At 34.8% G+C, this 62268-nt stretch overlaps 2 protein-coding genes across 2 annotated transcripts; one reads left to right on the top strand and one right to left on the bottom strand.

Annotated features, from left to right (window-relative positions):
• Positions 1-2715: 2715 nt before the first annotated feature.
• Positions 2716-31621, bottom strand: LOC111382251 (nucleobase-ascorbate transporter 1-like). The gene is made up of 18 exons (XM_023006162.1): positions 31548-31621; positions 30715-30717; positions 15199-15288; positions 14653-14831; positions 14282-14387; positions 14117-14191; positions 14059-14075; positions 13874-13932; positions 13712-13792; positions 8991-9219; positions 8495-8583; positions 4063-4121; positions 3871-3962; positions 3688-3765; positions 3470-3609; positions 3313-3383; positions 2968-2971; positions 2716-2874 (listed from the first exon to the last, which is right to left on the bottom strand). The coding sequence occupies exons 1-18, from the start codon at positions 31619-31621 to the stop codon at positions 2716-2718; spliced, it is 1605 nt and encodes a 534-aa protein (XP_022861930.1).
• A 21495-nt stretch (positions 31622-53116) lies between these two features.
• LOC111382250 lies at positions 53117-54087 on the top strand. Its single transcript, XM_023006161.1, has 2 exons — positions 53117-53525; positions 53567-54087. The coding sequence occupies exons 1-2, from the start codon at positions 53117-53119 to the stop codon at positions 54085-54087; spliced, it is 930 nt and encodes a 309-aa protein (XP_022861929.1).
• The last annotated feature ends 8181 nt before the right edge of the window (positions 54088-62268 follow it).

Raw genomic sequence — 62268 nt, 5'->3', positions numbered from 1 at the left:
CAATTTGGGTGATTGATTCTGGAGCTACAAACCACATTTGCTCGAATCAATATGCTTTTAATACAATGAGATCAGTCCAGAATTCATCTATTACTCTTCCTAATAATGTCAAAATTTTGGTCCAATTTATTGGAAACGTAAAATTATCACCTGAAGTTGTCCTTGAAGATGTACTGTTTATGCCTCAGTCCAAGTTCAATCTTATATCAGTCAGCCTTTGACAAGGTCCTCGTTAAACATTAGATTTCTTACTGATACGCGTGTTATTCAGTTTTGCCAACGATGAAGATGATTGGCAAAGGTGAAAGGGCTGAAGATTTTTATATCATTGATACCAGTTGATTTAATTCAGTGCACAATAATGTTGCTAATTCTAATTTTCTACATAATTCTGTTTGATCATTAGACAATGTAACTAGCCATGTTTGGCATCATAGACTTGGACATTTGTCTTTTAAGAAACTAGACAAGATGAAAGATTTGTTAAAGTTTGATGTAAGGAAGAAAGATCTCCCTATTCCATGTCATGTATGCCCCTTGGCTAAACAAAGAAGGTTTTCATTTGTCTCTAATAATCATTTATCTCCTTTGCCTTTGATCTAATTCACTGCGATGTTTGGAGCCTTTACAATGTGGCTACACATTCTGGTTACAAATATTTTTTGACATTGGTGGATGACTGCACAAAGTTCACATGGGTGTATTTGATGAGGCAGAAATCTGATGTTACTTTCATCATCCCTAGATTCTTTTCCCTTATAGAAACTCAGTTCAATAAAGTGATCAAATGCTTAAGATCTGATAATGCTTCACAGACTTCTTCAATACCAAAGGCGTAATTCTCAATGTTGCTTGTGCATTATTCTTTCAGTCTAGAATCCCTATTCAGCTTTTGGGGAAATGCATCTTACAGCTACTTACATCATAAATAGAACTCTAGCTCCAATCTTATAAAACAAAACTCCATTTCTATTTCTATACAACACTCCTACGGATTACAATCATCTTAGAACATTTGGAATTTTTTGTTTTTCTTTTACTTTGCCCTCTCTTAGAACGAAATTTCATCCAAGAGCTAAGGCATGTGTATTTTTTGGGTATCCTCCAGCTATCAAAGGGTACAAATTATATGATGTTGCTTCTAACATTTTTCATTTCCAGAGACGTTGTTTTCCATGAAAACACCATTCATTTTCAATCAATTTTATCATCCACCGGCACTACTGATCCTTTTCCAGATGTTGTGTTGCCAAACATGCCTCAAGACTAACCATTGGATCATTCTTATACAAATTTTCATTCTGCCAATGATTTCCATGATGTTCCTCTTGTCCATAACCCTGATAATGACCATAACTCAGATCAATCCCACTCACCTATTCCTAGAAGAAGCAGGAGGCCACGCAAAGCTCCTTCCTACCTTCATGATTTCCGTTGCAATCTTTTGACCAAAAGTTCTTCTACTCAAAATAATTCTTTATATCCTTTATGAAAGTTTTTATCTTACAAAGCTTTCTCCCCTTCACATAACTCTCTTCTCTTCAATATATCCTCTATCTTTTAACCTCGGTATTATCACCAAGCAATGAAATATGATTGTTGGAAGAATGCTATAGCTGATGAGTTAGCTGCTATGGAAGCCAATCATACTTGGTCAATCACTACCTTGCCTAAGGACAAACATTCTATAGGATGCTGGTGGATTTACAAAGTCAAGCTCAAATCAAAGGTATAAAGCCCGGTTAGTAGCAAAAGGCTACACACAACATAAAGGTTTGAATTTTAATGAAACTTTTTCTCCAGTTGCAAAGTTGGTTATTGTCAAGGCTTTTCTTGCTATTGCTATTGCTAAACAATGGCATCTTGTCCAATTGGATGTCAACCATGCATTTCTTAACGGTGATTTGTTTGAGGAAATATACATGGACTTACCATTAGGCCATCCTAAACAGTCCACAGTTGGTTCTCAAGCGGAGAAATCAGTATGTAGGCTTCATAAATCAATCTATGGCCTAAATCAAGCTTCTAGGCAATTGTTTTTGAAGTTCTCTCAAGCACTTCTGTTGCACGATTTTCAGCAATCTACGTCAGATTATTCCTTGTTCACGAAGGGGTTGGTGCATCATTTGTCGCTTTGTTAGTTTATGTTGATGACATAATAATTACTGGGTCTAATACTAAGATAATTGGTTCTTTAAAAGCCTTCCTATACAGCCAATTTAAATTGAAGGACCTTAATAAGCTGAAATACTTTCTTGATCTTGAAATAGCCAGATCACAGAAAGGAATTTTTCTTTCCTAGACACATTATACTTTGCAACTAATTGAAGATATCGGCATTTTGGCATGTAAACCAGCATTGTTACCAATGGACCCAAAAGCAAAACTGAGTTCTTTTGAAGGAGTGCTACTTGAGGATGCATCATTATATTGTCGATTGGTTGGTCGTCTATTATACCTAACCATTTCTCGCCCGGACATTACTTTTGCTATCCACAAGCTAAGTGATTTTTTCTCGCAGCCTCGCCAACCTCATTTAGATGTGGTACATTACCTCTTAAGATACCTCAAAGCTACTCCAGGTCAAGGATTAATGTTTGATGCATTGTCATCTTCCCAGATTCGAGCATTTGCCAATGCTGATTGGGGTCATGTCTTGATTCAAGAAAATCAGTTATTGGCTTTTGTTTGTTTCTTGGAAGTCTAAGAAGCAAACTAACATATCCAGATCTTCAGCAGAGGCGTAATATTGTGCTTTAGCTTCAACAGCTTGTGAGAATATTTGGGTTCATCAGCTTTTCCTTCATTTACAGGTCTCGATTTCTCTCCCAGCCTTGATTTACTGTGAAAATCAATCTTCCATTCACATCGCCACTAAACCAATTTTTCATGAAAGGACAAAGCACATAGAAATTGACTGCCACTTCATTCGTGATAAAGTTAACAATGGTTTCATCAAGCTTTTACCAATCTGCACTCAACATCAATTGGCTGATATATTCACCAAACCACTACTGTCATCTCACTTGTTTCCACTATTATCCAAGATGGCTATTCTCAATCTACATAGTCCATTTTGAGGGGGAGTATTAGAGGACAGCTCACATCCAGCTCAGAACTCCCGCTTAGCTCTTCATCTTGGCGCCAATTAAACAGAATCTAGTGAGTTAAACTTGTATAAAAAGTCAGTTAGTTAGTTAGATTACAGCTGTGAGATTGAGTTCGAATTGTATTTATAAGGACAAATTGTATTCATTCTCTTCGTGTATTTTTTTGAATAAGAGATATTTTCTTCTCTGATAACTTTTCCACCTCCAATATGTCGTCAATATTAGCCCTACAGTTGGTGGTGAGGAGAATATAGTATTCAAGAATGCATTAAACTGAAAAAGATAACATGAATCAACATCAGAAAATGAAATACTTTCATGATCCTTTACATCAGTGTATCAAGATTAAATTTACTTACCCATCCAGCATTGATGTGGACTCCAATATTTCCGAAAAAATGAGGAATAGAGATCCCAAGGAAAAGAGAAAGACCCGTCATGAAGAGATTCCTCGTAGAATTCATGTTAGTGAATTGAAGAAACAATAAGCCGACTGAACCTGCCGAAAACATAATAAAAAAAATCACATCAAAGTGAATAGATGTGAGAACAAATGATCTAGGCAATAAAATCATACCTACTACGCTAAAGAGAACACAATATAATGCAGCATATATTGGGAAAGGTATAGAGGCAAAAACGGCTCCAAATTTCCCTGTATGAATTATCAGATACAATGAGTTTTCATAAACAAATATAAAATATTACTTTTGGTCCAAATTATAGAAGTTGTATCTCAAAGAAGGCAGCAGGTACATACCTAATATGGAGAAGAATATCATGAAACCTGTAGGGATTTGAATAACTCTACGACTTCCAACTCGAGCTAGTTGAAGGAGTCCTACACTTTCCCTGAAATATATTTCCTGTTATGTGCTCGATTCTGGTAAGGTCGAAGAAGTAGAACGAGTCCAAAAATAATAGATATAGTTCTGCATTCTTGATTCCTTACACAGATATGGTAGAGCCAGTGAGTGTTCCGTAAAGGCCATTGAGCAAAATGCCTATTCTCTGACAGAATGACACTGCAAAACCTGATTAACTCTTTAAGAGGTAGCATGCATTAACACGTATTATAACAATATCAAATCTAATAAGGCAAACACAAGCAGTTTTTTACTTTTATTTATTTATTCTAATGTATAATCGAACTTTTGATAAGAATAAGATATTATGTTGCGTTGACAAAAACCCACATTTTCCATATTCGTCATTCTACAATACACTATCATCGAACATCTCTTAATGTTTTTCACTCTTCATCCATGATAGTCCATATTTGTCAAATCATCTAGGTTGAGTTCTCATTTTCAAAGTTCATATGTCAAACACCATCATCTAAGGTTGAAGGGTTTGGCATTTTCACTGTTAGGCAATTTGTTGTCAAACGATCTCCCCGAGGGATGATGTAACCTTGGTTCTTATTATCAATCGGCTTTGGTCATATGATTGACTAGTACATCGACACAATTATCGAGACAACACAATTCACATTGTTATGGACCGTTCGAAGCAACCTATTTTAAATAGTGTTGCTCACGGTTTGCCCCATTTCCTTGGAAGGCTATATTATTATTTTGGAGCCCACTTTAATTGAGTCAAGCCTTGTTTTTGGTCCACAATGTAACCCTAACCTAACTTACCTATTTTGGACATTTACTTGGCATATAATCCCTCCTTCCTCTCGGCCTCCTAGAGTATGCCTATTTTTCCCTTCTCTTTGTGAGACTCCACTTCTCGGCTTCTTGATATACTTCACTGTGATCTTTATGGTTAATCCTTTTGTGGGGACATCATTGGACTTCACTTCCAACCTATAGCAACTGGAGTGGGGGCGGCGGCAGTGGTGGTTTTTGGAGTTGTCTCAATTGTGGTGTCGATAAATTGGTAAAATGAGACCGGTTTTGTACTTGGAGTTTGGTGGAAATCAACCCTACATTTGGTATCAGAGTGAGGTTGGGGTGGAATTTCCGGCCAAAATCCGACCAGAAAACCTGCAGAAATTAGAAAATAAAAACTGTCCAGAATTTTTTCCAAAAACCGGATCTCCAACTTCAATTTTCGGAGAATCCGTACGTCTTTTGGTGAAACGGAGGCCGGATTCGTGATCTACAGGTGGAGGCGGTGCTGGGTGGCTGGCACGTCTGGGCTGGCTTCTCCGGCGGTGGCACGTGCGGCAGTTTCTGGGGAAGCTTTCTTCAGGCAGTTTATTTCTCATATTATTTCTAACATTTTTCGTGTTGGAAGTTTTCTGTTTCAAGTTACACAGAAAAAGTTGGACGATTTTGCCCCTGAAAATCGAACTGCATTTCTTGGTGGGCTGCACGGTTATATTTGCTGAATCTTTAGGATGAATAGTGGTGGTCCTAAAGCAGCAGATTCACATTTCTCTCGATTATACGGACTCAGACACGTCCGCTCTGGTAAATTGGCTTAACTCGTTAATTTCAACATTAGTGCGTCACCGTGTGGGGTGACAATAGGTTGGGGGTTGTCATTGCTTGGCAGCCATTGCTTGTGCTAGAAATTAGGATTACTTGCTCTTAATTGTTGCGATTGAGTACTTATTTTTGAATAAATTAGCATATTGTGCTTTGTGCTAAAATTGTTGTGAGATTTTCATTTGATTGGATATACCTATTTTGTTGCATCGTAAATTCCGCTGTGTTGTTACTTTTGTTAGAATACCTAGACCTTACCCGTTCAAACGTTCCCTTGATCTAAGACCACGAGTCTTACAAAATCCTGGGAATCTAAGACGGTGTATATTGCGGCCGTAGGATTACTTTGTGTGATCTATTTGCCTAATTGATTGTTTCGTTTTTCAAAAATGTCTTTACATTTCCAAGTTGGTATTTTCAATGGAAAAGGTGATTTTTCAATCTGGCAACAAAAAATGAAGGGCATTTTAGTCCAACAAAAAGGTTTCAAAAGCCATTGAAGGTAATTTTCCAGCTAATTTTTCAATAGAGCAAAAAAAAGAAGCCGATGAGCTTGCTTATACCTCAATGATTTTACACCTATCCGACACTGTTTTGAGAAAAGTAGGAAAACTGAAAACCACAAAAGATTTTTGGAAAAAGTTGGAAGATCTATATTTTCTTAAATCTATTCCCAATAAACTTTATCTTCTTGAGCGTTTCTTCAGTTTTAAAATGGTTCCTTCAAAGGATCTTGATGACAACTTAGATGTTTTCAATAAACTTGTCCAAGATATTGTTAACTGTGAAGAAACCGTATCTGAAACCTACAAGGCTATAATCTTGCTTAACTCTATGCCTGAGTCATATAAGGAAGTTAAAAATGCCATTAAGTATGACAGGGATACATTGACTCCCGAGATTGTCGTAGACTCACTTAGGAGTAAGGAGATGAAAATGAAAGTTGAAAATGAAGATAAGAGGAGTGGTGAGTTACACATGATAAGGAGTTGGATGAAGTTTAAGAACATGAATTTGGGTAAGGTTCAAAATAGCGGTGATTCGAGTAGTGACTCAAGTGATGAAGGTGTTAAGATGAAGGGCAAGGGACACGACAAGTCTGGTGATAGACGATGTTATAGTTGTGGTAAGTCTGGACACTTTATTAGGGATTGTTCCAAGAAGAAGGATAAGTAGAAGGGTTATGTGAGAGGTGAGACGAATGTGGTTGAGGGGTCGAGTTATGACCCTAGTGAGGTTTATTGAGAGAGTAAACCTAGTCACTACATATGTATCTGTGTGTGATCCTTTCAGCATGTGTGTGATTGCCTAATTTGTTGCATGACTATATGTTACATTTCAATTTGTTTGATATGTGTGTTTGCATGAATTTGAGGTAATGTGATTACTTGGTGTGATCGTTTGCATGCAGAGTGGGTTAGGATGTATTAGCAGTGTGTTAGATGTCTTTTGATAAGGTGGAGTATAGATGCCTAGGGGTACATGGTGATTTGTACCGAGGGATGTAGAGTGTGATATTTGGATCACGAGTGAAGATGTGATCAAATGTGTAGAATCATTTATTTGTGAAAGAAACCCTGTACAGGTAGAGTGCGAGAGATGCACTTCTATAACTTCTGTAAGGTGGAGTCCCATTATCGACGTAGGTTAGGAGAAGTGATGTGGTGATAAAGGATTATTCCTGAACTTAGGATCTATTGTGACTTGCCATTTTGACATGAGTTGTGTGATCTATTTAGTGAGCATGGTGGGCGATGAGAGGAGATATGTGTTTTCGAGGTGAGAGTAACACGAAATGGGATAGGATAAGTGTGGTGAGATCTTTCATGAGGTCATTTATGCATTTGTTGCCTATGTGTTTGACCGTGTGCTGATTAACTTGGTGTTAATCTTTAATTCTGTGTGAATGTGAATTTGAAAAGATTTGTGTGATTATCCTATATAATATCTTTATCGCGTGATTAGTTATTCATGGTAAGTACTTGTTTCTACCTGGGTGTTTTTTGGACCTTAGCCCCGGTGAGTACATGGAGCGGTCTGGTGTGTGTTTCAGTTCGAAACACGAGGTAAGGTTTGAGATATCAATTTTATTGGATTACCTTGATTGTGCAAGTTTAAACTTTGTGTTTTGGTTACTTACAGATTATTGGGCATCAAGGTGGAGATTGTTGGGTTTTTGATACCCAATAATCCCGGGCGATGATGTTAAACAGTGTCGAATAGTCGGATTAGATTTCATAGACTTCGGCCAATGATTGAAATATTTATTAACACACTCAATTAATTGGCTTAACTCGAAAAACAACTTGAGGGTCGTTTGAAGCAACTTAATATAGTTAATGTTGCTCACGGCCCATTTACTTCTTGGATGACTCAATTGTGTTCCGCCCCCTTTAAACATTAGTTGGTCCATGAGCCCATTATATTATTACACCCTAAACCTATATATTGCTCTTATTTCTGAAGGAGCCGTGTGTGTGTGCAATTGAAAAGAGGCAGCCTACATTTTTCTCTAGTTTTCTCTCTTGAGCCAAAAACTGAGTCTGTCTTCCTCTATTCTTTGTGATTCATTGCAGCCACCATATTGTGTTCTTTGTGAACACATTGAGTTGAGTAACCGAAGTAAGAATCGTTGTTTGGGTTGGAGCCTTTGTTGGGTGTGTTTAATAAGATAGAGATTGGTTAAACTGAGCCCGAAAAATCCACCATTGGAGGTCGATTATTCAACATTCACTTTTTGAAATAGTGCTTGGTAATTATTTTGAGCATAGGGATGTTTGGCTAAGCTTTTAACCTGCTTCTTGGCTTACTTATGCAGTAAGGCAATAAAAACAAGCAGCTTAAAAGTTAGTCAATCTTCGTTCACTTGACAGCGAACCAACTTTTGAATAGCAAAAAAATATACGAGTAAAAAAAAAATTGGAAATTGAATAATAAATGCACCTGCCAACCAATTCCTCGGCTGAGCACATAGGCTGGAGGTGGAGTGGCAATTGCCATACGTGATGCTGCTTTATAGGCACCAGTGGATTGTAGTTACAACCAAAGTCAAGATGTACACTAACAATTATTTGTACTAGTGAGATCCACTTTTCTATATTTAATAATAGGCTAACCAGCATTCTTCCTGGTTGCACACAGGCACATGAAAGCAGGGCTAAAATAAAATAAAGAAAACCTTCTGATGAGTTCTAACAAGTACATGGCATATTCAAAATTCACAGAGCGCATTAAATTATAGGTGACTTGGATCAATCTACATCTTGAAATATATGAAAACCTATAATTTATTTGTATCATTGACACTGATGTAAAAATCACCAAGAAGAGAATACCACAAATGAAACAGACTTGAATTTAACTTGTGGGTTGAGCTTTAGTTCATCATGTTCATGCTCTTTTTTCAAATAGAACATATAGAAAGTGCACCTCAATACCTCAACCATCGAGACAAGAACCGAAGACATCGTGGCAATGGAATGACCTGCAGAGAAAGTAGAGGATATGGAAACTTGAACCTTAAACACCGAAAAGTATACCTTTAGGTGGTGCAAAAAAACATAAGTTGAAGAATCAAAATCACATTTAACACAATCAAGATCAACTGATCTAAGTTTGATGGGCTTGCCATGGTAAACTCCACTAGCCGTCAATATAAGCAAATATATGTTGGAATCTTATTGTTCAAAATTAGGTGAATGGATGAAATAAATCCGAGAAGAAGAAAAAAGGGAAAATTCTCCTAAGAAATTGGCCTATATGATTGCATAAGACCATGCAGAGAGTTTGATGACCATAAATGTTATAACTATGTGATCGCACAGTTATAGCCTATGCGGTCACATAGTGGAGAAAATATGATCGTTGTGGCCATTTTCGACCCTTTTCAGTTTAAATTTGAAGGCCTCTTGGTGAATGGATGAAATAAATCGGAGAAGAAAAGAAAAAAAAGGAGAATTCTGCCAAGAAATTGGCCTATGCGATTGGCTTACGGGGTCGCATAAGACCATGGAGAGAGTTTGATGACCGCAAATGTTATAACTATGCGATCGCATAGTTATAGCCTATGTGGTTGCATAGTGGAAAAAAATATGACCGTGGTGACTGTTTTTGACCCTTTTTGGTTTAAATTCGGTAGCCTTTCACCCCAGTTTTGGCACCATTTCATGGGAATTGATCAAGGCCTATAAATAGGTAATCAAAGTTCAAGGCAACAACAATGAAAATACATAAGAAAATCATTCATTGTTCATCAAAATTCTGTAGAATTTTTGTCTCTCTACATAATCATACTCTTTCTTTTCACTTGTTCATTTGAAAAATAGTTTTCCGTTTGGCATTTTTTCTTTAAGGCTTGTTTAATCCTATGAACTATTTGCCGAAAAATCCTTAAAAGCATTGTAGAGGGGGTAAATATCATTTGAGGATAACGATACATTCTTCATGTTCAAGTCTTTACTGGATTTCATATTCATCTTCTTCTCCCTCTTTATTCTCCATTGCTGTATTCATCTTCACTAACAATCTCAAAGGATAATCTCATTTACTATGATGGAGACGGAATCTACGCTCGCTACCATCAAAATGATGAATCAAGACTTAGTGCATTTGAATAGATTTGATGGTGCCAACTTTTCAAGATGGCAGGACAAACTAAAATTCTTCCTAATGGTGTTAAAGTTCTTTTATGTGCTTGATACAAAATTGGAGTCAATTTCCGACACAACCGACAAAGACACTTTCGTGCCAAAAGAAAGAAATAGGACGATGACGAATTAATATGTCTCAGTCACATTCTAAATGTGCTATCGGATGGATTATATGATCTCTACACAAACACCACATTAGCAAATGAGATCTGGTACGCACTTGAAAGTAAGTATAAGGTCCAGTAGGAAGGTGCCAAGAACATTTTAATTTCCAAATATTTTGATTTCAAAATGCTTGATAAAATTCCCTTGTTGCCTGGAGTACATGAATTGAAAATAAGTGTAAACAAATTGAAAGCAGTGAAGATTGAACTTCTCGAAACCTTTCAAATGGAAGCAATTATTGCGAAACTCCCAGTATCTTTAAAAGGGTATAGGAAGAAGATTCTTTACAATTTTGAAAACTTTTCCTTATAAGATATTCAAAAATATCTTCGAATAGAGGAAGAGTCAAGGGTAAAAGATAACATTGAAAGCTCTTATGAAGGCACTTCAAAAGCCATCGTGGATAATGTGGACAACTCCAACAAATTCACAAAAAAGGAAAACCTCTTGGTCCTAAAAAGGATCGAGGGAGGTTAAAAAAAAATCCAAGGAACCTTGCTATATTTGTGCAAAATCGAGATACTATGCTAGAAATTGTAGGCATAGGAAACAACAAAAGAAGGAAGGACAAATAAATTCCATTGATGAGATTATTGCTAAGGTGAGCGAAATTAATGCAATGCAAAGAAAAGTTCCGGGTTGGTGGTATGGTACCTGCACTAGAATCCATGTTTGTTATGATAAGTCTATGTTCAAAACTTATCATGACATTTAAGATTGTCAAGAAATTCAAATGAGAAATGAAGTAAGATCAAAAGTGATTGGCAAAGGCAACGCATAAATTAACTTTACTTCGAGGAAGAAGATCACTTTGACAAATGTCCTTCATATACCAGAAATGAATAGAAATCAAGAAAATGGAGTTTTATTGGGAAAATTTGGAATTAAATCTTTTTTTTTTAATATGGAAAACTTTTACTAACACATAATGGATAATTTGTTGTAAAGGACTATTCCATTGAAGGAATAGTCAAATTATGTATTTTGAGGATGAATCTAATAAAAATAAGTCTTTTGCATATGTTATTGATTCATTTAATTTATGGCATGGAAGATTAGCACACATAGGAGTTTATGAAAAGAATGATTAAATGTGGACTAATACAATGTGAAATTGATAACTTGGAAAATGTGAAACGTATATTAAGTAAAAAATGATCAAAGAGCCATTTCATAGCATAGTAAGATCAACAAACTTATTTAAACTTATTCATTCTAATATATGTGAGTTGAATGGCATACTAACTAGAGGTGGTAATAGATATTTTATTACTTTTATTGATGATTGTTCTAGGTATACTTATGTATATTTGCTAAAACACAAGGATGAAGCCTTTAGTGCCTTTAAACGTATAAAGCTGAAGTTGAAAAACAATTAGGAAGGAAGCTAAAAATTCTAAGAAGTGATAGAGATGGAGAATACTTTTCTAATGAATTCAATATATTTTGGGAACAAAATGAAATAATATATCAATGTTTTGAACCACTAACAATAGAACAAATGGTATAGCAGAAAGAAAGAATAGGACATTCTTAGAGATGATAAATGTCTTGTTATTAAATTCCGAATTACCTTTCAATCTATGAGGTGAAGCCTTACTTAATGCTTGTCATATGGTAAATAGGATTCCAATAAAAAAGAATAAGATCTCTCCATATAAGATATGGACAGGTAGGAAACCGAATATTAACTATTTCAAAGTGTGGGGGTGTCTTGCTTATTGTAAGAATATGGATCCCAAAAGAACCAAGTTAATTCCTAGAGGTATCAAATGTGCCTTTATGGGATATGCTCTCAATAGCAAAGCCTTTAAGTTATTAAACTTTGAATAAGATGCTATAAAATAATCAAAGGACGTGGAATTCTTTGAGAATGTATTTGTAGCAAGGATATCCAAGAAGGAAGATATTCCGAACTCTAGAGAGCCCCAAGAAGAGACATCTATAAGAGACATTGAAAGTTAACCTCGAAGAAGTAAGAGAATTTGAAAAGAAAAGGGTCTAGGATCAGATAAAATAGATTTCTAACTTATTTCTTTTTGCTTTGTAGATGGAGTTAGAAAAAATGTTGTAAGAACAATACTTTTTGTTCTTCAAATAGAAAGTGATCCTAAAACCTATAAGGAAGTAATGTCATATAGAGATTGTATATTCTGGAAAGAGACGATAAATAATGAAATGGATTCTAATATTTTGAATAATACTTGGGAAATAGTAGATCGACCGGAAAGTTTTAAGGCCATTGGTTGCAAGTGGGTATTTCGAAATAAATATAATTCCAATGGAACACTCAACACCTAAAAAGCTAGATTAGTAGTTAAGCGATACCGTCAAAACAAAGGAATAGATTACTTTGATGCATATGTACCCGTACCTAGGATTACTTCAATAAGAATCTTGTTTGCACTAGCATCTATCTATGATTTACAGGTTCATCAAAGGGATGTCAAGACGACATTTCTAAATAGAGATCTCGAAGATGAGGTCTATATGGAATGATCTATCGGGAAATGAACATAAGGTGTGCAAATTAATCAAATATTTTTATGGATTAAAACAAACTCCTAAAAAGTGGAGGAGAAATTTGACTTTAAAATAATGTCAAATGGTTTAATCATAATTTCGGAGATAAATGCCTTTACACTAGAGTAAATGATAGTGCAATTACTTTAATATGTCTATGTGTTGATGATATGTTGATCATCAGCAACAATATAGATGGAATCAAAGAAACGAAGAAATTTCCATCCTCCACGTTTAAAATGAAAGATCTTGGACAAGTGTATACCATCCTTGGCCAATGGTCTATACGGTCGCATAAGACCATGTAGAGAGTTTGATGACCGCAAATGTTATAACTATGCGACCGCATAGTTATAGCCTATGCGGTTGCATGGTGAACAAAATATGACCATTGTGGCATTTTTTACCATTTTTGGTTTAAATTTGGTGGCCTTTCATCTCAACTTTGGCACCACTTCATGTGAATTGATCAAAGTCTATAAATAGGTGATCAAAGTTCAAGATAACAACAATAAAAATACATAAGAAAATCATTCTTTATTCATCCAAAATTCTATAGAATATTTGTCTCTCTACAAAATCAAACTCTTTCTTTTTCACTTGTTTATTTGAAAAGAAAGTTTTCTTTTTGGTGTTTTTCCATTATGACTTGTTTAATCCTATAAACTATTTGTTGGAAAATCCTTAAAGCATGGTAGAGGAGATAAATATCATTTGAGGACAATGATACATTCTTCGTGCTCAAGTTTTGTCGAATTTCATATTCATCTTCTTCTCACTCTTTATTCTCCATAGCTGTATTTGTTCTTTACTAACAATATATCCAAACAATTGTGACACAAATCAACACGGGAAAGCGTTCAAAAATGAGAAAATCCCTTAGCGGTTTAATGTGATTTAGATACTACAATTTGTAAACTATTACTTGCATGAATTTTCGAAACAATTGTTCGAGCACTTAACACTTAAATCAATCACAATTTACTTGAGGCAAGCTAATGACCAACAAAAGCATCGGCAAACCAATTTCTACGTAATTTCCAACTCAACAAAAAATTTAATAGCATCTGACATGTTATTGCGAGCATGTTAAACAAAGCTTAAATTATAATTTAAGGGGGTCAAACATATTTTTAATCTGTCCCACAACTTACTGCCTATTTATTATACGCATATTCATGAAAAACCTATAACAATGAAATAGCAATTATACAACAGAAAAAGTTACCGTGGGAAACCCTCGTTGAAATAAGGCAAGCCAACTAATCCAACGACAGGTTCCATACCAAGGGGACTAAAAAAGCTGCATAAGAATAGTCCAAAGTATAATTTTTTTTTTTTTTTATAAACAACATTAGTTTAGCCTTTGGGATAATTGGAAAATCTCAAGTACCCTGAAAAGAGACCCCGAATTTGGCTGTAGCCTATAATTATTTGTATACTTGCAGCAACAATTAAAGCACCTTGGATTGCTCTCATAGTTTGTATAAGAGTTTGTTTAACAGCATTTATTTGGAAATAATGAGTTATTGAATAATATTTTTTTTAGAAAATATGTTATTAAAAAGTAAGGTAACTTTATTGATTGGTGTGTAGAGTATTTTTTTGTGTATTTGTGTTGAAGAATGATCCTATAGTAAATAATTTAAATTTTAAAGGATGACAAACGGGGACTAAATCTCTGCACAATAGTCAAACATCAGCATCACGTTCAATGCCCCTTATTTAAGAGCTAAAAGACAAAGACTCGAGTACTCACAATATGAGGTTTGTCCATTCGTTGTAGTGATGAGTCACTAATTATATATATTATCGGAATGACATAAGCAAAGGGCCCTCCAATTACGGTAGGTAGCCTTGTTCCAAAGAGTGATTGAAGAAATGTGTTAGTTCCACCTACGAAAAGCAAATTTTGTATTACGTGTACTATGTCCCCTTGGTTTAATCAACGCGTACACATTGTCAGAGAAAACATGTAAAAGAATGTAACTCAGGTCTAGAAATCGATTTAAAAACGAAAATGTGTAGATTATTTGTCTCATGTTTTTAGACTAGATAATTATGGAATGAAGCCACCAGGTTGACACAAGAAAGATCAAGTTTTATGGTAGCATATTAGACTTCGGGAAAAGTTTGGGATCGATATACAATAGCAAAACCAGACATAACATGTGTCAAAATTTAAGTTGGTAATAAAGTATATCGACTGACTCACCAGTAACGTGCTACCTTAACACAAAATCAACATTGCTTTTCCAAAGCAGAAAATAAAATAACTAGAAATCAATTAAAAGCCAGCTTTCATTGGATCCACCCATCAATCGGACGAGAAGTGTCGGAATCATTACACTTGTGCCAAGTACTAATATGTAATTTTGTAATGCTATCAGGATGGTTTCACTGCAGAGAAGAACAATATATTACGGAATTGGGAGAAAATAAAAAGAAATTATGTTTCTTATTTTTTGCCTAAACCATATTTACCACTCATATAGGAACGAAAGGTTAGACACCGGAGATATTATTCATTGTAGATACTGGTAATTGTACTAACTTACTTAACAATATATTGCGAAAATATCAAAGGAACATAAGTTAGGACAAAATATCTTGATCCGGTCGTGATAAATCTAACCTTTCTTTGCATTCTCGTTTATGTAAAAAAGATATTTTAAACAAGTGAACATCTTTAGTAGATGGTAGAAAAAAAAGAATACTTTCTGAGTTACTCTCACACCACTCACCATCCAATAACTACCACTTAATAATACTCCCAAAAAGGGCATCTTGTTCTTGACAACCCAAAAAGCTTACAAAAATAAAGGGGAAAATAGAATCACATAAATACAAGAATTTTGCTGGTTGTATATTCAATCTCCCTTGTGACCATTTTAATCTCCTACTGACGCAAAACAAAAGGGCTGCTTTTGCTGTTACTATATCCTACATTCTCTTATTGACGCAAAACAAAAGGGCTGCTTTTGCTGTTACTATATCCTACATTCTCTTATAAGAGCTGCTTTGAAATTTACTATTCATTTTTGTAACCCTCTTTTTTACACTTGGTTGAGTTAACTGTTCCTAAACTAGTTTTAACTTTTGAATACAATTTTTTTTTTTCATATTCCCTCCTTATTTTATTATTAGTAATATATTTTTAAATAATATTTTGTCACATTGTAGTTTTTTATTTTATTTTAATTGGTCTCCAAAAACGACGTCGTTTTCTATTTTACCTGTAGCTTACATGCTTTGAATCTGTCACACGGTACTTTTTCTCCATTTTCTCATGCAATCAACTATCGACCATATCCTATAATTTCATTAGTAATAATATTTTTTAAATAATTTTTTATACAAAAGTTATTCTTTATTTCTAAAATGTAAAAAGTTACTTATAAGTAAAAAAATCACTTTAATTTATTTAAAAGTAATAAAAAATCTTATAATTGTAAAAACTACTTGTAGATAATAAAAATATTAACTTCAACATTTTTAAGTAAATATTTAGAGTTTAAATTAAATATTAATAAAAAGATTACACTATCTAAAATGTAAAAAATTACATATAAGTAAAAAAAGCAATTCAAATTATTTAAAAGTAATAAAAAACTTATAATTGTAAAAGCTACTTATAGGTAAAAAAATATTAATCACTCTTTCTCTTATAATTGCAAAAGCTACTTATTGTTGGAATGTTGTGGTGTTAATGAAATAGGATTATCGTATGCCGTATATATAGTTTAGATACTGATTTTAAGCATACCGTATATGCAATATACCATATATACAGCTTACTGTATTTGCAAGTAGCTTACCGTATTTACAAGCAATTTATCATATTTGCACCTTACTGTATTTGCACCTTATCGTATTTGTGTCTATGACATAGTTCTCGAAATGAGTTTTGAGAGAATATAAAAAATTTATGCATTCGACTACCATACAATCGTCGATGAATTTATAAAGTTAGCTTGTTATCCAGATTTTTAATTTTTTTAAATGATGTCTCTTTTGACATTAAAAAAATTTAAAAGTTTATTAGGAACATCAAAAATTATTGTAGCGAAAAAATAATAAACATCAATAAAATAATTGATTTTTTTTAAGAAAAAAGATGAGTTATATGCATTTTTTAACACGTAAGTTTAATATACGTTTAACTATTTTCGATATTCATTTAGATAACTCGATGTGTTTATAATATAGTTCTCAAAATGAGTTTCGAGATAATATAGAAGATTTATGATGGATTTTTATAAAAAAAATAAATAAATCACGTAATGGAAAAAAAATTTTGACACAAAAAAAAAACCAGAAGAGCAACTCCGCGCATCACGGAGCAAATGCTCCTTGATGCGCGGAGCAATTTTGCTCCTGGCTCCTGGATGCCAGGAGCAAAATTGCTCCTGGGTGCCAAGAGTTGCGGGCAATTTTGTTCCGTGAATCACGGAGCAAATGCTTCGTGATGCACGGAGTTGCTCCGTCAACGGCTCTTTATTTTTTATTTTTTAATAATGATGTTCAGTGTCAATTTTTTTTTATTGGGTGATTGATATTTTTTTGTGTCAATTTTTTTTTTTCATTAGGTGATTTATTTATTTATTTTTTTTAAATCTATCACAAATCTTTATAAATCTTTTATATTCTTTCGAAGTTGATTTCACGAACTATATAATAGATACATCGAATGATTTAAATGAACATCGAAAATAGTTAAACGTACATCAAATTTGTGTGTTAAAAAATGCGTATAACTCGTCCTTTTTTATTTAAAAAAATCAATTATTTTATTAATATTTATTATTTTTTCGTGACAATTTTCTCAATATAATTTCCTTTTTTCCTTGGTGATTGATATATATTTTTATATAAATCTATTTTACCCTTATATAACGTGACACGAAGTATATTAAATCATGTATATTTTTTATTATCACTTTATAATTTATAGGGGTTATAAATTGTTATACTATTTTTCCTACTTTTCTCCATTTCTTTACGCAACATCTATAAAAAAAATATATACTTCTTTTCTTCATTCCTTTACACAACAAGTAATCAAATTTGTAAATTTATTGATGGAAATAAATAGATATTTTGACTTGATAATATTACCTAAAAAATAACATAGCCCGTGCATTGCATGGGTGGAAAACTAGTATAATATAAAAGGCACAGAAATTAGGCGGCAGCTTGGGAAACAAGAATAGAATTTGTGGCACAAAAAACTGGGAGGAAAAAGAGAAGAATTGGAGGCTGCTTTTGGGCCGGAATTACATAATACATATAAGAACCCGAAGCAGATTGGAGACACACATTGAAAAATGAGAAAATTACCTAGAAACCTAGGTTTAAAAACTAGTTTTCATAAATAAAGGAGGTTAAGTTTAATTTCATAATTCAGGTGGTAATAAAAAATTATTAAACAAATATTATTAAATTCATAACTACCACACACCACACCCAATCTGCTGTCTCTCGCCCCCTTCTCTCTCTATGTTTTCTAATTCCCTGACTCCGGCGAATACATCCACCACAATGGCGCCGTGAAAGCAACTGACGACTACTCCGCCTGAAGACATATCAACGCTGACTGTCGCCTCACAGCTATGGTTTGGATCTCCAATCACGGTCGGGGCTGTTAAAGGGCTCGAAAAATTTGGGGAGGTGGTGAAGCCCTAATCATCCTCTCTCTCTAAATTCTCTCTCCCTTCTCTCTATCACAAACCACCTTCGGTGACACTCACGATGTCGCCACCATCAATGACGCTCACTGTGTCACCACCGTCGGCGACGCTCAGGGTGTCTCCACCGTCGACGACGCTCACGGTGTGTAGATCTGCGCGGTGTAGAGCACTATTGTGTGGTGTCTTCGTCATCGGTATGTGATCTCCGGTGGTTGTGGTGTCTTCGTCGCTGGTATGTAGAGCGTTTATGCGGTGGTGTAGACTGAGCTTTGTAGTCTTCTGTAGTTAACTCGATTTTTACATCATATTCTTGCAACTCGCTGGAAGATGTCAAGGAAAGTGGTGTAAAGACAATTAAGTGTTCTTGTTGTATATATGGCCTCAAATTAATTGGTCACAGCGGCAAACGAATCCAAGAAATTTCATCCCACCTCATGTTTATCTGTAAGTGCACTTACACCTTACCTACTGATGCAAAACTGATCTTTCTCTCTATTTACAAGCAATCGAGTTACAGAAGATTTTCAGAACATTACATGGAATAAATTTGTAGTTTGCGTTTGAAATACATTAATAGAACATTATTTTATTTGATTTTAAATTCTGCTCAACGTTGTCTGATGTTATTGAATTTGAATCCACAATATGAAATCTTAAATGAAGAGAATATGCAGGAAAAGATTTGGAAAAAGGATGCTGAGAAGTATGAAAATTAGAGGACAAATGAATTTTTAATTAATATGATAATCTACGACTGTCAAGAAGTTGTGACCAATAAATTTGAGAATTTGTGGCCGACGATACATAAGTTGTGGCCTATAAAATGTGGAATTTGTGACCAAAAAAGTCGTGATCAATTAATTTAATAATTTTTTACCGATAAAAAAGTTTCAACTTAAAAAAATTGTGATTTATGACTGATTGTGACCAATTCTATATTGATTGTGACTTGATCACATTTCGTCACAGTTAAAAGACTGACCTGGTCACAGACAGTCACAATAAAGGTAAATTTGGTCACAGTTAGTTACAATGAAGGTAAATTTAGTCACAATTAGTCACACATAATACGTGTTAGTGACTTAGTTATAAACAACCACAAATTAGACAGTCACAGATAGTCACACTGAATACAAATCTGGTCACAATTAGTCACAGATTACACAACTAGTGACTTGGTTATATACAATTATAAATTAGATGGTCATAGACAATCACACGGAAGATAAATTTGATTACAGTTAGTCACATATAACATAGACTTTGTCATAAAAAATTTTTTTCATCACATGTAACACAAGTCTTGTTATATACATATTCATCCCTCTTGATTAGATCACAAATTCAATAAAATTAGTCACAGGTCTTTGCCAAAATAAGAAGAAAGGGGAAAAGAGGTAGTTGCCGGAGGTCATCGGAATATTTGCCATAGAGGTTGCCGGAATTGTGACTAATGAATAAATTGTGACATAAAAGTTTTTTGATTTGTGATAAAAAAAATAGTTTGTAACAATTAATTCAATAATTTGTAATCAAATTGTATATATTTATGACTTTAATATATTTAATTAAAAAAATATTTTTGATTAATTTTAATAGTATGATTTTTGAAATTTCAAATTTTATTTCTTAATTTTGAAATTGATCATATGCAATATTCATCCTGCATGATTAGGTCATAGATCTAATAGATTTGGTTACAGCCTCACAGGTCACAATATGCACAGGTCACAAATCTAATGAAACTGGTTACAGATCATTATAAAAAAAGAAAAAAGAAAAAAGGTGCAGCGTTAGTTGTCGGAATGGTCGCCGGAATATTTTTTCGGTGCCGAAATCGTCGCTGGAATTCTTGTCGAAACCGGAGCGGTCGCCTGAAAGGGTGGGTCGCCGGAGCAGTCGCCGGAGAGGTTGCCGGAGGTGGGTGGGTCGTCAAAGCAATCCCAAGAGTTGAGGTGGAGTGGAGAGAGAGAATTGCTTGAATTCAAAATTGGTGTGGTTGGTGGGGTGGGGTTTTATAGTAGATTAATTATATTATAATTAAATATTTAATTAATTGATTTATCACCTGAATTTTGAAATGCTTTAGAAAGTTTGTTAGTTTAGAAATATGATTTTTATATATAGGATTCATGTGTTCTTCCCTTGAAAAATAGTGGTTGCAATTTTGATTTTATATATATATATACACATACACATTCCGTCGTTTTTGGTGATATTTTCCAACTTTTATTTGTTTAGTTTCAGCATTATGTTAAGCTAATTCTTTTCATGTATTGGATGAGACGAATCCTATTATTTATTTATTTCTGATCTAAGACAAGTAATTTCATACCCATTGCATTATTTAATTTATTGGCCACCAATTGAATAAATAGTTGCTTGTTGTAGTGTTGAGAGACTCACAATAAGTTTAGAACGCGGCAAAATTAACATATGTAGATAGAATTAGGAATAATCTTTATCACATATGTAATCACATAGATAACCTATCATTCAATGCATTTTGGTCAAATGAATTCGGACTAGGAATATGATTGGGTCATGATTAGAATAGACTTAATTAGTCTTGGAAAATAGAATTAGATACACTAGTATTATCGATTGTCACAAAAGCATGGAATTGACTATATTACGAATTAAGAATTAAGATAAATGACAATAGGAGGATTCAAAATTCAATACAATCATTCGCATATTTGACAAAACATTTTTTATTGCTTTCTTAGAATAGAATTAAAATAAATAACAACTAAATCCCATCTTTTGTGTCACGAACATTGAATTTAGTATTAAATAGAATTAAATATTATTCCTGGTAGGAGATGACTCAGAACTCACCTTATTATTATTATTCGTCAACGATCTTGTACGCTCACGAGTTTCACACGAACAAGTTTTTGGCACCGTTGCCAGATAATAATTTATTTAATTTTATTTTTAGATTTGAAGTATTTTTTTTCTTTATTTTAGTTGTTTTAGGCTATTTATTAAACGATCTAAGTCTCTTGTTTTACTCTTTTCAAAGAATCATAGTTTATGCAAAATTCTGATGAGATCGAGCTTCTTCCAATAGATCCCAAAATCGAGTTCAAAATCTTTTACCATTACCTCTGCCAGATCAACCAAGAACAATATCAAATCAAGGAGAAGCTTTAGTAAAGCATTATGTAAATCCCGTGCCAGCCTCTGTGCAACCAGCCATTATCTACCCACCTTTTGGGCAGGCGAACTTTCATATTAGACCTGACGTCATCAATTTATTTTAGAATCATCAAGATATTAGGTTCTCTAGAAGATCACCCGAAAATCCTCTTGAATACATTCAGGCCTTCTTAATGCTATGTGATATGATCAGCCACGAAGGAATGTTTGTAGATGCCTTTCGACTGCACTTATTTCCTCACACGTTGAAGGAGGTTGCACAAGAATGGTTAAATTCTCTAATTCCTAGGAGCATTGTTTAATGGAATGATATGATGCAGAAGTCCACATTGAAAATTTTCTCACCATTTCGAGTTCATCTTATTATTATGTGGATTTTTCATCTTTTACATGCGTATACCACATCTTCTATGCATTGTCTATTCACTACATTAGCTCATTGCGTTAGGCTACATTTACACAAGACATTCAAAGTCTAAAGCCCGATCTTTTATAGGACTTTTTAGGTGTTGACTATCATAGTATGCCCTGTGTGATAGCACCCTCTGTCTAGCAACCATGTCACTTCCTTCTAGACATCGTATCACCTATGACTTGACATCATGTGACACGACCTGTCCCGAATCACCCTAGTGGACCCAAAACGTGACGTGCGCCGATGATAGATGCTGACTAGATGTCAAACCTATCATCAAAGCTAACTATGAGTTATTTTAAAAAAATGCAGCAAAATCAAATGCTTATGTAAAATATAATGCGATAGGCCCAAAATATTTACTTCGTGCTTCATCAATATGAGTTATAATATTCAATATATCGTGTGGCTCTCATTCCAAAATCATTATGCTCTTCCAGCTAAAATGAATCAATTGCTACCTGTAGGAAAAATTACGGGAAAATATATGAGTTGATAGCTTAGTGAGTAGAGAAGTTCGAAAATAATTATACCTTTTCAATTTTACATTTCTATCGAAAATCGAGTTCATATCATTTAATAATTCACAAGATAATATCATGTAATTATAACCAAAAGTGAAATATTTACATTAGATCGTAAAATATCATCTTAAAATCATGATATAAATATCAGCTGATAACCACGCTATAATCTCATCACAGCAATCATACTGAAAAATTTACAAAAAATGTACCCTCTGACTGAAATATATAATCCACCCCTCGGGCTAAAAATTTTGGCCACGGGCCTTTGGCCCCCTCTACAAATGAAAACTGGTCTTAAAGACTTCTCATAATCAATTTTAGAATACAATCAGAGCCCCTCAGTGAACTATATGTACACGATCGAAACCCCTTCATCCCCGGTCCGATACCTTTCAGTGTAGTATAGAACACGGCTAAGGCCTCTCAGTGAACTAAAAGAAATATATAATCACGAATACTTTTCTGGTCAATCTCAAAATCATATCTCATATTCCAATTCACAATATACCTTATAAAATCTTTGAAATCTCACAGTATCATAATAAAAGATATTTCCATAATAACCATATAATTCGAACACATAATTGCATATAATTGCACGTACTTTGACAATATACTTAATTTATAAATACTTTAAAAATATTTATATTTTTCCACTCACAAAACTATGTACGCCAAAATCAACCCAGTTGGTAGGCAGTACCGATATATGTACCGCCTCCTGGAATAATGATAGAATTATCTGAGCTGAAACTCAATTCAATTCAATCCATTATACATATTCGTCTGCCAATCTAATCCTATGTTTATAACATATTGATAATAAAATGGACAGTACTAAGGCAATAATCCACCTTCCCTTTCACTCTTACTTTAATGATTAAATTTCCAATTCCCGAGTTAACGATTCAATTCTCCATTCCTTGTTGCTTACAAACATATCAGTCAATATATAAATTAATACCCAAATTCCTATCTCCTAACCTTGTTCAATTATCTCATAATTTTATTTAATCAAATGGTAGTGTACATAAATAGGTTACACTAATCCATTTCCTTACTATTTTCTCTAACAAAAGGAATACACGACATATATTATTCTTTAGTTCCTGTCTTTTCTCTTCAATTTCATGTTTTTCTATACTTATATTTCCAATTCCATAAAACTATTAGCTTAGGAAAATAATTTTACTAAATTGACATTACTCATTAATTTACCTTATCTCGCAATTACATCCGGAATTTGAATTAAAGAAACAGGATCCAAGCATCAAATTTTTTATTGCTTCTCTTATTTTCTTCTCTCTCTCTCTTTTCGTCCTCTCTCCCCCTCTCTTTCTTTTATTTTAGTGGTCCATGATAAAAAATGAGAGGAAAGGGAAATGATTTATTGTTATCTTTAACGCCTCCACCGCCTTTCACTTACTTCACTTTCATTTTTTTAATTCTTTATTTCATTTTTCTTCATTTATTTGTTATTTATTTATTTTTATTTTTTTGCTCGATAAATTTGACAACTTTTAGACTTTGACTTACACTTACTAAATGAATCGGGATATCACATCATGACACTCGTGCCTTGATGTCATGTCACTTGTGGCTTGATGTATAGTCATCTACATCTTGACATCATGTCCTTCATGGTGTGACGTCCCGTCCCTTATGGCTAGTACCCATGTTATGTCACTCAGTTCATATCATCGTACAAAATTTTCATCGTCTTTGCGTGTTTTTTGTACTTGGTTCCATAGTTTTGCGTGCCAAATCCCATTTTGCATCATTTTGCGCATTTCTACATTTTTTGCTTCGTTTTGCGTGCTTTTCACATTTTTTGTATTTTTTTGTGTAATTGTTTGCATCGTGTCACGAACATTCATACATAGCATCACTTAGGTGGTCCACATGATCTATAGTATTCTGCCTTCTATGTTTTGATCATATGCAACTATCTCTAATGTTAGATGCTACCTGAGTGAGTTAGGACTTCTGGACAAGCATCTGGTGGATCGACCTCCTACAGTAGGTCTAGGTTCATCTCTTCCACAACACATGAGATCTTCGGGTCTTAGTTCTCCCTCCGTCTGATTCTTTTTGAGCGCAAGGTAATTCTCTCCTACCTCTCTCTCACCTAGCAATAGTTTTCACTTCCTGAGGTTAGGAACCACTTTTGATGGATCTTACACCACTGCCTACTCTCCTAGTACAGGAGTTCTATACGAACATTCATGAGGTTTGTGGTACCTCGTTTAGGGTTTTCCTTCAGGGGATGACTATTAGGCTTTCACCTGATGTTATTTCTAGCACTTTACACATACCACGGGTTGTTCATCCTATCTCTCTACTGAGACTCTTCCGACTGATTTTCTTATTCGGTCGACATTGTTTAACTACTCCTCAAGGGGTGGTCCTACAGCGATCCGCATTGGATCTCTTTCCATTGATCGCCAGATTCTATTGTACATTGTATGCACCAATCTATAGCCCATATGCCATACTTCTTCCCTACCTTTGGATAAGGCACGATTTTTGTATGCTCTGCTATACGGTGACTCGATTGACTTGCCCTCTTTTATTTGTCACCACATATTGTGCACATTTTGAGTCTCGGGTCATAGGATAGGTCTTTCTTCTTGTTTGATTCATCGTTTAGTTATTTCCTTAGGGGTCACTTTTCCTGATGAGGTATCAGGACATGTCAATCAACCTATAGGTCAGGTTACTATATCTCAGAGCCGATCACATGTCCCTTCATCTTTCGCTCCTACTGAGCTGGTAGAGCATGCTGACTCGACAATGCCTACTAATATCGTGTGTGATCCCTCTTTTATTGATCCTACACATATTCCCGCCTCTTATTCTCAGCCGACTATTCCTTCCGATGTCCTATCGTCATTTATCTTCATTCCGCCTCCTTCAGCTGAGTCCAATCTAGGGACTTTCTCTTCTATTGATCCATTAGTTGCTCTTATAGGTCAAATGTTAGTTTTCATCGAGCAGCAGGCTCGCATGATGGCCAAGATCACACAGCTAAGTGATGCCTTAGAGTGCCACCACTGAGTTCACTGACTTCGGGGTGCACTTTCTCATGTTTAGCGGAGCATTCAATGGATGCACCAGCATTAGGACTACGACAGTGACGATGGCTCTGATGACTCTGATATAGGAGATGATGCTGCAGCTGTCCTTGCTGCTGGTGATAGTTGATAGGACACTCCTTATCATTTGTGATAAAAGGGGTGAGTTGACTGATAGAGAATCGATAGCCTGATTTGTGATTAGCTTGATGTATTTTTTGATTGTTATTAGAGCGCATATCTAGATTAAGTTTTTGATGTTTTGGCAATATTAATATATGTTATTTTTGGTTGTTTGGCTTACATTAATATTGTATCTTAATGTAGTTAATGTGATTTGCATATATTTATGACTATCTTTAACTGCCTACATATATTACACTATTTTACATGCGTTTTACACTGGATATCTGAGTTCTGATTTTAGGAAATAGGTCTTATACATACAATGCAGAAGGCAGTTGAGTTGGTTGTTTTTGGATAGCCTTGGTAGTCACTTTTGATAAGTCATGTTGGTTAGTTTTGTAGTAATGTATTTTTTATCACAGGATGTCAAAGGGGGAGTTTGTAAGGTTTACGATTTTAATGTCAAAATTAGCAAGCAAAGACCACCTCACTTTCGCTTGATTCTCGCCAAGACACTGCTCGAGTGGCATATACAGAGAGGATGTATATTTTCGCCAAGCCTTCGTTCGAGCGAAAAGACCATGACTAGCTGTTGCTAGACGTTGCTCAAGTGACATATATTTTTGCAAAACCCTAACTTTTCTTTTTGAGAGTTTCAATCATTCCAAACTACTTAAGACATCCCACATATAAATATCTGCGCCATTTTCATGAAACAGTAGGGATTGTCCATTAGAGAAAACTCTTGCATGCTTCAACATCATACACAATCCATTCATCATCAACATTGGCAATTGAAAAACATCAAGTCTAAAATTCAAACACCAAAACCAAAAGCTTCCAGAGGATCTGTTTGAGATTGAAGATCAAAGAAGGAGAACGGGGAGTTATCATCGAATCCACAGGAGATAGACGAGATCTGAAGCCGGGAGTTAGTGCAGGAGCACGCAATCCAGGAAGGCATTGTGAATTGCAGTACAGGAGGTCAAAAAGAATGTGTGTGGGTCTAGTCTAGCGGTACTGTAAGTTGTATTTGTTCATAGTGAATTCATACTGGCTTGGACCCGGAGTTTTACCCAGTTTGGGGTTTCTTCGTCATCAAATTTTGCTTGTTCTTTACTTTTCAGTAATTTATTATTCTGCAGTAATTCAACATAGGATAGATTGCATGTGAATTGGACTGGTTTGATTAATTATCATACGGTGATTCAATTGTTAACTAAAATTCGATAAATTCCTTACAAACACCTATTAACTCCCTTATAGGTGTTATTTGGTTCGAATTTAAGCAACAGAGCTTTACCATGGAGAACTCAATCAAGCAACCATCATATTTTGAAGATTGCCACCAAGTTGATCATTAGAAGAGCTACAAAGGCAAGTCAAATGAAGGTGAAATTGTTGATAGGGACAGCGATGGAAACTTAATTTTGTGGAGGATGAAAGATGAAAGAATGAAGTGCAATCAATGCATAAAATGCAGAGCTGAAAATTTCCTCTTCAAGCCACCATGAATAGCCAAAACAACAAAGTCTAGCTAAAGACTATAAATTAAGTGCCTATTGGGATGCAATCCAATTTCATTACCATTTATATATTTTGTTTTCTACATCGCATTGTATGTATATTTGTTTTGATTATTAATTTGCATTAGATATAGGCACGTTTAAATTTAGAGAGTATCATCATCCGATCATGTTTTCGCTAAGGCCCTTGAATTTAATGCCAATTATTTCAAGTGTTAGGGCTAGTTAACACATGTTCTAGATTATTTGATCTCTTATGTTTGATTTGATTGCCATATACAGAAATACGATGTCTTGGAACACTTAAACCAACATAGACAAAGGGAAAAACATGATGAGAAAGATTGTTTAGCCGTCGCCCATAGTCCCTTCCATGCTCAACAAAAAAATTCGAGGAGTTTTTGGTTTCGTATGTTTTTGTGTGTTTAGTAAAATAAAATAAATAAATTTGTGTTTATTTACAAAATAATAATAATAATAATAATAATAATAATAATAATAATAATAATAATAATAATAATAATAATAATAATAATAATAATAATAATAATAATAATAATAATAATAATAATAATAATAATAATAATAATAATAATAATAATAATAATAATAATAATAATAATAATAATAATAATAATAATAATAATAATAATAATAATAATAATAATAATAATAATAATAATAATAATAAACAAATTAAAATTTTTTTTCTAGTTGTGTGCTCGTGTGGGTTAGACCGTTTGGCTGAAATGATGATTAAATTTGAGATTTTGTATTGATTTATGAACTGTGAATATGATGTATGCTGATTGATTGAAGTTTAAACTTGCAAACATTGATATTAAATTGGAGATCGATTTGTTTGAATATGTGTGTGATTAGAGGTATTGCACTAATCAAGGCGTGTATTTTGAAATTTAAAACTTCTTTTCGGAGCCTTTATGACTCAAGCAATTAAGCCTGCAAGGGTATTTTTAAATTTGATACTCTAAAGTCATTTGACTTGGGAGTCATCTATCTAAATTTCGTTACAATTGTCATTTAGAAAGCAACCAGAGATAAAGTTGCCCTAAAAAAATTATTCTCTTCAAAGCCTTTTTGATTGGGGTTGTTAAGCCTATAAAGGTATCTGAAAACTTGGTACTCTAAAGTCATTTGACTTGGGAGTCATCTGTCTAAAGTTCGTTACAATGGTCGTTTAGAAAACAATCTGAGATAAAGTTGCCCTAAAAAAATTATTCTCTTCAAAGCCTTTTTGATTGGGGTTATTAAGCCTATAAAAGTATCTGAAAACTTAGTGCCCTAAAGTCATTTGACTTGGGAGTCATCGGCCTAAAGCCTACTACATGGGTTATCTAGAAAGTTTAAGGTTGTGTGGAAAGGAAAAAAAAAATAAAAGAAAGAGAAATCAGAAAAAAGAGCAAGTGCATGAGAAAAGAAAAAACACTAAATGCCTTATTAAGTCCGGACCCTTGTTCGATGAAATTTGACTTTCGATAAAAGATGATTAGCCTAATTGAGTCCTGATGGTTGAAGCAATTAAATAATTGGAGAATCCTTATTTATTGATATGTTGATTTGCTATTTGTGACATCCACCTAAATTAGAGAGGGTGAGAATAGTAAAAATAAAAATAAAAAAATCAATTTTAGATCACACACTGGGAAAAGAGTGAAAATGAATAAGTTTAAGGGTGTGTGAATCTTACGAGAGATGAAAGGATATATTTGACCATAGAGGGTCAAGAATTGGAAAAACCTGTGAATTCATTAATGTCAACTTAGTCTTCACACATATGTCAATTTTGCATTGAAAAAGTGGATATTGTTTAGTATTGTGATTTTGAAACGGTTTGCAGATTTAATACGATGATATCAAATCTTGAGGTAAAAAGCTAAACTGTCTGACCAAATATTTTTTGCATGCTTGAGTGTTTTTTGTTATAGTTTTATTCGAGGACGAACAAAGTTTTAAGTTTGGGGATGTTTGATAAGTGAAATTTGTGCATTTATTTAAAACACATTATTAAACTTTTATGTCGTCAAATTATTAATTTCTATTTAACTTAGGTTAGTTTTCTTTGTATTTTTAGTGAAGAACTCACTTGAAACAATTGGAAAGGAAAAATGACTAAAGTGCACTATTTTAAAAGAATGGAGGGCTCGAAGAAAAATATACATTATATGGGCCTCGAGTTTGGACTTCTAGTTGGAATGAAAGACACAAGTGGACTGCTTGCGGAAATTTGAGGGACAGTAAAATACAAATTGGGCAGCTAGGAGGTGTTTTATATATACATAACCATACACATGGATAATAGGAAGAAATTGGGCCTGGTATTGGATCAAAAAATAGAAGGCTTTCCAAAGATTTATTTTATATACATATACACACACACAGGCGCACACGATAATTGGGGCTGAAAAAAAGGAGGTATACATAAAGTTAGCTGCCGGCTTGGACAATTGAATCGCAATTGGAATTGTGGCCACTTTAATCTCCTAATGACACAAAACAAAAGGGCTGATTTGATTGTTATTATATATAATATAAAAGACACAACCAATTTTTATTTGTTTAATTTCAATATTATTCCAAGCTAATTCATTTCATGTTTTGATTGAGATGAACCATACTATTTATTTATTTCTAATTCAAGACAAGTAATTTAGTTTGATTTTTGTGTTTCTTGATTAATTTTGAATATCCATTGCATTATTTAATTGATTGACCACCAATTGAATAATTAGTTGTTTCTTGTAGTGTTGAAATACTCACAATAAATTTGAAACACGGCAAAATTAACATATATAGATAGAATTAAGAATAATCTTTATCACATATGCAATCACATAGATAACCTATAATTTAATGCATTTTGGTCATATGAATTCGAACTAGGAATATGATTTGATCGTGATAAGAATAGACTTAATTTGTTTTGTAAAAGAGAATTAAATATATTATTATTATCGATTGTCACGAAAGCGTGAAATTGACTGTATTACTTATCAAGAATTAAAATAAATAACAGTAGAGGGATTCAAAATCCAATACAATCATTCATATATTTGACAAAATATTTTTTATTACTTCCTTAGAAAAGAATTAGAATAAATAACAACCAAATCACGTCTTTTATGTTACGAACATTGAATTTATTAGTAAGTAGTGAATTATAATTAAATATTATTTCTCGTGGGACAATAACTCATGACTCACCTTATTATTACCTGTCAATGATTGTGTACGCTTGCGGAGTTCATACAAAAAAAGCCACCATGAATAAAAAAAATCGTGAACCCCCTATTGTGAAAGCTACAAAGCATGGTGTACACATATCTATTGGGAAATTATTTAATTTACCATGTGAGCCGACATATCCAATTAATTGTGTATAAAGAATATTTTAAAGTTAAGCTCAAAATTAAAGTCGTCTAATAAAGAATTAAGTAATTGAGTTTTGGGGCATCTAAATAAAGTGTGGGCCATATTATATCTGTAGAGCCGAATTCTTTTAGAATTGTATTTCATGATGGGCAAAATACATATGGAAACTATATATATGGTTATGGTCCCTCTTATTCTTTGTGTCATCCCATCAATACAAGAATTTAGAGAGAATGCATATTGAAGAGGAAGGTCTAAAACCCACAATCAAGAACATGTTATCTACAATCAAGAATAAAGATGAAGGAATCCAAGAACAAGAATCAAATAATCCAATGATACAAAATTTAGGATTGAAAGCAAGAAATAAATTAAGAAGGGATTCCAAATTTATTTTCAAGATTCAAGTTTCGGAATCAAAATTTAATAATCAAGATTCATTCTCAAAGAATTAAGGTATGTTTCGCATTATTAATTTTCTTGATGATTTGACATGGAGGATCTTGACAATAAAGTAATTAGGTTTTCAAGTAATAATATTTTTTTTTTTTTGGAGATTTAAAGTTATATAAAATTTCAACAATAGGCATCTCTCTACAAAGCAAAGCAGTAAGGCCAAACTATGTCACTTTCTCACATTTTATCACGACAATAAATTAAGGTTTCGACAACTCAAATGTTGGGAGTAACAGTTCACTAAAACCATTTCCCGTGTACAAAAGTGTGAGTAAAAGAGAGGCATATGCCATGGAGGATTAGAATCAATGCAGTATTCAAGGTCCTGAAGCTGGTCCATGGGAGGATGACTAACGTCAGTCATTAATACACCTTCAAGCAGATTCTTAGAGAATCAATGAACAAAATAAAAACCCAAAATTTATTAATCGTGATAGAGTAGAGAGAAAGCGATGAAAGAAGAACTAAGAACAAAGTAAAGCACAAAGTAGTTAGAAAACAAACAAGTGTAGCAGAAGAATATAAATGGAATAACTGTTCTTTCTATACTGTGAATGTGATGGATTTGAGCATTTTAGTGACTGTAAATATGCAACCAAATGGAACAGAATACACTTTTGTTGCTGCTGGTTAAGCACTTTAGCTGGTCCCTATAGTTGCAGCAAAATTTCAACTTTGTTGTTGAGGCTAATTTTGTTTCACATTAGTCACTATAGATTTCTTAACAATTCTCAAATAATCTATAGCTAACAACTCACCGTGCCAAGCACGACAACCTCGCACCCTCGAGAACAGAATTTTACTCTTTTGATATGTTAACTAAACAGTCCAATCAATACATATTAAATGAAATACCTCATATTTAGTATTCTCATCGCTTTTAGACTACAATAGTCACTTGAATTCTCATAAGTACAACAATCTCACCCACTTGACATGTCACACTTATGTGCTTTGATGAACTGCATTTCCGTTTTCACGAAAGAAATATGATTGATTGAAGAAGGAAAACTGGCAAAGTAACAATGAGGATATTGAGGATTTTATTGGTTAGATTATCGTCAAATTCCACGTGTATGCTATTACCATTGTATGCCTTGAGGAATTGACGAAGTGATAAATCCCATTCTAATTCCAATTGATTTTAATATTCAGAGTCGACAAAGAAAGAATTTGGAGTTACGTCACTCCATTTTTAGCATGATTTTGCCCCGCTAATGGAATCACAAGATTGGAACGGTTGAGAAGCAATATTCACTGATTCAGAGAAAAATAAAAATTAAGGACCAAATTGAAGATTCTCTGTAACATCAAAGACCTAATGCATATTTAAACATACTTTAGTTTTGTCAGTGCTTCTTACGACAAGCCTTTAACTTTGAATTTCAATTCGTTTTGTTTCTAAATCAGTTATTTTGGGTTTATATTAGCCACATCATTTCATTTACAATAAAGTTTTTTGTACGTCATGATTTACATCCCTCTCACAATGTGAGAGGGCCCACATGAATTTTATAAGTGTGAATCCCCTCATTATGAGAGGGGTGTAAGGTGTACAGAATTAATTGCTGTACACCAAAGCACTATTGTTTCATTTATGTACTAGTTTGCCACCCGGGTTCACATTTGGTTTGGAAGTGTCCACGTACGTAGTACTAATGAGTCATGGGAAGGTTCACCTCAATTTTGTCCTTGTGTTGTGTATCCATAGTACTGGGGAAAGTACAATGATTATTATTATTATTATTATTTTTTAAAATTTAATCTTAGGAACGGAAAATGAATATTTCAAGCTTGGAACTTCGGTTGAATAATTTTATTTTATTTTATATCTCAGGAACGAAAAATGCTTATTTCAAGCTTGGAACTTCAGTTGAATAAGATTTGAAAAAAGGTACTATTAAACAAATTTTGTCATTTAGAACATGTTTTATACGTGTAACGAATATTTTAACTCATTTTTAAACTCTTAATATACATGCTAAAAAATATCGACTTAACATATCTGTGCAGAATTTCGACTCGACCTAAATTAACGGAAAGTGCACCATGTATAGTTGCTGCTTCCTACCCAAAATCTTATGTTTGCAGGGGCGGATCTAGGTACAGGTTGGCCTGGACTACAGCCCGTGCTTGCCCTAGCCCAGGACCACTAAGTTATTAATTTTTCTTTTGTGGAAATTACAAAAACACAGGTGTTTCAACTTCCGAGTGCAAAAATCAGGTACAGAATTGTTTTAATCAAAATTCAGGTATTGAATTGATAATTAAATTTTATACCCACCTAATCCCACACAAACCCTATCATTTTTTATATCTCGTCTCTCTCTCTCTACACTCTCTCACAGCACTCGTCGCCGGCGGTGCATCCTATGAGTTTTCTTCTATCTTCTCCACTCTCCTTTCTCTTCATATCTCGTCTCTCTCTCTATCATCTATTACAAATGCCCATTGTCGTTGAGGAGCACCCGCAGTCAAAGACAGCGTCGAGCCCAGCTTCAAGGCCCCGCGTTGATGTGAGATTCGAGCACCATCGATGAAGCCAGTGCGTTCCACCTTCTCTCCTCCTCTCTATTGCAACCGAGAGAAACACTGTGCAGGATCTGGTACATTGCGCGACTCTGCCCGTGCTATTTGATGAGCGGCGTTGCAGGATTTGGCTGTGCCGTACTGTTCGAACTTCAATCTGTGGCTCCGAATTTTGGGGGTGGTGTAAGGTGGAGGCAGGTTGCGATTGTGTGTGGTGTATTTGATGACGATGCGGTGGCGGTGGTGGTGGTGGTGCGGTGGATCTAGGTCGAAGATAGGCGGTAGTGGTGACGACTGGTGTGATCTATTTGTGGTATGTGGTGATGGTGCTGTTGCCAAATGGTGTCGCAGCGGTTACAGTGGTGGTGGCGATGGCAGTGGATCTGATAGTGGTAGTTGTGGTGATTTTTGTTGGCAATGTGTTGGATAGTGGTGGCAACATTATTGGTGGTGGTGATGATCATTTGGTTGCTCTGTGACCAAGCATTGGTGATGGATTTGGTTCGATAGTGGAGTATTTGGTATATGTGACCAACGATTTGGCATGTGACCTTAAAATTTGACAATCTGTGACTAAAAAATTAATCTGTGACCTTAACGATTTGGTCTGTGACCTTAAAATTTGATAATCCGTGACTTTAAAAAATTCGTGACCTCTAAAATTTTTGATATGTGGCCTCGAAATAATTTGTAATCTATAAAAAAAAAAAATTTATATGTGGCCAGTGAATAAATCTGTGACCAATTAATTTGATGGTATGTGACTAGTAAATAAATCTGTGACCATTAATTATTTAACTGTAACTTTAATATATTTATTTAATAAATATTTTTAATTAATTAAATAGAAATCTGAATTTTAATTTTTCAAACTTCTTACTTGATTTTTGAAATGGTGTAAAGAATACACCTGGAAAATTCCCTTTTCTTTTTTTCTTTTTAAGCTGTGCCGATGTCTATTTAATCATCAGCTCGTGTCCAACCAAAACAACAATAGCCTAACTACGTAAGGCCAAATTTAAGTCTATGAAAAAATAGAGAGAAAATTATTGGCTCAAAGAACCAAATCCAAACGTAATATCCATCTAATCTCTCTCTCCTTCTCCATCTCACTCTACACACACTACAGCCCCGTAATCCAATTTCCTTCAAAGTTTCAATCTCCGACCCGCCTTTCCCATTCTCCCGTAAAACTTCTGAAATTTAAGGAACCCAAATCTCCCTTACCTCAACTGTAGCTGGCATCGGACCGGGATTGAACTATTCAAGCCTTAGAGTATTGACCGATATTCGATTGGAATTCTAAAGTGAGAATATTTTTAATTTTCTGGGTTCCAAATTGAACAGAAACGGGCAAATCAGAAAGGGAACTTGGACCTTTAGTTGGGTCATGAGTGAGTAAGTAATTAAATGGAATTATATATATATATATCTTAAGCAGCAAATGAAGTTCACATATTTTATTGCTTTTTTAAAGTAAAAGTCAATATATTTTAAAATTTTCTTCTTTGAATCCATTTCTCAATATTTTTGAAAGTCGAAGAGAATTTTTTCGATGCACATGCCTTAGTTAATTTTAAGCAGCAAATATAGTTCACATATGTTATTGCGTTTTTAAGTAAAAGTCAATATATTTTAAAATTTTCTTTGAATCCATTTCTCAATATTTTTGAAAGTCGAAGAGAATTTTTTCGATGCACGTGCCTTAGTTAATTGGAGTTTCGGAGTAAAAATTCATTCTAATACAGAATTCTTCTTCATTGTCAACTGGTGCCACTGATTCATTTTCAAATCTCAAAGGTGTGGTATATTTTTGAAGGTGTAGGCTTAAATTTGCATTATGTTTTCATTCCAACGTAGAATTCATCTTCATTGTCAAACTAGATTGCGTAGAGATCACATATATTTTCGTATTATATCAACTATTTAGCTCATATGCCCAAAATTCCTGGATCCGCCCCTATATATTTGTAACACGACTAGTGATCCCCCTATTCATGCGATACGAATGTTCTGAATTGTTGGAGGTGTACTGTACATGTAAGTATAGTTACCCTTTTCTACCCAAAGTCTTGTGTATGTTGCCCATAGTTTAAGCTTGCCAGTAAGTGCGAAGGAGACTGTGTTGGGGGCCGAATGGACAGTCTATCACATGGAACATAAGGTGAACAAAACTAAATTGAATATTATAAAAAATTAACAAATTGAACCAAATGGTTTTATTCATTGTGATTGAACCGTACTTAACCAAAAATGACAAGAGTTCGCGTTCCTATTATAATTTAAAATATAAATTTTAGGCAAACTAATTAGATTCTTATTTGAACTTAAAGTAATTATTTGTTGGAGACAAAATTGAGTGATGATACACGTACAGAAATGGGTTTACCGACCCCGTACCGATCACTCACATACACGGGGTGGGTGGGTGTGGGGTTTTTTTTATTAATACAAATGAGTCCCGTGTGGGACCCATTTTTTGTGACTATCGGTAGGGGTTCTGTTTGGTTCTGTCAAATGGAACCCCTGTACACCAAACATTAGTGGACAAAATTAATGTATGACCTAGGTTAGGCAGCATTTTGTTTCGAGCAGTTTGATGCATGTGTGCTGGCTAGCTTTAGTCCCTGGGGTCCATATCATAAACTCGTACTAATGTTTATATAATTTTTAGTGAGGAAACCTGCATTGCACGTTAGTTGGTTTAGTTGGGTGAACGTAAAGTATAAGTGTGTAGCGATCGTCCATATAGAGCAAATGTTTTGGTGCAGTGCTGCATGTACAGCGAATAAAGAGGAATAATTTAAATAAACACAGATGCGTATATTTCAACTCCTATAGTATGACAGGAAAGGGGAGAAAAAGTTGACCTTTGTCATCTAGATTAGTTGCCAATTTCCCGGCCCTATGTTTAAAAGTACCAGCTTTTCCTTCACTTCTCTTCCAATCCAATAGTACCCACTTACTCGTCCACTGGTCCTTCTAAAAAAAAAAAAAAATTCAACATATCCACTCCAACGACAAAATAGAAACTATCAAAATCATGAAAATTGGAAAGTAAAGCAAAGTTTCATATTGACAGCAAATTTTGCAAACAAAAAATGGAGATAATAAATGGGTCAGTGTCAAAGAAAATACTAATTAAATCAACTGGATTTTAATGTTGGTTCAACTATCATCCAACAAATATAAAAACATAAAAAACAATCATCCACAAAAAAAAAAAAAATTCAAGCAAATAGAGGTGAAAAACCACAACCCTTTGCTTTTTTGTACAGTGGTAGTTTTTTGTTGTTGCTTCATTTGGGCTCAATTTGAGGAAACGCTAACTAATAAGCTCAAGTTTAACTCTAATTTAAAGACGCTCCAAATCTAATTTGAGCAAAGATTCATTCTACGCAGCTTGCCTTCCATTGTCTAATTATGAAACTGGAAATTTTAAGATATTTATTTATTAAAGATGTGAAAATATTACAAGATGGATTATACTTATCCTCACATATATAAAAGAGCGAAGAAAGGGTTGGACATGTGTCAAATATATGTATTGTCTTGTACGGATTTGCATTTTTAATTCTCAAAATGCGCTCAGCCCATTCTCTATACTCATTTTTTCTCCTTCTCCTTTCTCCAGAGCAACCACCCACACTTCCTCCATTTTTCCACGCGACACCCATCTTGTGCAAACCTGTCTTCTCTTTTTCTTCTTTCTTTTTGTACAATCTTTCTATTTCGTTAGTAGCGGTTATGCATATGTGACTTGGCCTTCTAAGAGGGCCGTTGAATTAGGCACCGGGGTTTTATGGGTTGTGTAAGGAAGATGATGTGCCAAATTCAGTAGTAATAAATTTTATATCTATTTTTTTTTTGCTTCCAATTACAGGATCTTTTGGGTTGATATTTGCTTTAATCGGTCATAAATCTTCTTCTATCTTCTTAATTTCTTGGAGATTCACAACTATTTCGAATTTCATTTAGAAAAATGTAAATATTTTTATGTGGGTTGGCATATCCATCATTGTAATTTAGGTATATTTTAGAGCATGTTCTTTATAACCTTTATCTTTTTATTACTTACGAATGTTAATACAAAGTTTTTTGTCTATAAAAAATTATGCTTTGAAAGTTAGAAGATCTGTTACCTCCAACGCTCTTCACCAAATGCGAATGCGTCAAAAAATTTAAGAAGTTACTAAAAGTTATTCAATTTCTTCTTGACTGGTTTTTTGTTGAAGGATGATTATTAATGTAGATAACAAGTTCCTTAGATTTTACAAGCAAGCAAGTTTGCAAAATACATGCATAAACTCGCAATTAAACCCATTTCATAGTTTATCTTGGATGTGTTACTATTTCAGTTTTTATTTGATTTGAAGCCTCAAGCTCACCCATATTGTAGAACTAACCTTTCCTGAATATCACACAAAAGATGGGAAAAATATATCTATATATGAACGTTGCAAGCAAATAGAGTGCAATACCTTTGTTGTTTCGAAGTGTAGCACAAAAGTACCTTCATTTGGTTCCAGTGATGTTACAGTAACTTGATGAGAGGAACCATCTCGAAGTTGAATCAAAAGCATTTTACAGTTTTAATCATCCATAAAAATTGGTAGGCATCAACAATTCAGTTGGGGATGAAGGAATTAGTAGGCGCTTGGTCTACTTGTTGTATATGAGTTGTAAGGAAGGATAATATGGAATCAGTTTTAATCATCTATAAAAATTATAAGTAGGTGTGAACAATTCAATTGGGGCGAAAAAGAAAAGGGGATACGTTAAGAGAGAATTTCCAGAAAAATAATGGAAGGACATTAGATAAGAGGAGTGTAGAAAAATCGTAGCATGCTTTGACATGAATTTCGGATCAATAAACTTACTTGAAATGATGAATTCCAAAATCTTTGTGTAGTTGAATCACATTGCCTTCAAATCTCCAAAATCTGTATTTTCTTGTACTCCAATCGTCCAAATCCCGATCATAATGGAAGGAGATTATTGTCCACAATATAAATGCCATTTCTTATGAGATTTCATGTAAAAAATGTGATTCTAGGGACTTTCCAATTTTGAGGTGAATTTTCATACGATTTTTTTCACCATTTTTCTCATGTCTTGCATTTTCCCCCTCTTTTTCATAACTTCTATATGAAAGTTTCAAGTGGTTACTTGGGAGTTATGGGTTTGAATTCTAAATTCAAACAACTCCTTCCAACCCTTATAAAATCCTGCATGTCGGGTCATCTCACATGGGCAAACCACTCCCTCCAACTCTTCTAAAATCCTGCGGGTTGGGTCACCTCACATGGGCGATCCATTATCCGTATTTTCCTACAAGGAGGGATAAAAGAAATTTCTGGAAGACATAGATGTAGTACATTGTAATTGCTCATGTATGGTGCATTTTGGTTTCAAACAAGACCTGTACAACATTTTCAGATCTAATCAATAATATATTTTTTTTCAAAACTTGGCTGACATCACAACATCATTCTTACTTTCAACAGTGAATTTTCTCTCATCAATAAAGTTCTCCAAAAGATTGTGCGCTTTAATACTAACTCTCTCACCAACTTTCTCAACCAATATTCCAACATTGTTCTCATTAGCAGAAAATCTTTCATATTCATTACTAGAAAATTTTTCAGGAGGATGATGTCTTGTTAATGATTTTCTTTCCTAATACCACTACATTATCATAGACTACAACACAAGATCTCTTGTCATGTACTTCATTAACTGCATTCTCATGGACCCTCTTGGCTGATTTTGCCAATTCAACGTGAAAACTAAACTCCTATCTTCATCATCAATGCTTCTATCTAAGCCATCACGCATTTTACACAGCTCTCCAATGACTTGTTGGGATAGAGGAAAACCATTGTGACAACAGAACTTTTTGTCACCATCTCACCAGAATTCTGGATCATTACCTCTTCACTAAATCTTCCAATCACCGGTGAATGTTGTTTCACATTTCTACAATACTCCAATGAACAAAATTGGTGTCTTTTTCTAGGTCCCATCTGATAAAGAACCTCTCAACTTTGTCTCCAACTCCCTAGACAATAAACCCAATTTTTGCAAGACTCCATTCTGTCCATCCTCTACAGCTTTATCATTAGAGATTAGCTACAATCATTGATCCAGTTGATTCAAAGTAAATCAACTTAATGGATGGAATGACCCAGAAACGCAACTCACCTTCCTTTGTGACAAAGCTACATATATTTTTTCTTTAGACAACATTAGATCCACCTATTTTCCTCACTACCCAAAAAATTTTAAACAAGTCCACCACTGTTACATCACCACACAAAGATGAAATAGGCCTAATGCATTTGGTTGCGAAAAAAAAGAAAAAAAAAGTAATATCTACAAATGCTTCATAAGACATGACCTTTAGCTCTCCTTATTAATATGAAAACTTAAATCATCTCTTAAATTGGACCATCCCTCCATTGAATTCACTTATTTTTCCCATTCTCTATAATAACTTCTCAACAATTTCTCCTTGAAGGCCAATATATATCCCGCATATAACATACAATTATACACGTTTTGATACATCCATTTAAGAATCACACGCATGATATCATAAAGTTTAAATTTCCTAACATTCAACTACTCTCTACATAATTCTTGACTGTAAAGTTGAATTTTTTTTAAGAAATTACAAAAAACTTAAAATGTATTCATCTGTACCTCCAAGGGAGAGGCTCTCATGCGAGTTGTTAGAGATGCGCTAGAGAGAAGAAGTGTTTGCAAAACTGGAGTCCATCATGGGCATTGGGTCGCCTGCTATGGAGCAGAGTAAATGTGCATTTATCTATTATTTCACCTTCTGTATCTTCCCTTGAATGTAGAAAATCCAAAGCTTCCTGTATTTCCAACTTACAAGTATATTTTCAACTATAAGAAAAACAATAATGTCATAACTAAAAAAATTTACTTTTATGTAAAAAAATTCTTACAAGACAAAAGTTCACTTTTATATTAAAAAATGCTTCTAAGTGAAAATACTACTAATATTAAAAATTTCTACTGCAAACGTAGTTGAAGGGCCTAAATCCCTTTTGCATCCATTCAGCAAATGATCGAGGATACCATAATGCACTACCATTTGAAGCAAGTTCCAGACCTCATAGTGGAGATATGGAACATAACAAGTCGTGAAAACAAATTCGCCAATAATATAATACGAGGGAGGTCTATCCTTGTGGTGAAATGGAATGAGCCTTCAATGATAAGTGAGTTCGATATTGAATTTAGAGTTTTAGAATTGCGAAGAAAGTTTATTGCTGCACTATCTATATATTTCAAGGATACAAGATAGATAAAACAAATGCTCTCTCCATGTCTAAATAGAATTGCAAAATTCTTCTATAGCTTGTGTTTCAATGACAGGTAAGGAGCATGCTCTTAGATATCTTCTCGTTTGTAGCTCTTTATAAGAGAATGGAATGTAAATTAATGCACCTTGTGTTTATAATAATTAACACTGGTTGATAGGGCAAAAGAATCAAGAGGATTAAATATTCACATTGAAGAACTATGTGAAAAATTTGAACTAGATCCATAGTTTTTCAATGCTGCTAAATCATAAGCTGCAGCAGCATTTTCTTCTCTATCGTATCCTCCTGCGTGATTTTACATTCAAGAATTGAAAGTTAAAATCAAATTTAATAAAAGAATACTAGAGATGTCAAACGGGCCGAGCAGCTCGTAGGGTCGGTCGCTCGGCTCGTGGGCTTGGGTTCGTCAAATAAATTACCATCGCCATTTCTGCTGCAACCAAAAATAGTCAATCATAGCAATCTTTCAAATCGGCTAAATCTTCACCAAATCCAAAGCTCAAAGCAATTGATTGGAGAGTATACACTTTTACCTACTTCAGTTCAGTTAAGGTTCCAATTTTACGATATACAGAAATCACCAAGAGGAAAAAAATCATAACTGTAAAGGCCAAAATAATCTTACAGATATGGAAACAAATGGTAAACCCATCCACCATACCCAAGATTTATAGCAAAAAATCTATAAAAAATGTCGAGAAATTAGAGTTAAGAGAATAGAGAGAGAGAGAACGATTATATAAAAAGAGAAAGAAAAAGAAAAGACAAGTCTTCACAAGATGGGTGTTGCATGAAAAAATGGAGGAAGAGTAAGTGGTTGCGCCAGAGAATGGAGAAGGAGAAAAAACGAGTATAGAGAATGGGCTGAGCGCATTTTGAGAATCAAAAAATGCAAATCCGTATAGGCCGATACATATATTTGACCGTGTCCAACCCTTTCTTCGCTCTTTTATATATGTTAGGACAATGATCGCGATTTCATGAAAAGTATCTAAAAATGGAAAACTTAATTGCAATTATGTATATGTTTATAGTGCTTTGTCAAATTTGTAAGCTGATCTAGGATCCATAACTTTTACACAATTTTTATTCACATATTTTGTACGACTTTGAGATGGTAATACTATATGGTGCATGTGTATACGCGTAGATTTTCTGGACGAAGGCATATGCTAATAGAAGATATTGCGCAATATAATGATTCAATACTGGTATTCTACACTTTTACCTGTACAAAATATCATATTTCATGAAATTGATAAATGATTACACTACAAACTAGTGCTTCTCAAAATCACCAAAACTGCAGTTGAACCTTCCTTAGAAAATGAGCCCTCTTTGATGTACATAGAAAAGGAATAAAATGCATACGTATAATTTTACTCAATCAAGATCTCAGATAGACAAAACAAAAATACAGTGCTGAAGATACAAAAAATAAATAAAATAACAAATCTAGCTTTACCGCAATCATTCGTCTGCAATTGTTCATCTGCAATAGCATTTTGTGCTGGGAGAAAAACAAGGCTTTTCACGTAGTTTTTAGCATAAAATGATCTTGCATTGCCTTAAATTTCCAAATCCTTATTCAAGTTGGTCTCTGGATTATATGTGTGTAGCTCATGTCTTTTTGATGCCAATAAAACTTCATCATTCTCCCTAAATTGGAATACTTGTTGAGTATGTTGACCTAAAACCCACAAACAACAGAAAAGTAGTAAAAGACACAGCAAGAAAATAATTAAACACAAATGATTGTTCACCTAGTTTAGCCAAACACGGCCTAATATGGGAGGATAAGAGGCAAGCCCGTCACTATGCAAAAACCTTCAAGAGAGAGTGTTCAACTGAAGTGAATAAACCAAATCAGGCACCTGTATGGTCATCGATCCACATGGATCTTGCAAAACACAAAAGCCTAGCCCAACTCAACTAGACAGATCCTTGCCAAGAACTCAGTACAACTCATGTGACCAAATATCAGCCAATGTGTGAGTGCCACATATCCAAACTGGGTGCAAGAAGGATAAAAACAAATTTCCACTTATAAAAACGTGGTTTGAGAAACACAACTCCACAGTACTCTTTCCTCCTAACAAATAAATATTGTATAATTTAGTCCAAGACTTGATAAACTCCATAATCTTTCATTACCCAAACACAACAAGTCGTGTTAAGATCAACCAATGTCTCATACTTGTTCACACCAAGCGATTGTATATTCATGAAATCCTCTAGTGCTAAATTTTCTAGTAATAGTATCTCTTGAAAAACCTCATCTTTCATGTGAAAGACCAAAACCATAGCAGACTATTTAGTGTTATCACAGGCAATCCAATGCACACACCCTTTTAAGAAGTTTGACCACTACCATTTTTTTAAAAAAAATTAAGCAACCATGAAAGTTTAGCCTTTGCCATGTGCCCAAATTTAGCGAATAAATCTCTGCCTCTGCAGAATGATTTTCAAAATGTACGATTCTCACAATCATACCAAAACCAAGAAAATATTGGTAGACTTTTCTGGGGTTAATGGTGGGATCGGTAACATGACATGCTTTCGAATACTAGGGTTCCATAAAATAATAAGCTTCCAAGATAAGCATAACAAGCCATTTGAGCTGCCAACTATTCGGACATGCCCAGATTGGAATTTGGAGGGAAAAATTAGTTCGAAGGAAGATTGGAGGTCTAATGTTTGGTTCTGAGCATCTTTAATCAATGTGTAGTGCATGTGTAACGCTGTAAGAAGAGTGTGTTTTCTTCTTTGCTTGAAGATTAATTCGAAACGGTGAATTGGTGGATCCAGCACCTGGCGAGCCCCCGCGATCGTGTGCTAGCTCCGTCGGAAGCAGTTTTTTTTGTTGATAATAGATAATTTTTTTAGCTTATATAATTGATAATTCATTTTATTTTCGAACTCCTCTTATGGTTTTGTTGGTTAGAGCTTGCATTTATATATTTGAAGTCTTAGGTTCGAGTCCTTTCTATCTAATTCATTGTTCAACATTTTTATTTCTACAAGATTTACCAAAATTAATTCCGTAAGGAACGGATTCGAACTTGTGACATCTTGTTAGGATTATTGAAAGTTTAACCATCATGGCAATGGTTGAATTTTGATATTAATATATGTTGTTCCGGGTATTTATTTTAGCGGTATAATGGTTGTATTTATTATAAATAAACAAAGTTTCAACCCGAAGGAGCGTAGTCAAAATACTATTATTGTAAGCAAAAGTTCTAACTCGTAGGAGTGTAGTTAGAACACAATGTAAGGACACAAAGTATATGACTAAAACGACCACACAAAACCAAAATGAAATAAGGAGTAGAAAAAGAAATTCGAGACGAGTATAACTCTTTCCTTAAGACAAATGGCCTTGCTATGGTGCTTATGATTGAATAGCAAATGTCTCCCAAGATACAATGGATACACACTTGTGCTAGCAACACTTCATACTGTAAGAATGCTTAAACTTCGATGAAATTTTTCCTCTACAAAGGAATGTTATGATAATGAGAGAAAGATGAATTGCAAAAGAAGAATGGATGCTCAATGGAATAGTGTACTCAAAACCACGTCCATAGAGTCCTATTTATAGATGAAGACAGGGTGAAAATGAAATAGTGTGAGCCAAAACCTGCATCCTTTTGAAAAGTTGTAATACTTCATTTCTTCCAATTTCTCATTCATCGAAAATTGATTTCGAGATTCCAAATAAATCACGATGATCTACTCAACCAGTAAAAGAAGTTGGTCTATTTACTTTTATAATTTGACCATCACATCAAGTTCGAATATTTGACCGAAGTTGACACAAAGTCACACCGTTTCATTTTTCTAGTTTTATACTTAACAAATTTTCGGTTAATTTCAATTATTTTTGAACCAATTGCAACAATTCCCCACATGAATGAAATTCGAGTGTGCACGTGTCACACCCTAAATATATACAGATAACCATACTAATTCCTATGTCGAAATGATATTGGTAACTCGATCTAGACATAAAATTTAGATATACTTTTTTTTTTATAAAATGAAACGAGCATTTGCACAATTATGTCCCTATTTGTTAACTTCAAATCACCTGTGATGATCATATATTATATCAAAATCGACGATCATATAACCATAATCCAACACGTATGTTCTAAGGTTATAAACACATCTATAGGCCATTTCAAAAGTTATACAATACAGGACCCCCAAAATACTACACGATAGAGTGTAAGCTCAAAACAATAACCCACAAAATAACCCTACAGGTTGTCATCCATGTACATTGATCTTTGGAATCTCGTAAGAGCTCCACAGCTAGTCGTGCCCTCTACATAGTTCCATGCTCACCTACAATACAAGAACTACATAAGCCAATGCTTAGTAAGCAAGAATCATGCATGTCATGAGTATGGGTAACAATGATATGTGACACCATGTCATTTACTTGAAACATCATGCTAAAGATGCATCATATTCCAATATTCATCAAAGTCGACTCGAAATTATTTCATTTGAAATATTTCATTTCATTGGGCCTTTGACCCACCAACTATGCACCGGATAGAGCTCTGCATAATATTAATATCAATAATCAAGTGGCCAATATGAAATCGATACCGGCGAGTGGACCATCCTCTCCTGACCGCTAGAGGCCCATCCCCTAACTACCCCTATGATCACCCAAGAAGTCTCCCACCCAGCAGCGCCAATAATCATAACAAGGGCATAGTCGAGTGGTCCGCCCTCCCGTGATCACCAAAGGCCCATCCCCTGTCTACGTTTGCAATCACCCAGGAAGTCTCACCCGCGATGCCAAACATATCACATAAGCATGCCTCACATGCCTCGGTGCCCTAGTAATGGTCAATAAAATATTTATAAAGAAAACTTACTTTGAAATCATGTTTCGCATGCAAAGTTTTCAAACATGATCATATGTTGTGCATGCCAACGAAAATGCTCATGAATGACATGCTTAATGGAAGTTAATGTCAATGTATTTTGTAACCGCATACTCAATGATCATAATCATCATATAGGGTACAACGAGCTTTATTATCAAAGTATGAAAATATCCTAACATCACTATACCACAAGTGCTAGGTTCTTGCATCGTAGTTGCAAATGGATTTTTACTTACCTTTTTGCCTTTGTGTGTGCACAAGCTCCTACGGAGATTATATCGCTTTCCTTTTTCACTTAACGTCGGAAAATCACCTGTATTACCATTTAATATTAAATACAATCCTCCATTTAATAGCCTTAACACACACAAAATCCCAAAATACTTCCATTCACGTCAAAATAATTTAAACGAATTCATTATTCAAGTTACTAACGGCATTACAATCTCGTCCCATAAGTCTCATTTTTCCTCGAGTCCAATTACCAACATCAACGTCATCAAATTATTGTCAACAACCTAATACTCCTTAGAATCTATTTTCTAGGCCCAAGAGATAATTAATTTACATGTAAAGGTTGAAATCATATTAAACACATAAATGGACAAAACCTATTTTTTTCAGGTTTCATCACCGTCCAACTACTTTTCCAATCCGTTTTCACCCCCTTATCCATATCCAATGACTCCCAAATTTTTACCACGTTTCTATAACATGTATGTGAAGACAATAATGCTCTAAAGTCGTGACAAATCAAGTGTTCTCAGCATCAAAATAGTCCATTTCCACGACATCAAAATCAGGCAGTTTTCATTGTGACAGCTTTCGATTTCCATTTTATTAGCATGTCATCAAACAGATGCCAGGCTATTAGAAGACCATTTATATCCTTCTAAATCCCATATAACAACATTAATTTACATAGATACAATTTATATCTTCAGTATTATCCAAAATCAAAGTTTAAACCATCCAAATTCATCAATCAACACATCTCTATTCCTGTTGGTTTCTTTCAGGTTCTTGTACTCAATTACCCCTCTCTTTTGCCATCATAAAATCATAAGCAACCCTTATACTTAACCTCAAGTAAGTTTATAGTTTAAACATATTATAAAACAAGCAAAAGAACTAGAGAAAACTTCAAAACCGTGAACTAAACTCACCTATCCAGAAATTCAATTTCAGCTCCTTGTTTCTGCTTCTCTTTTCCTTTTTGCTTTCTCTTTCAATCGGTGGTCAATTGGGAATAATTTGTAAGACTAAACATGTTTTTAGGAGGTGTATATAAAGTCTTCAAGATGCTGGAGATGCGACTCTTCCTTAAGGATTAAGAAAATGCGGGGGGCAGCCAAGTGTTTAGCATGAGGTGGTCTTTTCTTACTATAATTGACTTTTCTCTTGGACTATTTAACTTATATTGATTTATAAGATATATATATATCTATCTATATTAAATAGGTATGAGACGTTCTATATATCTTAAGGATGAAGGGATTGAGTGTTAAAATGACAACTATCCCAAGCATGAGGTGCCAAGCATGAGGTGGTCACTAGTAAAAAAAATCTGATTTTATATCTATCTTTGCAGGTATAAATCAAGTATCCTGGGCTTATGTTAATGTGTTTACAATTCATTTCACTTTCCCTAAGATCCCAAAATATTTTATAGAGCTAATTCCTCAATCGTTCATTTAATTACTTACCCGATTGACACCCCATTCTCGACCGATTTCATCAAATCACACCTCGATATTTATAATGTCATATAAGACATATATTATCGCATCATGATCATGTTCCTTTATGTATCATGTCCCAAATATGTCAATTACCTATCTAGGGTTTAAGGTGGTCTCGATCAACCAAATAGAAAGCTTGAACTTTTGTCGATACCGATTTCCGACATTTTCGATATTCCATTTCTTATCAAGCCAATCTCCAACATTTAGTTAACCTAATTTTCTATCATAGCTCAATACAAAGTTCAACACCTAGGTCTAGGAGTCGAAGACTAAACTCTTAAGATATCCATAATCGAATGCACCATTTTAAGATAAAGTAATTAAGAAAACTAATGCAAGTAACATCGTGAATAGCATGAAATGCATGAATCATATTGGCCTAATATATAACAGGAAGTTTGGGGTATTACAACATGTAATGCTATGATGTGATGCATTGTAGAGAGAGAGAAAGAGAGAGCGAAAAGCCACTACATCGGGAATGGTAGCTTCTGGCCTTGAACCACCCGTAGTGAAATACTATCGGACTTACACAGCTAAGTGGTGAACGTGTTATCTTGAACCATTCAGCCTTTAGTTAAGAGAAGACAACAATACTCACACAGATGTCTTCCCTATTCCGTACTTATTTCTCATGACTTGGTTCATTTTGGCCTTGAACCCATCTCAGTTTCATAAGTGTTTAAAGAATTCAAGTCTCCAATAATTCTTATTGAAGCAGCTCCACTTCACACTTACATAGGTGACCTCCTATTAAGAGTATTTTGCTCTACTCCACTTGACTTTAATCAAGATATAGAAATCATTAAAAGATTAACTTAACCTTTAACCATTTTGCTGAAAGCACTTTCGTATCTTAATGATTTAGGAAATTTAATTTCTTAAGTGTTTCATAGAATCCTCACAACTTAGTTGTTCCTTTGAACCAAAATCTTGGGATCTCCAGTCAATAAGGTAGTATTATCATTGCAAAGACTCTTACATAATAGACTTTAATCCCATTCCTTTCGATAGGCAACTTACTTGATCTCTAAGCAAACTTTTCATAAGTGCATCTACAACGTTCTCCTTTGATTTCACATAATCTATAGAGATAATGCCATTTGGGATCAACTATTTAATGGTGTTATGTCTATAATGTCTATGTCTAGACTTACCATTGTACGTGCTACTTCTTGCCCTTGCAATTGTCGATTGACTATCACAATTTATACTAATTGGAAGTACTGGCGTAGGCCAACATGGAATGTCTTTTAGGCAATTACGAAGCCATTCTACTTCTTCTCCAACTTTATCCAAAGTAATAAACTTTGATTCTATAGTTGATTGAGCTATACACATTTGCTTTGTCGATTTCCATGGGACAGCAGCTCCAGCTAGGGTAAACACATATTCGTTAGTGGACTTGGAATCTTTCATATCGAATATCCAATTCGCATCATAATATCCTTCCAGTACCGCATGATATTTCGTGAAGTGTAATATGAGGTTTAAGGTATGTTTCAAATACCTAAGTACCCTTATCAAAGCCTTCCAATGATCATGGCTTGAATTATTCGTGAATTTACTAAGTTTATTCACCGCAAAGGAAATGTCCAATCGAGTACAATTCGTAATGTACATTAGATTGCCTATCACTTGTGAATACCTTAATTGTGATATGCATTCTCCCTCATTTTTGACTAAGTGCAAACTTGGGCAGTAGGGATTTGTGAAGGACTTTCCTCAAATACTTTGTATTTTTCTTAAGTACTTTCTCAATGTAATGTGATTGGGAAAGTGCAAATCCTTCCGACGTTTAATGATTTTAATTCCTAAAATCACATTTGCTATACCCATGTTTTTCATATCAAAGTGCTTTGTTAACATTCTCTTGGTGTTGAGCAGTACTTCGTGACTATTGCTTAGTATCAACATATCGTCTACATAAAGACATATTATTTCATAGACATTTGGTATATTTTTCACGTATACACACTTGTTACATTCATTTATTTTGAATCCGTTTGTCTACATCATTTTGTTAAACTTTTGGTGCTATTGTTACGAAAGTTGTTTCAATCCATATAAGGGCTTAACGAGTTTACAAATTTGTCCTCTTGGTTAGGAGAAATGAACCCTTCAGGTTGCTCCATGTATATTTTCTCTTCTAACTCACCATCTGGGAATTCCATTTTAACATCCATTTGATGAATATCAAGGTTCTGTATTGCCGCAATTGCAATTAGTAACCTTGTAGAAGTGATTTTAGTTATGGGTGATGATAAGAGTGTAAAATATGATATTTTCTCCTCTTAATTTTTGCGTTCATATGATTATTTAACGTCAAAATGCATTCATTACTCTTATGTTTTGATATATGTCGCAATTTGATGGAAAATGTTGAAATTTGGAAGAAATGTGTAAAAATGGGCAAAGTGGAAGAAAGTGAAAGTTCAGGATCAAGTTGCAAATAATCCATAGATGAAACGGGTGATGGAATGATGATTCAAGAATGCTAAGGGTCAATTGGGTGCAATTAGAAGTCAAAGGAAGTGAAATATGATCATAACATCTTCACAAATCAATTCCCAATCGAAAAAGTTACGCATCCATTTTCAGTCTCATATTAGGATCCCTTTTTGATATAGAAGATGATCGAATTGGAAGTTGATTTTTGAAACAAAGTTGTAGTCATTTGTGTTATCTTTCCAACGCAACTTGAATCACCTCAATTGAACATCAAAACAGAAAGTTATGGTCAAAATATTGGAAGCTATCCGACGGAGGAAATGGTGACAACCATGCGGTCGCATGGCTGCCTTTCGAGAACTTTTGGGGCTATTTTGGTTGAACCATGCGGTCGTATGGCTTATAACCATGCGGCTGTATGGGTATTTTTTGAGGGTGAAATCCTAGATTCCTATTTTGACGCGGACACTTATGAAAACTTGTTTGACACACGATTTTAAGCCCTAATCTCAATCCAAAATGCCATTCTTCCTCTCCACATCAATTTTCTCTCGTCATGGGTGAAGAGACTCCATGGAAAGCTAGAAATCCTTGGTGAAGCAAGGGATAAACTGGATTGGTATCGATTATTTCAACATTTCTCATGCTTGTAATATGATTTTCATTGCTAAACAATTCTAGATTTGGATTTCTTGTTCTTATAAATATGTTTTGAGATTGATTTGATATATATTAGATTTTTATGGATTTAATCATGTTCTTTCCGTCGAATAATTGAAGTATGTATTGAATTTCAATTTCAAGCATTATTGTGAGATTGATTTAACTTTTACTATATTTGCATAGATTTAATCATATTTTATCTATCGTGAAATTGACATAATTGTTAAATTTCAATTTCAATTATCTATTGGTGTGATTCTCTACAATTTTATGCTTATGTATACGGTGGATTTAGAATCTGATTTCAATAGATTGAAGTGGATATATATTGTAAAAAAATCCATATTTTAGAATTACTGTAAAATAAAATTGTGCCTTAATGTTATATTCCCCAATTAAAGTTTCATAAAAAAATCTTTAATTGAGTACATGAATGTACGATTGACGTTGAATGATCCTAACAATCGAGGAAATTTCGACGCTTCACTATTTCATACTTTGATTCAAATCCCGTAAATTCACATATTAACATTTGAACACATTTCAAATTGATATATTATTTGTTACACAACGCATGATGAAAATCCTAGTTTGTTGGATCATTTAATTAATTTTCCATCTCCTTGTGGATACGACACCTCAAAGCTATACTATAATCACCGTGTTACACTTTGGGCATAATCAAATTTTGGCGCCGTTTTCGGGAAGACTGTGCAAATACTTGAAGGATTCTCGAGCAAAAATGTGACTTCGCTCTTTTTCTTTACATTCTTTTAGTTAGTTTAGTTTATTTTCTTAATTATTTTGTTATTTCTCATTTAGTTTCATTTTTTGTGTTTTATGAACAGGTTTCAAGACGAGCAAGGGCGATTCATTGCAAGGCCTCAACTAGTGTTTGAATCGCTTTCTAACCTTTTTTTGATACTGAATCTGTTGGCACACACATTATATCACATAGCACCATGACTAATAGCGAACTGAAGAGACACCAACTAGGACTTTGCAAGATTATCTCCACCCACACGCACATCTACACTTCCACCTAATATGTCACGTATGGACCTTAAACCGGGAATGATCCAACTTTTTCCCACCTTTCATTGTCTTGAAAATGAAAACACAAACGTGCATATTAGGGAATTTGAAGAGGTGGTTGCGAATTTTCATAATCAACGTGATACAATGGATGTAGTGAGGCTTAAAGTTTTCCCGTTATCTCTTAAAGAAAGAGCAAAAAGCTGTCTGTATTCATTGTAACCACGTTCAATTGAGACTTGGGCTGAAATGACCCAAGTATTCTTTGGCAAATACTTTCCCCATTTTAAAAAAAACAAATTTCTTCTTTTATCCAAAAAGACAACAAAACTTTTTATCAAGCATGGGAAAGATAGAAAGAATTGCAAACCCTTTGCCCTCACCACGGTTATAAAAGTTGGCATGTTGTGAGTTACGTTTATGTGGGATTATTACTTTGAGAGCGCCAATTTGTAGAAATGATGGGTAATGGTGAATTTCTAGAAAAAGATCCAGATGAGGCTATAGAGTACTTGGATGACTTAGTTGAGAAAGCCCATACTTGGATTGGACCTAGTGCCACTGAGAGTACAATAGGTCACGACCCACTGGAAACACCACTAGCACAGGCATTTATCATCATAGGGAGGCGGATGACCTTAGAGCCAAGGTAAATACGCTCAGTATAGAACTTAAAATCTTACGTGCTAAGGACTCAAAGCCTACACAAAATGCATCCCATGTTGAATCTTTAGGGCTATGTTTTGTTTGTGGTGGAACTGATCATCCAGCTCAAGAGTGCGCTACCTATGCTGAGATGAGGGGAGTTTATGAGGAACACTGCGATGCCTTAAGCACATACCAAAAGCCTTATTCTCTCTTTTCTGAAACATACAATCTTGGATGGTGGAATCAACCCAATCTCAACTGGAAATCTGAAGGCCAACCAAATAAAGCTCACACTGCATCTCCATATTAGCCCAGGTCCTCTAGAAACTCTTTAGAAAACACTCTACATGCATTTATAAAGGCACAGAGTAAAACTAACCAAAAGTTTGAGACTATGATCACCCAAATTGTTGAACAAAACAAGAAAATAAAATCTTATATATCCAAACTAACTAATACCTTAACTGTAGGAGAGCATGAAAAATTCCCAGCGCAAACTCAACCGAACTGAAGGGGGCAACACATGGCACAAACTTCAGGATCAAGAGAGACCAACTTGAAGAAAGTGAATGCCATAACCATTAGATCTGGAAAAGTCATCGAAACAACCCTTGAACCAGGGAAAAGTGAGAAGGATCCCAGTAGCATAGAAGAGAGCACCCCTAGTGAGGAGGTAGTGAAAAATCCATCTAGGGTGCCCTTTCCTCAAGCCCTCAATTCGATCTTGAAATCTGCTAGTCAACACAGTGAAATCCTAGAGCACCTCAAGCAAGTAAAAGTCAATCTATCTCTCTTGCACGTGATTTCCCAGGTCCCCACAGATGCTAAAATCTTTAAGGACTTGTGTACTGTAAAAATGAAGCACCACGTCAAGAAAATCACCTTCTTGACTGAACATGTGAGTGCCATAATTGAACAAAAAGTCCCACTAAGTATAAGAACCCTGGTTGTCCTACTGTTTCTTATATCATAGGGAACCATGAGATTTCACAAGCTCTCCTTGACTTAGGGGCTAGTGTTAACATCATGCCTTACGCCACATACTCGACGTTAGGTCTAGGTGAGATCAAACCTACTGCAGTGGTCCTACAATTGTCTGATCAGTCCATTATTAGACCAAGGGAGGTAGTTGATGATGTGTCAGTACAGATTGACAAATTTTCCAACCCTATGGATTTTTTAATTTTGGATGTGAAAGTAGATGTGAATGTTAACTCCAAGATTCCCATTATTCTTGGTAAACCTTTTCTCACTACAGCTAACGCTCTTATCAACATGACCTTAGATGACCTTACTAACAATTGCAGGAATGGTTTGATGGAGCTATCTTTTGGGAACATAACTTTAGACGTCAACATCTTTTACATCATGAAACAGCCTAAGGAAGATGATGAGTGTCATCAAACATACATGATTGATGCACTCATTGAGGAGGAAGCACATGCGCTTATTGACCCTGACCATTTACATTCTTTCCTTTTAAATTATTTATGATGCTTTTGATGATTTTCAGGATTATAGGACATCATTGGTGACTATTTCTAATGAGTTTGGTGCAATGCGCCGAATATTGACAACACCCTAGCTGGATGCGGGCTGAAAAAGGTAATATTAGGTCGAGCCAACGACAATAAACAAAGGCGCTACTTGGGAGGCAACCTAAGGGGAGTTCGTTCCCTTTTTTTTTTTTTTTCATTTATACATTTTCTCTAGGTTTAGTTCATACATTATTCATTGCATTCATTTTATTTTCATTTTCTGCATCACCCTTTCCATTGGAGACTTTCAGGCTTACTATACTTCAACTCATGTGATTCACTTCAGCACTCAGGTGACATTTTTCCTTACCTTTATTTGGCAGACATGTTTTTGCATTGAGGACAATGCAATATTTAGTTGGGGATGATGGTACTAAAAAATAATACCTGAAAGATCTCGAACTTGATGATCGAACTTTGAGCTTGGATGAACACAAACGATATTCGAATACCTGAAACAAAGGCAACGAGGTGTGTGCTTGTCGCCCCTTCGATGCTTAAGTCAGATATGAAATTTAGTACGTGAGACTATAAATAAGAGATAATGAAAAACGTACCTCAAGAATGAACACAGGTTATGTATAATAGGTGCTGAAGATAGAGTCCTAGAAGGACTTAGCCATGTGTGATCCTTATTCTTGTAGGACAAGGAGTTAGTGTTTTATTCCAAGTATTCAACCATTGTTTGAGTCGAAAAGGGAATCTAGTTAGGTAAGAATTGTAGATTGGGTAGAATTTGTGTTTCCATAGGTCGTTAAGAAGGACTGACGAGTTGACACACAAAGCCCGACCTCATAGACCTGACCTTGATTTGGTGGTTTTGGGGGACTTCAAGTTCGAAGTTCATGGGTAGAGTTCGGGGATCATGGGTCGAGCTAGATCTGGGGTCATCACAGGCCCCTGTGTATCGAGGTCATAGATTTATGTCCAAGCATGATCTACGAGCGAAGATGTAGAGGCATGAATGTCTAGGTGTCTTTCCACATGTCAGGCGTTCGATGGGATGTCAGAGAACGACCTTAGATGGCTGCCACGTGTAATGTTAGATCACGATCTTAGTTGGCCGCCACGTGTCTTCATTCAAAGGCGAGGATCAATAGACCGTTAACATTCCAAAGACCCCTATAAATAGTCTCCACATTTCACTTTTTACTCTCCAGTAAAAGAAAGCTCGAGCTTGGGGATAGTGAGTCTGTGAGCACCCTTCCAAAAAGGTAAAAGATCGCGCCTTTAAGTTGTTAATTATTTGAAAATCATAATGTTGATTAGCAGTAGTAGCAGCAATGAATCGAGTTCTAGTGATAGTAGGAAACCCTCTAGGAGCTCAAACGACGGTGAGAACCCCGAAACTGTAGGTACTTCCATAATTCCCATGGACATACCTGTGAGTTCGCGTTCTCAGGGTGAGGTAGTATTGGCCTATCCAATGAACCCTAAAAAAATAAAGAACATGTGATCATTAAGATAGCTAGGGAATTCAGGTCATGCCTTTGTTAGATGTTCGAACCCCCGAGCCAACCAAAATCGTAATCGGAGCTCGAGAGGAAGAGATAACATTTTCTAGAAATGCCCTTAAGGCCAGGCATAGATGGCCTCTCCACCCCTTCTTCATCCATTTCTTGACCTCTTTCTATTTGTGCCTACGTTAGTTCGCCCCGAACAGGTAGAGGCTCCTAGTGTACTTCTTTATCCTTTGTAGGTGCTTGGAGATTGAACCTAGGATTGACCTATTGGAGATGGTTTTTGACATGAAATTCTCATCGAGGTATAATTGTTTTGTATATTTGTCTACCAAATGGAAGTTTAGGACACCAGAGTCCCCGAGCTCTCTCCGGGGCTGGAAAGAACGGTTCTTTTTTGTCAAACCTCTGGATCCCAATCATCTTTTTAGCCCAAAGTGGGAAGTTCCAGACAGAGATAGGTTTAATGAGGGTCAAGCTTACTTTGAAGTTCTAGAATAGGATAGGTTGAAATTAGTGAATCATGACCCTCTGGCAGAAAAGATTGATTATCTTCTCAAGGATGACACCCTCGATTTGGCAAACATAAAAAGGCCTCGAGGGTATGGTCTCCATCCCTTGCTCTTTTTCATGTATTGTTTGTGAGATTTAGATCGAGCTTAATTGTCTATTATTTTTGTAGATTTGAAAATGTCTTTTGACCCAACGAAACTGCTAGTAAACGTTCATCATAAGGCCAAGGGCCCTAAGCCTAAGGCCTCGGCCCAATCCAAGGAGAAGAAATGAGCTAGAGAGGTCGTTACTGGGGAACGCTGAGCTTAGAGCCCTAGGTCTTGCCAAAAGGTCAAACCTCGATGTCTAGGGACCCGACCTCCCCTCCCCAACAAATGGCTAAATCGCAAGATCGAGCTCGGGGTTGCCAGGACGTGGCTGATTCGGGCTTTTCGTCGATTTTTGATAGCGCTCTCGAGTAGTACTCTAAGTGCACCTTGTTGAAGGACGTTGTTGACTGGTTTGAGAAGGAGGTCAACATTCATGAAGGTGTCAAGACGTTGGAGGTCTTGACTTTGAGGGTAAGATATCGACCTTATTGATGTTTCTAGTTTCATGTTCCATTGATTGTACTGACGTCGAGTTTTCTTATTGTTTTTGTGCAGACGTTGAGTGTGGCAAGGGGTCTTACCTTGAATGGTCTAAATATCTCGAGTCAGCTAGAAGGGCTCGAGAAGGAAAGAGATCAGGCTAAACGGTGAACTCTCGAGGTTGAGAAGGAGTGCGACGATGTGAGGTCCGACATGCATAAAGCTTGAGACGAGATCAGGGAGGCCAGAGATAAAGCTGAGGAGGCCAAACTCGAGCTCTTGCAGGCTAAAAAGAATTTTGAGGAGGAATTGCCCAAGGCCCGAGAAGAGGCTCATACTTAGGCAATCGAAGATTTTAAATAGTCTGACGAATTCGGGACTCTTGTTGGGTTGTATGGCTTGAGGTCATATCACTACGGGCTATGGCTTGCATGCTCTTTCTTGAGGAAGAAGCTTCCTGACGACCTGAGGTAGTGATGGAAAAGCTCAAGACCGTGAACAAGCTTGCAAACGAGCTCGATCTATCTGCTTCGGAGGTCGAGGATGAGAGTGTAAAATATCATATTTTCCCCTCTTAATTGTTGCATTAATATGATTATTTAATGTCAAAATGCATTTATTACTCTTATGTTTTGATCTAGGTCGCAATTTGATGGAAAATGTTGAAATATGAAAGAAATGAGTAAAAATGGGCAAAGTGGAAGAAAGTAAAAGTTCAGGGATCAAGTTGCAAATAATCCATAGATGAGATGGGGCGATGGAATGATGATTCAAGAATGCTAAGGTCAATTGGGTGCAATTAGAAGCCAAAGGAAGTGAAATATGATCATAACATCTTCACAAATAATTTCCCAATCTAAAAAGTTACGCACAAGGTTTTCAGCCTCATATCGGACCCCTTTTTGACATGGAAGATTATCGAATTGGGAGATGATTTCAGAATCAAAGTTGTAGCCCTTCGTGTTAGCTTTCCAACGCAACTTGAATCACCTCAATTGGACACTAGGAAAGAAAGCTATGACTAAAATACTGGAAACTTGTTTGGCACATGTTTTTAAGCCCTAATCTCAATCTCGACCTAGAACGCCATTCTTCCGCTCCACATCGATTTTCTCTCATCTTGGGTGAAGAAACTCCATGAAAGGCTAGAAATCCTTGGTGAAGCAAGGGAAGAACTCAATTGGTATTGATTATTTCAATGTTTCTCATGCTTGTAATATGATTTCCATTGTTAAATAATTCTAAATTTGGATTTTTTGTTCTTATAAATATGTTTTGAGATTGATTTAATATATATATATATATATTAGATTTTTATGGATTTAATCATGTTCTTTTTATCGAATAATTAAAGTATGTATTGAATTTCAATTTCAAGCATTGTTGTGAGATTGATTTAACTTTTACTATATTTTGCATAGATTTAATCATGTTTTATTTATCGTGAAATTAACATAATTGTTAAATTTCAATTTCAATTATCTATTGGTGTAATTCTCTACGATTTTATGCTTGATGTATAAGGTGGATTTAGAATCTGATTTCAATAGATTGAAGTGGGTATATGTTATAGGAAATCTATATTTTAGAATTACTGTAGAATAAAATTGGGTCTTAATGTTATATTCCCCAATTAAAGTTTGATAAAAAAAATTTCTTTAATTGAGTACATGAATGCAAGATTGACATTGAATGATCCGAACCAATCAAAGGAATTTTCGGCGTTTTACTATTTCATACTTTGATTCAAATCCCGTAAATTCACATATTAATTTTTGAGCACATTTCAAATTGATATATTATCTATGACACAACTCATGATGAAAATCCTAGTTTGTTGGATCCTTTAAACAATTTATTATCTCCTTATGGATACGACACTCCAAAACTATACTACAATCACCGGGGTACACTTTGGGTTTAATCAGGTGAGTAGGTATCAAAGAAGTCAAATCTTTCTTTTTGTCTATACCCTTTGACAACTAACCTAACATTATACTTGTCAATGGATCCATTCGGCTTCAACCTTTTCTTTTTGAATATTCATTTTCATCCCAAAGGCTTATTCAAGAGAGGTAAATCAACCAACTCCCATGTATGATTTTGCATTATAGAATCTATTTCGCTATTGATAGCTTCCTTCCAATGTAGTGCTTCCGGAGTAGACATAGCTTCTTCGAATATCTTTGGGTAATTTTCTACCATGTAGGTTAGAAATTTCGAACCAAAGGATGTGGATGTTCTAGCCCGTTTACTACACCTTGTTCTTCCTCACTTGAAGATCCTTTCGTAGTTTCATAAATGCTCTTAATTGAACTTTCAGTTTCCTTATCTTTGCAAGGAAATACATTTTCAAAAAATGTTGCATTCTTTGATTCAATTATCCTACCTTGGTGTACGTCTTCAATTTTAGACTTGTGTACAAGGAAACGATATGCACTACTATTATTGATGTATCCAAAAAATATGCAATCAATTGTTTTAGGTCCGATTTTTACTTGTTTAGGCTTAGGAACTTCAACCTTTGCCAAGAACCCCCATACTTTTAAGTTTTAGTAGGATGGAGGATGACTTTTCCATAACTCATATGGAGTCTTTTCCATTTTCTTACGGGGTGTCATGTTAAGAAGATGATTTGCTATTAAGATGGCTTCCTTCCACAAGTTTTGAGGTAAACCCGAACTTATCAACATTGTATTCATCATTTCTTTAAGAGTTCTATTTTTTTGTTCTGCAATGCCATTCGATTGAGGAGAGTAGGGTGCCGTAGTTTGATGAATGGTTCTATGTTCGAAATAGAATTCTTCAAATGGTACCCCATATTCACCTCCTCTATCACTACGAATATTTTTAATTCGTTTGTTAAGTTGCGTTTCAACTTCAGCCTTGTATAACTTGAAGGTATCCAATGCTTCGTCTTTACTTCTTAAACAAAAGACATAACAATACCTTATACAATCATCAATGAAAGTTACAAAGTACTTCTTGTCACCTCTAGTTTGTACGAATTTCAAATCGCATATGTCACTATGGATTAGTTCTAGAGGTATCGTGTTTCGTTGTATTGAATGGAACGGTATTTTAGTTATTTTTGCTTCAACACATATTTCACATCTGTGATTATGATCGATTTTAAACGTCGGAATTAAACTTTGATTTATAAGTTTGCACATTAATTTATAATTCACGTGTCCTAATCGACCATGCCATAAACAAGATAACTCAAGTAAGTAAATAGAATTTGTAATTTTATTTATAACGCCTTGCTTTGGTACAATACTTAGAAAATTCAACTTGAACATTCTATCACACATATAACATTTTCCTACATACATCTCATTCTTGGATAACACAAACTTGTCGGACACATATACAAGTTTAAAACCATTTTTACTAAGTAGAAAATGGATACTAAATTCTTGCATATGTCCGGCACATCTAGGACATTGTTGTGGACAAGTTCTTTCCCGGATGTCATCTTCAATGTGCCTTTGCATTGTCCTTCGATCTTGGAACTTGCAAAGTTTCTCATGAAAAGTTGTTTTCCATTCGATTCTTGATAGTGAGAGAACATTCCCTTATCGATACATACATGGTGGGTAGCACCGATGTTAATCCACCATTCCCTTGTGTTGCCAATCATATTGCACTCGGACACAACTACAGAGAGGCTCATCTCTTGTATTCTTTCAGATATGCTGTCCTTCTCGACCATGTGGGATTGTGCATTATTCTTTTGTTTTTGACATTCGCTTGAGCGATGTCCGGCCTTTCTACAATAATAACAGTTTCCTTTAAACTATTTGGCCTTCTTGGAGTTATCTCTACGTGGTGCATCATCGGGGATCTTTCACTTCTTGTTGACCTTTAACTCGGTTTCAACTAAGTTTGCTTCAAGTTGAACAATAGGCTTTCTTCTCGGTCTTCCTATTATCTTTCTCAATTCTCAAGTGGACGATCAACTCTTTCAAATTCATCTCTTTACGTTTGTGTTTGAGATATGCAATTTGGAATGACTCACTCAGTTCCTTTTTTTTGGCATGGATGTCCTGCAATAAGACTTGGATCTCTTGCACTTGGCTGATCACTATTTTTGAATCCACCATTTTGTAATTTAAAAACTTGCCAACGATAAGCTTTTTGGTTTCAACACCTTCGTACTTCTTTTCAATGAATCCCATAGATCCTTAGCCGAGTCTTTCAAACTGTACACACTAGATAGTATGTTATCCAATCCATTAAGGATGTAGTTTTTGCACAGAAGGTCGGAGTGCTTCCATGCATCCAAAGCAATGATCAACTCCCAATTGTTTTTTCCTTCCTGTATGATGGGAGCGGTTTCCTTAAGAAACTTAGCCAGATTTAGCGTAGTGAGATAAAACAACATCTTTTTGTTGCCATCTCTTAAAGTGTATACCACTGAACTTTTTTAGTTCCTCCCTGTGTGGGATTGACGTAGTTTGAATTGGTATTGACATTGGAGGAGCCACATTATTTGCTCTAGGCGGGACCAAATTTTTCATTCCGATTTGACTTGTATTAGCCTCAATAGAAGTCATTTCTATTTGTGAAACAGATGTTCAGCGTAGTAACAACGAGAAAAATGAATAGTGCATGAAAACTATTCCAAAGTAGAGTGTTTAAAACAACAACAATTGCATACATACAAACTTGTCTGAAGTTTGTTGTTTCGGATAATTATTTTAGCAGCATAATGGTTGTATAAATGAACTCAGTTTCAACCCGTAGGAACGTAGTCAAAACACTATTATTGTAAGCAAAAGTTCTAACCGTAAGAGCGTAATTAAAACACAATGTAAGGACACAAAATATATGACTAAAACGACCACACAAAACCAAAATGAAATAACGAGTAGAAAAAGAAATTCGAGGCGAGTATAACTCTTTCCTTAAGAAAAATTGTCTCATGGTTGAATAGAAAATGTCTCTCAAGATACAATGGATACACACTTGTGGTAGTAGCACTTCAAATCACAAGAACGGTGAAACTTCGACGGAATTTTCCCTCTACAAAGGAATGTTATGAAAATGAGAAAAAGATGAATTGTAAGAGAAGAATGGATGCTCAATGCAATGGTGTACTCAAAATCACGTCAATAGAGTCCTATTTATAGATGTAGAAGGGGTGAAAATGAAGTAGTGTGGGCCAAAACCTGCATCCTTTCGAAAAATGGCAATACTTCATTTTTTCTAACTTTGGACCACAAATTCTCATTCATCCGGAGTTTGTTTCGAGATTCCAAATATACCACGACGAGTAGAATAAGTTGGTCTATTTGCTTTTGTAATTTAACCATTGGTTCAAGTTCAAATATTTGGCCGAAGTTAAGACGAAGTCACACCTTTTCATTTTTCCAGTTTTACACTTAACCAAATTTCGGTTATTTTTTAACCAATTCCAACAATATATGTTAAGTGAGTCAGTGACTTTTTTTTTTTTTTTGTTTTACATATTTTATGCTATAATAATTTATAAGCTAATACTTATGAGTATTGAGTTTTAATTTATGTGTTATTTGAGAATTTGAGAATATGTCAATTGTGAACTGTGATATTAAAAATTAATTTGAGTAT

The sequence above is a fragment of the Olea europaea genome, unplaced genomic scaffold, assembly GCF_002742605.1.
Source record: "Olea europaea var. sylvestris unplaced genomic scaffold, O_europaea_v1 scaffold2455, whole genome shotgun sequence".
NCBI classification, from domain to species: domain Eukaryota; kingdom Viridiplantae; phylum Streptophyta; class Magnoliopsida; order Lamiales; family Oleaceae; genus Olea; species Olea europaea.
The sequence above is the reverse complement of the archived record's forward strand: the minus strand, read 5'-3'. Positions and strand labels throughout refer to the sequence as shown.

What these genes read in the sequence shown, in the direction of transcription:
- LOC111382251 (XM_023006162.1), bottom strand. Translation starts at nt 31,621, where the DNA reads ATGACTGACGTTAGTCATCCTCCCATGGACCAGCTTCAGGACCTTGAA. An exon ending in ACAACGAATGGACAAACCTC is followed by an intron (nt 14,388 to 14,652) that starts ATATTGTGAGTA and finishes TAAATGCTGTTA; the next exon opens with AACAAACTCTTATACAAACT. An exon ending in TGTTCTCTTTAGCGTAGTAG is followed by an intron (nt 3,610 to 3,687) that starts GTATGATTTTAT and finishes TGTTTTCGGCAG; the next exon opens with GTTCAGTCGGCTTATTGTTT.
- LOC111382250 (XM_023006161.1), top strand. Translation starts at nt 53,117, where the DNA reads ATGGCACAAACTTCAGGATCAAGAGAGACCAACTTGAAGAAAGTGAAT. An exon ending in TGAACAAAAAGTCCCACTAA is followed by an intron (nt 53,526 to 53,566) that starts GTATAAGAACCC and finishes CTTATATCATAG; the next exon opens with GGAACCATGAGATTTCACAA.